The following is a 72,089-nucleotide window of genomic DNA, read 5'->3' as shown; positions in this document are numbered from 1 at the left end:
ATTAATGAAGAACTTAAACAAGAGTTGTGTTTGTGAAACACAATGCCCACATAATGCGCGTTGAACCATATATTTGACCTTTGACCTTGAAGGATGACCTTGACCTTTCACGACTCAAATTGTGCAGCTCTACGAGATACACATGCATGCCAACTATCAAGTTGCTATCGTCAATATTGCAAAAGTTATTACCAAGGTAAACGTTTTGGGACAGACACACACATACAATGACAGACAAACACATACAATGACAGACAGGCCAAAAACAATATACCCCCGATCGTACGATCTGGGGGCATACAAATGCCATGACCTTTAACGTCTTAATCTAAAATACACACAAAAGTTGTAAGAACAAGTAAAATAAAAACAAATGAAATAAAGTATAATTTAATTTGTCTATTATACTGTATCCAGGTCCGTTCTGCGGTGTAACGGCCCCGGACCCGTTCGAAATCCTGGGTAACGAGGCGGATATCCGGTCATCTCCGACTCATCGACCGAAAGCATTGGCTTCCTGCTCACGGGTGAAGGCGACAAGTAAAACAGTCTAGATGGTCTTATATAATATTCATCGCTTTTATTTCATGATCAGTTTATATGCTGACTGATTTCTGCCATATTGTTCTAGCAATTTGGTCGGTTTTAATAGCGCCAAAACGACAACACGAATTACGACACAGGGTATAATTGTCGTATCGGCGCATCCTGGTCGGTTGTCGTGCTTGCGTTGTAAGCCTGTAATTATTCAAACTCGCCATCACACGAAAAAACAAGTATATGGCTCGTTTATGTTCGTTCTGGCGTTCTGGCGTTTTACGCCTTTTTTAATTGCCAACAGCAGAAGTTTAAGCCGATCACAACGCTTTTTAATGTTGCGTAAATTTGAAAAGACATGCAGTGAACAAACAACAAGTCATGAATCTGTCAAAGACTTGTATAAAATGGGGTCGTAACAAGTTAAAGGCGAAAGTCCGAATAGTAGTACTTATTGCTCAAATACTGATTTGAATGTTCGAATAATGCTTGAATATCCGTTGTATATAGGGAAGTATAATAAATGGTATTGTATGCCTTCTGAATGGTGTGTTAACATCTCAGTGAATATTTCAGATTAATCGGAGCTGTGAACGCCACTTGTCAATATCCGCGTGCATGTACATGTTTAGCATAAACATATGAAACCAGTTTAGATTTCGTTTGTTTATTTTCCACTTCGTCTTGAAGACAACGGTGAACAAACACGGATAGTTTATTTGTTATGATAGCAGGATTTAAAGTAGGGCGGAAACGGCGGACGCTCCAACCACTTAAATTTGCCAAGGTTCCACTTTTTTCAATCACTCGAAGCCAATTTTACAGTATGCTATATGTAAGCATAATGCTTCTGTTGGGCGTAGTCTAATAACTAGCGAAATAACTCAAGTTCGCTGAGTTATGTTAAACATCCGATAAGAAAAGTCAACACAACTTAAAAAGACAACTTTAACATCTTTTTTGCCACCACACACACGAGCGCGCACGCACGCACGCACGCATGCCGACACACACTAACGTGAAATGCATATCGTCACTTAAATGTCCAGTATATTTGTAGCGCCGTTTGGTGTGTTTTTAAATGGTCGGTTATTGATAAATATATACACTCACGCCGTACCCAAATCCTGTAACCGCGTCTGGTAACATTGTATGAAAAAGTTGCAGTAACTTTTTTGTATAGGTTAACGGTTAGCAGAGGAAGAGCAATTAAAATCCATACATATTAAGATGATTGTCTTATGTTTTGCCAAAAAGTTGATCTAGGGACTTAATGCACTAAAGGCACTCCCATTGTTCACTTTGTGTAAATAGGGGGCGCTTTAGTAGCGCACTTTGTTGTACACCCAACTTCAATTCGACTGTTCCATCGTCGTTGTCATTGCCAGCATTATTTGGGTCATCGTCGTTGTCATAATTCGACATTTAATCATCATCGAGTTTTCAGTTTTGTTTGGAAATATTGGCAAACGCCTTTGGCCATTTACATACAAGTAAACAATTTATAGTCAAAGTGCTTCAATACAATACAAATCCAATCATGCAAATAACAAAAACTACAATGAAAGTGTTCAAACATTATGTACGAACGTGTAATATTAACAGCACAAAAGAAAAGAGCAAACACGTAATATATAGACAATACATTTATGGTTACATGCACTATTTATTTAAGAGGCAGTACATGCTTGTAATTTTTCCTCACGGAGTTTCATGACATCAGTAATGAATCGGCAAAAGTGTTAATGACTTATTATTATTATGACAAGTTATAATTGTTAACACAATTAAAATTATTGTATATTGCCTTGATCATCTAAAACATTCGACAACTAAGTCCTGCCTATACTAATTAAATCCATAAAGAAGCCTTGTTTATAAGAGTATCAAACGCCTTTCATGATCAATAAAAACTCAATAAAGTTTCGCTTTGTTATGAGTTATGTTCTAGATTATATTGTGCAAAATAAAAAATGCAATCAATCGTACTACCTCTAAATCCGTTTCGCGATGTATTAAAGGGGCCTTTTCACGCTTTGGTAAATTGACAAAATTGAAAAAAAAATGTTTCAGAATCGCACATTTTTCTTGAAGTTATGATATTTGTGCATCTTTTGACGATTTAAAAACCTGAAAATTATAAAGCGTTGCAACGCGAAACGATTGAATAATTTGGATAATTCTGTTGTCGTATTTTTTGATACTACGAGGATGCATATATCAGGTAAAAATACGTTAGAAACGGTATAAGAGCGGATGGTTTAGTGGATAGAGCAGTGGACGTTCGCTCCAGGGGTCAGTGGTTCGAGCCCCATTGAGGGTTACTTTTTTAAAATTCTTTAATTGTATTCTTGTTTTATTTACTGGAGATTTTTAGACCCAAGGTTAACATTATCAATATAAAGCATTTATTGACAAACTTCAAAACATGCCAATATCTGTGAAAAGGCCCCTTTAAATAAACATTCTCACCAGAGTTCTCAATAAGTGCCGGCCGCCGGCCAAATCGGCCGTTTGAAATCAGATTTTGGCCGGTTGAAAATCGCACAGATTTGGAAATCGGCCATTGAATCTCCCTTAAAAACGTGTTTTTTGACTGGTTTGAATTTTCAAGACATTATAATGACCTTTGTATCATTAGACAGGCGGTTCAGTCTAACATTGCATTCCCCGATAACTAAATGTCATAAATCTCGTTAGACTAAGAGTCAATAGCTGCATTCGACAGCACATAAGAATTACAACAACAATTTGTAAGTTAAAAAGCTAACATTAAAATAGCCATAAAATGGCCCAAAATGCAGAAAGTCAAGTGCTCAATTTTAAAATTTTACGGGGGGAGCATACCCCCGGACCCCCCTAGAAGGCCTGTTTGGTTTCATATTTTGTTCTGCTCACACAAAACATTAATTCGCTTGCGCAATTTAATTGAAAATATATCAACTTGATTTTTTTCTAATGCAATACCTTGATAAGTCGATAGTTAGATTCAGCATGTTTATCTCCTGTTTTTGAAAAAAGGGACAATGGCGCCATTACACCATGTTTCAGGATGACTACATATTTCGAATATGTATATGAAAATTTAAACTAATATGGAAAAACACTCGTTGCAGTCAATAAATAAGTCTGCACCATTTTATGACACACCGGCGCTTTTATTATCATCATATATCATCATGGCAGGTCAAAAACTAGGTCACGGGTTCTCTTAGTGCGTTTTAAACATTGAGCATGGTGTCCGCTCTCTAATTCAAGTAGTTTTCATCTGATCTTCACCAAACTTGGTCAGAAGTTGTATCTAGATGATGTCTTGTCAAGTTTGAACATGGGGCATGCCGGGCAAAAAAACTAGGTCATGCGGTCATTTATAGCGTTTTTTAACATTCAGAATGGTGTCGGCTTTCTAATTTAAGTAGTTTTCATCCGATCTTCACCAAACTTGGTCAGAAGTTTTATCTAGATGGTCTTAAAGCCTTGTTCGAACATGGGCCATGCCAAATCAAAAACTAGGTAACGGGGTCACTTATTACGTTTTACACATTCAGCATGGTGTACGCTCTCTAGTTCAAGTAGTTTTAATCCGTTCTTCACCACACTTGGTCAGAAGTTGTATCTAGATAATGTGTAGTTCAAGCTCGAACATGGGGCACGGGGTCACTTAGTGCGTTTTAAACATTGCTCATGGTGTCCGCTGTTTTTTGTGATGACAGAATGCAAAATAGTCAGTCTCAATGCGGCATGTGGGGGTATCCGTCACGTCTGTGACAAAGCTCTAGTTGCGTTTTTGCTTTGATATTTTTCAGTTCTTTGCGTTACGGAGTATAGCACAGAACGTATGTCTAAACATAACGCACCGCACAAACTGGTATATGTGCGGTTCGTTCATGCGTGTGGTTGTCACGTGAGTAATGGTCACTCAGGCGGACATAGGCGGGAATGTGCACGGGGTGTTCATTGTTTGGTCAGTTCTTCGCTAGACTTCGATCAGTCAACTTTTATTTTTTTTATAATTCGAACCGCATTAAAGTCACTATCACGCTCACCAATACATACGGTTACTGTATCATGCTATATAAAAACATTCGAAAACAAGTAGTACCATACGATGGTTAATTACAATAGGAAGACCCTAAAAACAAGTAACATTGATGTAAAAACGTTATATTACAAGCTTTCGGCAAGTTTTAAGCATCAAAATATCTAAATATCGTTCCACGATGTAATCTACTTTCGCTTTCGAGCCAGGATCGGATTCATTCGGGTTTGCGTTCATTTGCATAATTTATACAAGCCATTTCGCATTCGCTAAGTTCCAGTTACCCAGAATTCATATTGATTTCACAGAATGATTATTCATGAGAGCGACGTCATGCTTCCGACGCTTACCGTATCCAATCTCGTGTTCGCCCGTAAATGTTCGGATATTTCACGGGAGATAAAAATGGAATTATTTGTGGCCACAAAAAATAAAAACGAGCATTTTGTATCTCGTTAAATGAATTCTACCAGACAACATCTAACGTTGAAATTTTGCATTTTGCTTAAAGGAACATTGATTTTTTTATGGGTTAGCTTTATTTAACGAAATATTCGATATTTTTGAGCGTGATTGTTACTTTAATAAGTTGGCTAAAATGACACGTTATGTTTGTATTACACAATGTTCACAGTTACATGTTAATATTGGTTGTTTTCGGGTACAGTTTTCCAGAGTTATTTTACATTGGGATTTTGATGAATTTTTATCTCTGGTTTTTACCCTGGCCTTGAAAACACCAATTAAGGACATAATAATAGAATTGATGTATACAGATCATAGTTATACTGTGTTATAAAATTTATAGATCGAAATTTGTGCTGTCATGTTGTTCTGCGATTGTACTTGATTGTTATATGGTACGAATATGTAATATTCGTGCATGTTTGTTGTCACTAAACTGATCGCAAGTTTTGCCCCTTGCAAGTCTTGCCCAATGCAAAACGAGTTGTGTTTTGAGCTCAGTTGTGTGAAGACTGTTTTTTGTGTTGTATTTCTAGAACTGTTAATGCGCGATCTAATTCATCAATATGAAGTGTTTCATTTCTTTATGCGTATCCATCAACATTGAGAGAACTGTGATGATGTGTGATTGATAAAAGCTTACAATGATAAAAACTTATCGTTGAAAATGTTTTACTTTCTTTACTATATAATTTATTTTTAGCAATACGTTTTGTTTTACAATATGTCGATTTGGCTTATTAAAATGACGTCCTGTTCACAATTGACGGACCGTTTTTGTATATATGTTTACAGTCATAGAACGTGTTTTGCAGCTTTTGTCGGGCCATAATGATTTGCGAAGACGGCCAACAGCCAGTATATTTCATTCCGAAAGTCATTGTTGAACTGAGAACAACGGTCACGCGTTAGTCGTTCGAGTTGCGAAAGCCCCTAGTACAGTTAAAACATGTAAAATGACCCGGCTCTAATCTGCCATTAACAACCAACTATTTTCTTTACAAAATGCCAACACCTTTTTACCAAATTGATTAACATGACTACCAAACGATGAGCGAGCCGGTATTTTTTGAGCGGAACAATATAAACAGGCATTTTTGTAAACCTATTTATTTAAGCTCGATTGCAAAACAAGCCTTAGGCTTATATGAAACGCTCTCGAGTCCTTTTTCCTTCGTGTCTATAGGGGAAATCTAAAGAACGCAACCACAGTGGGATCGAACCCGTGACCTCCCGATCGCTAGGCGGATACCATATCCACTACATCACGGCGACCTCATTTGAAACAGGCATTTGCACATAACGGTCAAGATTATTTTTTTCCATTATTTATGGCTGCTCGCCTACTCTTGAATTTAGGTCACAAACTAACATGATTTCACATTGTTGACTATATACAAGTACATCTGATGCTATTTAATAAAAAAATCTAATTCATATAACACTTGAATAAACATGTGATTCACAAGGTTGTATATAGTATGCACAAACTTAATTCGAAACCACATTCACCATAATAATAATAATAATTATCAAATTCAAGAAATAAATGGATATAAATAGTAAATCTTATGTTCTGTTGATGCAAAAAAAATACGGATTGGGTTTTCAGAATTGTTTTAAAACTGTGCTTGCGAATTTCATCTATGCCTCTTTTCTTATTAAATAATTCACATATCAACACACGAACAATAGAAGGCTCATCGAAATCAAGGTATTGCACAAGATAGCTCATAACTATTAAAAAAAATAATATAGCTCTACAAGCATTTCAAGTCAAATTACGGAAAATGAAGCAGCGGTTAATGACCGTTCAACTTGCTTTTTGATCGTGAAATTTCACTTAAAGTGATATTATGGGCATTTTTCACTGTTGAATTGAGCTGAAAAGAATTAACAGGTCAAAGGAGTTATTTAAAATGTGGTTACTGACCAATTATCTGCAACTCATCTTGCTACCAGTTGTTTATAAAAATATATTTTATATTCGATATTCTTACGTGATCCACCCAGTCCTGTAAGCCGAAATGATCCGTAAAACAAAATTGTGTCGTATGAACGAATCTGCACTAAAACTTAGTTTAGGTTCAAATCGTACATGCACGATCAGTTGTCAAACGAATGTACGGTTGATATTCAAATTATTTTTTTTTCTCTTTCCGGGATATTGTTTTAGTATGTTGATGCTGCATTAACAAATATAAATGTATATGAAGTGAAAACACCAAAAATAAACAACGGTTGCGATAGACACATATAAACCTTCAGATGCCCATAATATCACTTTAAGAGAATGGGAGTTTGGCGCAGCACATCGTCTGGTCATGAAAAATAATCCAAAGAGTAGTACACTTATACAAGCTACAGAATTGACACGAAATCCGGACAAGGAAACAATACAATATCCATCAGTAATACGAACCCTGATTACATAAGTAATAAAATACTGGTTTATACTCTTTATCAGATATACAAGGATATTAAGAACTAGAAGATAATTTCAAGCACGTATATACTTAAGGCATTTAAAGAAAAATGTTTCAATTGCTACATAAATAATAAGAAAAGCGGAACAAATGCTAATAAAAACGATACCGTCGTAATCCGAAGGAACGAACTGCCGTAGAGCGAACATCTGATTGGAGCCCAATATTTTGACAAAAAATTGACAAAATTAAACAAGAATGATTTAAATTTGCAAATTTTCGTTGTAGTTATGACCTTTGAGGGGAAACAGTGATACTGAACATTAACCATGCTCTCAAATATCCATTATTTGACGATTTAAAAACCTAAATATTATAACACGAAACGATTAAATAATTCGGTGAGTTTTGTTGTTGTCGTTATAGTTTGTGACACTACGAGAATTGCTTATATATAGTATTAAATACATCACTCATTGTTTGAGCTCGGATGGCCGAGTGATCTAAGCGTTCGACTTTTACTCCAGGCGTCAGTGGTTTGAGCCCAGTTGAGAGTTACCTTTTTTCTTTCCTAATTTTATTCTATTTTTGACTGAAGCTTTTTAGATCCAATGTTTACATTTATCAATATAAAGCATTTAATGACAAACTTCTATATGTGCCAAAATCTGTGAAAAGGTCCCTTTAACAGTTAACATTAAACACAAAGTCATTATATTCCGAAAAGGTCGTTAAATCAATAAAACATTAAGATGGACGTATAAAGGTGAAGAAATATTATGAACAATATTCATTATCTTGAAATTGTTATGTGGTGGCTCATTTGCTTCTGCAACAAATACACAATATGCCAAAGCATTAAAACCAAGGCTTTCTATGTTCAACCTAACAAAAGATATGAACGTACCTATAAATATCATGTTTAATTTATTTGATGCATATGCATAATATAGTTTAAAGTATAACTGCGAAGTTTGAATTCATCAAACCAGAAAATATTGAGCGCGCTCATCGTAAATTTTGTAAAAGAACATTTAAGTAAAAAAATTGATTAGTGCTTTATACCGAAGTTGGTCGATTACCCTTGTGCATTGACAGATTTGTCAGGATCGTTCAATATATTTATTTTTTATTACAAACAGTAAAACAGGAAAATTGTATTCTTAAAAAAATTGAACTATTACAGAGATTAGACATTCAACGGAAAAATATTGCAAACAAATGGTCATCGAAAGTACGGAACATTCTTAACCAAACCGATTACCGAATCTGTAACCAATGATAAGTTTATCCCAATAATAATCAAAGCGCTGTAGGCGCTGAAGGCCTAGGGCTAGGTCTAGTGTGACGTAACATGCTTTTAGAATGTTTTGTCCGAATTTCTTTCTCTGTCCGAATTTATACGAATTGACCCTAGCGGTTGAGTGCAGAAGCTCAGAGACTGCAAGAAAAGACAATAGTTGTGTATATACTACAGTGTACATAGACGGTGGAGGACAACACGATACTGGTTGTGGGAACGATAACCTGTTGTTCAACTTTACAGATATGGTAGAGGTTCGTCTACAAATGCGGTGAAGATATACAACAACAACAACATGGCCGCAAAAAACTGTTATTGTTGGCGTCAAATGAATCACTTTCAATAGCCTAAAATAGCTTACCATTACATAATTAACAGATCAGGAAAACACTCATACTTCCTTTGTAATGTGTATACAAAGAAAATCCACTTAAGCCCAAGTCTCACTTTTGCCGGTAGAGTCCCGGTCCATCCCGGTTTGCTAACGCCAGTCGACGGGCGAGTACCGGGATGATTCGTAGATTTTTTTTAACGCAGTCACACTATTTCCCGGTGCCGCCCCGGTTGAAGCCGGTCAACAGCCCGGCAGAGTCCCGGTCAAGCCGGACTGGCTACGGTTCATCCCGGTGAAGCACCGGTTGTCGCCGGTAGTTCCCCGGTGAAAGCCGGCAGCGTCCCGGCATAGCTCCGGTTGTCACCGGTAGTGCCCCGGTGAAAGCATGAAGCGTCCCGGCAGAACCCCGGTATACCGTAACACCACCGGCACTCACGTGTCTATACCGGCATCAGACCCCAGCAGAGCTACGGCAAAGCCCCGGCTTGACCCCGTTCGTCGCCGGTAATGCCCCGGCGGAGCCGCGGTGAATGCCGGTGGCGTTCCGGAAGAGCGCCGGTTTTTTTATATACCGTAGCTATGCCGGGAAACTTTCGGCATTCACCGGGGCGTTGCCGTAGCTCTGCCGGGGTCTGTATGGGCCCCGGTGGAGCTACGGTGCCGTCTCGGTTGGTCCTGGTGCCGTCCTGGTTGTTCCCGGTGCCGCGCCGGTCGTTGCCGGTCCTTCCCGGTGATCCCCGGTTCATTTCGGAGGTATTAAACTTTTTAATACTTTCCCTGTGGAGCCCCGGTTTTCACCGGTTCATCGCGGTCGTCCCCGGTAAAGCCCCGGTTGATCCAGGATCACGCACCGGGGCTCCGCCGGCATCATAGTGAGACTGGGCCTTTACCCTGATAAAGAGCAGTGTACAGATTGTGTACATTGTCTCACGTAGAACTTTTCGCGCTCGATATGCGCAGTGAAATATCATATCCGGTAACTTCGTAAATTTCCGAGAATGATCATGAATATTTGTTGTGGTTTTTGTCATTTTCTTTTTTCTTGAATTTCTCGTTAACCCAAAATAAAATAACAATGTCTTAAAATATGTTTATAAATACCAAATGTTATGTCGTAAAAAATGTATCAGAAAAAAAATCTTCATACTGTCTCCGTAGACATTCGTATCTTTTCGGCCTAGACCGTCAAGTGAGGAACTTATTCTCGCATGAATATGCAAACAATAATAAAAACTACGTCGTAGCCAATTCTTAGAAATTTTGCTTCAATAATATTTTTTACTCGTTTTATGACACTGTCATGTTATACAGTGATGTTCTGTATTTACAAGGCGTTTTATTGAGATCTGCGAAGAACTTCTTTGACTGCGCATGAATTACCGCCAAGTGGTAAATCGGACTTTTAGGAATTCATTAATTCGTGGGTTTTGGCAGCCAGCCAATTCTGACTGTCTCAGAAATTTGTATCATTGCTATGGCCTTAGGGCTACGCCCCAGGCCAAAAACAGATTATGAGACAAGTATATAACTAACTGCAATGTCAGTGTGACGTCATGTAACTCAACCAGTTTTTGAAAGATCATCGTATCTTGTTAATGTTGAAAATAAAAAGCATAGGAACATTATTGCTAAATTATCTATAGAAACGGACACCAGAACATTGAAAGAGATCAACGCAAATATATCTTATAACATCGAGGATGAATCTCACTTTATTATTTGATGTCCGTATTTAAATGCTGTAAGTAAAGAATTATTTCCAAAATATAACAGAGCCCGTCCAATTATGTCCACATTTATTAAACTTCTTAATATTTAAAACAAACCTGTATTAATAACCTATCAATGTTTAGTTTAAAATGCTTTAAATAAGAGAAAGTGTCATGTTTTTGTAGTGTAAAATAACAATAATATATTTTACTAAGAAAATAAAACCAGAATTAAGTAGTGATTGTTATAATTGTTAAACTATACGCCTAACATTGTGTGGTCACTATGTATTATCTCATCCATGTATATGTATTTTATGTTAATTTAAATTTACCGTTCTTTAAAATGATGTGTCTTTTGTGTGTACTTCAACGCATTTTGTTATTTTATATGTATGTAAATGGCGATGAGCTTCACCTGCTTGAGTCAAAATAAACTATACAGTTCAATTCTGTAATATTAACAAAACAAACACACGCACGATATGAAACGAATTACATACATTCCTTGTGGCGACAGCGAATAAAAAGAAAAAAACGAAACAGATGTGTATTCCGTCCAAAATTGAAAGAATCGGCTCATAGTTGAAAACAAATCTCGACAAGATATATATATATCGACCTCACGGTCTTCATCAGCGGCCATTTTTTATTTCAAATATGTTTAAAAAATATATATATATATATATCAGTTGCAAGATGTGTTTATAGTTATTAAATCTTAAAGAGATAAGCAAATTTAACTCTAAAATAAAAAAACGAATTTATTGCGTGTTTTTAGTATGATTTCCGGACTTTACCGTAGAGTCCGCTTAAAGCCGAAACGTTTTTCGAGTACGGCGATATCGACCGACTAGTCCCGATCTCATTAGGTCCCTACTGCCTTAAGGATGCAAAGCGATTTCAATGCGTCAACCAGTTCCTTATTCCTTTTTCAATACGAATAAGGAACTATGTTATCATTAAATGAAACTTATTAGAAATGTACTGCAATTAATGTTTTAAAAATGATTTTTATTGATGTATTGGTCTCTTTGGTTCATTTAAATAATTTGTTTATTATGAAAATGCTAGTTCCTTATTCGATTTGAATAAGGAACCAGTTTCTAATTCCTGTTTCAATCCGAATAAGGAACTGTTATTATTAAATAAAACTTAATAGAGATGCGCTGCAATTAATTTTTTTGATATCCAACCTACATTTACAATGTTTTTCATTGATGTATTGGTCCCTTTGGTTTATTTTAATACTTTGTTTAGTATGAACATTCCAGTTCCTTATTCGATTTGAATAAGGAATAAGGAACCAGTTCCGTATTCCTTATTCAAACCGAATAAGGAACTATGTTATTATTAAATAAAACAAAGTAGAAATAGACTGCAATTAAACACCCGACATACATTAACAATAATTTTCGTTGAGTTATTCGTCTCGTTGGTTCGTTTTGACTTATAATTTATAGAAAAAAAATCCAGTTCCTTATTCGATTTGAATAAGGAATAAGGAACCAGTTCCTTATTCCTAATTCACACTGAATAAAGAACTGGATAATTATCACTTAAAACTTAGATAAATATCAGAATTTTACATATACAACCAATGTATAAATAATATGTTCATTTATATGTTGGTTAATTTTGGATCAGTTTCATTGATGTTTAAGAAAGAAATTGCCAGTTCCTTATTTTGCTTGAATAAGGAATAAGGAACTGGTTCCTTTTTCCGTATTAAGCCTCGAATAAGGATTATAAATAAAAACAAAACATGTTTAAATGTACAAGATTGATTTCTTATCGCATACATGTAAAATAATAGTATCTGCTTTAGGTTTTGTTGATTTGAAATAAGTATTCGAATTAGAAAATATCGGTTCGGTTTAAACAAGAAATCCTATGCAAGCGCGAAGAAGAAACACGAATATGTAACGTAATACATTAAGTAAATGTATTCGAGTTATTTTGTTTTGAATTACTTCAGAAATGGTTGCATTATTGTTCTTTAAAACCCTATTACAAATATGTTACGCGTTAACAAGGAATAAGGAACAGTTCCTTATTCCTTATTCGAAAAACGAATAAGTCAATATATCGGACAGATTGGATTTCAGGAAAAATCAGTTCAAATGCTCCCCAAACAAAAAATAAAAAAAATATCTCATTCTTCGACGTCAACTTCTAGTTCGATTTTAAATGTTGAAAAGTCCGGATGTACGAAAAACATACCGAATCTTTTGATGTCTTATTTCACAAACAAAAGAATGGTTCACGTTATCATACAACCAGGCATCGTTTGAATCAAACAAACACAGACATTTGATCAAATAAGTTGTTGGAAATTTTGATCCGCCGTATTTGTTTTGAAGTTCCGGTATGCGTAAATACCGATTGTGAGTGTACAATTTCACTATATAACAGTAGTCTTAAACACCGAACCACACAAGTAAAAAATACATACCTTGTTATGAAAATAAAACGCAGAAATGGTGGAAAATGAAAATATCGTCTGCTATGTCGCCATATTTAAGGATTTTATCGAGAAGTTAAGGCAGCTATGTACGAACCTTAACTTCTAGACTTCTAGGGGAAAAATAATTGTCCTAAGGATTTTCCTTATTCTAAGATTTTTATGAATACAAACTTTGAGAATTTCGCAAAGCTAAGGGAAAAAACGCAGAAAACTAAGGAAATTATTTGTAACCTTAGGTAATTTTCACCTTAGGTGCTTTATAAATACCGGCCCAGTTCCGCTCTTAATATTCTACAGTAGATTATATGTTTATGTAACAAAGTATGATTTAAAATTATATTCAAGGTCGTATGTTAGATTCTTTTTTTCCGTTTATTTATTATACACGTGTTTTAGTATGTTGATGCTGCATTAACAAATATAAGTGTATATGTAGCGAAAACACCAAAAATAAACAACGGTTGCGATAGAAATCTATAAACTGTTAGATGCCCATAATATCACTTTAAATAAATATGGACTTACGTAAGTGACTTTGAACAATCATTAATTACCTGTGTCCTAGTGTAAAAAAACAGTTTTAAAAGTGTGATCTCGGATAACATTATATAAGATTTATATAAAGATTTATATAAAGATGTGAACAACGAAAGCTTCAGTGACATACATAGTTGATCTTGTACTTGGACATTTAATGTATATGTTATCTTAAGTGAATTCAAAGTTCCTATTTTGACTGATTATTATCCATAAATTAAAATATTTGTTAAAATATTTTGATCAGCTTTTGTGTTCGGCTTATTTAAATATAATCTTTTTTGAATGTTTGACATGCATTAAACAATTGAATAAGTCAAGTAAATAATAATATTAGGCAAACGCCAGTAACTGGGAACAAACAGACGCTGGATGGATTAACCACTCAACTACACATAAATACGCAATAGTATAATATTGTGTTTGTCATAAATGACTGTTGTTATCACTAAAAAAATAATTTGTACCATTTTAACTTTGTGGTATTTTTAAAGCGGGTATATACGATCTTGTCAAATACTTGTTAATTAATATAAAATGTGTAAAAAAAATATTATACATATATTTCAATATAAACTAAAATAAAAGTTAAGAAAAACATGTGTCGAAAAATGCTAAATAAGCCAGATATTTAATTCTGAAATCGAAAAAGGCTGTACAGCCGAATTCGCCAGCATGTATATCATGCATGTACGATGTGAATCTAAATTTAGTTTAACGGTTCATTTGAAATTCCTGCAGCGATATCGATTCATACGACACACGAACACTTACTAAAAAGACGAATGCATCGGTTATTGTAGGAAAATATGTAAGAATTATCTTCGTCACAATCGGCTCGGGGCGCTAATTTGTATTAGCTGCATTTTATGAAATTCGTCTTAAATGTATCATTTTTCTCGCATATTGTGTGTTATTATAACATATTTGTATCAATATATTACAATTCAACACATATAAAAATCGTATAATCTCGCTTTAAAGTAACATTACTATTCAAAATCAACGAAACGTTCGTACAATTGTTCGTAAAATAAACTTTACAAATTAAAAATCAGTGTTCCTTATTACAATGGCCGAAATTTCAACGTCAGATGTGGTCTGGTAAAATAGATGTTTGTAGATACAAAATGATTGTTTTTATTATTGTTTTGCATATCTATTCATACGACACATGAACACTAAAATGGTGTTATAGTGTCGTATGAATAGATATATTCGCGGGAATTAATTGTAGCCACAAATAAATTAAAACGAGCATTTTGTATCTACAGAAATCTATGTAAGCATACCACATTTAGCGTTGAAATTTTGGCTATTGCCAACACTGATATTTAAAGGGGACTTTTCACAGATTTTGGCATTTTTTTAACTTATTCATTAAATGCTTTATATTGATAAATGTAAACATTGGATCGTAAAAGCTCCAGTAAAAAATCAAGAATAAAATTAAAAAAAGGAAAAGAACATTGCCCGGAGCAGGTTTCGAACCAGTGACCCCTGGAGTCCTGCCAGAGTCCTGAAGTAAAAACGCTTTAGCCTACTGAGCTATTCCGCCGAGTACACATACTTGACGTATTTTATACCTTATATAAGCAATCTTCGTAGTTTCACAAAATTTAACGACAAAAACAGAACTCTCCAAATTATTCAATCGTTTCGCGTTGCAACGCTTTATAATTTTTAGGTTTTAAAATCGTCAAAAGATGCATATAATGGCTATATTAGACCATGGTAAATGTTCAGTATTACTGTTTTCTCACAAATATCATAACTAAAACGAAAATTTGCGAATCTGAAACAACTTTTTTCAATTTTGTCAATTTACCAAAGCGTGAAAAGATCCCTTTAAGATGTTAACTTTAGTTTACGAAATACTTAACGAAAATTTTCATTAATTTTGAGCGTTATAGAGACTATAATTTTGTTAAAGCACGACACTAAGTCAGACACAGGTATTTATTCAGTTATTTGTGTACTTGGATTTGTATTGAAAGTATTTAGCTTGCAATTTTCTAGATGTAGTATTTAAAAGTTTATAACAATTACATGCACATTTAATTGAAGATTTGACAGATCAAAATAATTTTTATTATACTGTAGCGTTCATTGTAATTTTCGTCTTTTAAACGATAGTGTTTTCATATTTACAATATTTAACACAATGTATTTACTTTTAGTTTCTGGCCAGAAACAAGTCTGTAATCACCAATGCTTGGTAATATTGTACTATAACGTTTTTACATAGCTTAAGAGAAAAAAGATCACAGCATGTGGTCTTAACAAAAGGACTTTGCAGACTTTCACGAATTCAAAATTGGTCAACTAAGCATAACAAGCCCCTGTTGACATAGATTCTGCTGTCCGTGTTCTTGCCTTGCTTTAACATTTGTGAGCGTTACAGAAACATGTTTATCTGTGTTCTCTACTTTTTGGCATTGTAAAGTTACATTCAAAGATGCCATGATATCACTAGTACATAAGGTAGTTTCACGATTAGATCAGTTGCAAGATGTGTTAGATAAGAAGTTACATGGCTGAGATACAAATGCTTACCAAAACATGGATGACGTCCAGTAAGATGTTTAGGTTTTTGAGAAATCTTTATAAGTACGGTGCATATTCAAATGTGAGGAACAATGTTTGTTTATTTTTTTCAAAGTGTACATAAAGCACGAAAAGTGTTTATTTGTGAAATAATTGTTGATTTACCATTTGACTTACCATTTGAGCACTTAAATATAAAAATGGCTTACAATTACCAATCGTCTTCCAATTTAAGAAACAATACTTGATCTAACAGTTGCATATATCGGATAGGATTTCGTTTGATTGCCTTACTTGCATTTCTAAATCAGTTTTTATAAATACAACCAAAACAACAACTACTACTAAATGCGTTAAAGTCTCTATAACGCTCAAAATCAACGAAAATTTCGTAAAATAAAGTAAACACCTAAACAATCAGTGTTCCTTATAGCAATAGCCACAATGTCAACGCTAGATGTGGTATGATTGCATAGATTTTTGTAGACACAAAATGCTCGTTTTTAATCATTTGTGAGCACAATAAATTCCATGTTAATTTCCTGCGAACATATCTATTGATACGACACACGAACACTTAAATGGTTACATGTTAAAACCATAATAAAAACGAGCATGTTGTATCCACAAACATCTATTTTACCAGACCACATCTGGCGTTGAAATTTCAACAATGGCCATAAGGAACAATGATTTTTAATTGTTTAGCTTTATTTTACGAAATATTGTACGAAAATTTCGTTGATTTCGAGTAGTAAGGTTACTTTAAAAGAACGAACAGCTGACAAACAATGAGATTGATATCTACGTGCAACCGCATAGAGGAAAACAACTAAAATATATGCTGCTGAATATTTATTCCAAGTCAAACAAATGAACGAATACTTAATTTTCGGTACAATATAAACATGCATACGTTTATAATGCTAGAGTAACAGGGCTCCTTAAAAAGACATTTTGCTATGTTGGTCAATATAGCGAATTTTAGTTGTAGACAACATGTCAAATTATCCAAAATATCTAAACGATAGGAAGGACACGTAGAGTAGCATACTTCTAAATGCATAATAGTTCAGTAAACGAAGTTACACATTTCAATAACAACTAATCCTAATTAACTTATCTAATTAATTCTTAAACACATGAATATTTCACAAATAATTTAAATAAGTTACATTTGTCGTATGCCCAACAGACAAAAAGATGAATTGTACAAGCGAGTTTATATTGCATCAAGACATAAGTTCAAGTTCATAAGCTTCCATCATCTCGTCACCAGAAAATGCTGATCTTGGTTACTTGAGGAATTTCAAGTCTGAAACATAGAAAAAACCTGTAACTTATATGCACATGTATATAATTTGTGTATGAATGTATTTTTTATTTAACTCTGAAATAGATCTAACGTCTGTTTGTTATGATAGGGTAATGTTAAAGATTTCTTGTAGTCAATGTTGCGATATTGATACTGTTGTGGAGTCTGATTGCCATATCTATCATGGTCGTTTAGTTTGACCTCTTTGTAATGATTTCGTTGATAGTGTTCTAATGGCGTAAGGTAGTAATGGTGTTATGATAATTAAGATGTGGTGGTAGTGGTGATAGTAATGGTGTTGATGGTCGTGATGATGGAAGTAGTGGTGTTGTGGAGATGGTGAATTTGGTGTTATAATGCTGATATGGTAGTGGTGGTGGTTCTTGTAGTAAAGTTGTTTGATGGGGTTTTGGGGTGATGTTATTGTTCTGAGGACATTAAAATGTTTTGGAGGACGTTGTTACTTCCGATGTATCGGCGGAATTATTCCAGAGCTAGATGTGTTTGCGCTTTTTATACTTATTATAATTATGCTTACATTGATGTGATATGAATCACGTCCTAGAAACACTGGGCTTAATGCATGTGCGTAAAGTGTTCCTTTTTTTCCGCTTTCCTTTTTTTTATTTCGGCTCAAATGAAGCCTTCTCTAAATGAAAATTCAGAGTAGTTGGAAAATCATCCGTGATTAATCTAATCTGTGATGACGCTTAACGCACAATAATTAAGCCCTCTTTTCCCAGAAGGCAGCCTATATCATTCTAACCCGCGTATGGGCACCACTTGCACATGTTGGGACAGGCATATGGTACGTTGGAAATCTCCTCGCAATAACTTGCAGGCCAAGTCGATCCACAGTAGCTAGGATCTATGGCGCCCTCGCAGTTCACTACAATATAGTCAGCGCAATATATATTTAATGTCTGGACCCGTATTCACTATCCCATTCATAGACTTGAGAATGAACAAAACTTTAAGACTAAAAAATTACCCAGAATTGGCATTTAAAAAGGCTAAACAATGGTGCCTACACATCAACATCGATAAATACATATTTACATGTGTTAGCTTCAACGCGATTTTTGACTTTCAAGCAGTTTTAGTATTTCAAAATTTTACAAATATTCTTAAAGCGGGTATATACGATCTTGTCAAATACTTGTTAATTAAAATAAAATGTGTAAAAAAAATATTATACATATATTTCAATATAAACTAAAATAAAAGTTAAGAAAAACATGTGTCGAAAAATGCTAAATAAGCCAGATATTTAATTCTGAAATCGAAAAAGGCTGTACAGCCGAATTCGCCAGCATGTATATCATGCATGTACGATGTTCATTTGAAATTCCTGCAGCGATATCGATTCATACGACACACGAACACTTACTAAAAAGACGAATGCATCGGTTATTGTAGGAAAATATGTAAGAATTATCTTCGTCACAATCGGCTCGGGGCGCTAATTTGTATTAGCTGCATTTTATGAAATTCGTCTTAAATGTATCATTTTTCTCGCATATTGTGTGTTATTATAACATAACTCATAACTTCTATCAAACGTTTATAGGGGGCATAAGTCATCCTATTGTGACAGCTGTTGTTATCAATATATTACAATTCAACACATATAAAAATCGTATAATCTCGCTTTAAAGTAACATTACTATTAAAAATCAACGAAACGTTCGTACAATTGTTCGTAAAATAAACGTAACCAATTAATTGTTCCTTATGGCAATTGCCGAAATTTCAACGTCGGATGTGGTCTGGAAAAATAGATGTTTGTAGCTACAAAATGCTCGTTTTTATTGTTGTTTTGCATATCTATTCATAAGACAAATGAACACTAAAATGGTGTTCGTGTGTCGTATGAATAGATATATTCGCGGGAATTAATTGTGGCCACAAATAAATAAAAACGAGCATTTCGTATCTACAAAAATCTATGTAATCATACCACATCTAGCGTTAAAATTTTGGCTATTGCTATAAGGAACACTGATTGTTAAGGTGTTAACTTTAGTTTACGAAATACTTAACGAAATTTTCGTTGATTTTGAGCGTTATGGAGACTTTAATTTTTAGACTTCAGTCTAAGAATCATTTCGTGAAAACGGTCCCCAATTCTTTTATATGAACATTGAATTTGATTTTAAAATCACCCATGTTATTATCAACAAAGGGTCCCGCACTATTTGGACAGTGGGTGCAACGACTGGCGAGATTGCAATATAAAGTTCATAGTAATCATACAGTTTGGTATCAATTACGTGTTTGAATCCTGACAGAAAAGACAAAAGAGGTACGATATAAACTTAATCTTCCTCTCAAGCAAAAGAACAACAAAACTACTGACAAATGTAATTTGAACGAACATAAATAAGAAAAAAACTAGTCAGTTATAAGAAGATCGCCACACTCATTTAACAGTAAATACAACACTGGTGGATATCAACAAATGTCTACCAATAGTTAGTACAAGTAATATTTCCCCCCTCCTCTGTGTTATAGAAACTTACGTGCACAATTCGGTTGAATGTGAAATGGTTGTTGGCAGGAACATGTGCATTTATTCAAGTCCAGGGTCCCTCCGTTTAGACACACCAACCCGCCACAATCTTGACGAAAATAACATTAGCAGTAAATGTTTGTATTACATTACTCTTTGCAATCTCAACAAAATGCACGATTTATCCATGCGTGAAATACTTGTAATGAATGAAGTGAGCCACTCGCTGTTTTTCCGAGCATGCATACCTAACGAACCCAACGCCTCTTTGGTATTTATTCAATATAGAGACACTAAAACCTTTTGTTCTATTGTCAAATTTAATGTATGCAGCACAATATACAAGCAGGCAAGTTTTGAAAACAATATTAAAGCGTGTAAGTGAATGCGATAAAGAAATTTAATGATAGTCGATTGTTCCAATTGTTCCAACTGTGTGTAAAAGTCTCGATACTTGATGTTTCAGATAAAAAGACAAGTCACTCGAGTGATATTTATACTTGAAACAATTATCCAGATTAATAAATATTTCCTGATATATGTACACAAAATATCGAGTAAATACATTGCGAATCATTTATCATAATCATTTGAGTTACCATGCACATAATAAACACAGTAGTCTTCGTTACTTTTATAAACTTCATTATTTGAACATGTCTTTTTTACAGTAAAGATCTTGACAGAATGATGAAATGTTGAAAACGCTCTACTGTGCTCGAAAATCGGGGTTTAATCCATGTGCTTAAGTGTCGTCCCATATTATCCTATACAATACGTACAGACTAATCAGGGACGACACTTTCCGCCTAAACTGGATTCTCGATAAGATGATACCTCTTTTAACTAAAACTACCATAACAGTGGAAAGTGAAGTCCCTTTTTTTTCCGGTGCGGAGTTTACAGGCTAGTCCGGGACGACACGTTTAGCACATGCATTAAAAACCGTTTCTTGAGCGCTGCCCATATAAAGTATAGTAGTAAATTTTAACTGATCAAACTGATGAATAACAAAGAAGAGAATTTCGTCAATGTTTTTAATGCATAAATGAGCACTATTTTTAATACAATTCTTCGTTTAAAAAGGCAGTTTGATGACTAGCACTACGCCTATTTCGACAGGTTATATAGTAAACATGCCCTTGGGTGTAATTACAAAATAATACCAGAAATTCCATACACTGTACATTTTAAAGTGTTAAACAGTGTATGACTGTAATTTATTGAATTTGCGAATATCAAATCTTTGACCCGTTCTTCTTCTTCTTAACACATCATCGGTTGATTAAAGAAACTGGTGTTAAATGCATATGCGTAAAGTGTCGTCCCAGATAAGCCTGTGGAATCCGGACAGATAAATCAGGGACGACACTTTCAGCCTATACTGGGTTTTTGTCCAGAAGAGTCTTTCTGTAAAGTAAACTGATACAACAAAGACGGAAAGAGTCGTCCGCACTGGGACGACACGTTACTGGAAAGAGTCGTCCGCACTGGGACGACACGTTACTTCCATGCATTTTCACAAATCGAAAAGAAAATTGGATGAGCTCGTACAATCTGTCTCTATTATTCTCTGTGAATAGACAACACCGTATACGATTGTGATTATATTGATTTTAAGACATATCCGTTTTAATGTGCTTTTTTGCATGACCATGAACTTACATGCCAAATGATGCCAAAATCTGAAGTTGAGTTGTATTTTAAAGCAACTTCAGTTACGTTGTTTTAGATAGTATTAAACACATCTTTACCACAAAGTCCATTAGTACAGCTATTGGGACACTCAGCACACGTTTCCCCCTTTGCATACGGCAGTTGCTCCTTAACATTACTCCTGTAAGATACAAGAAGCGTTTTTGGAATCTGGTCATGATGCATGTGCGTAAAGTGTCGTCCCGGATTAGCCCGTGTAGTCAGCACATGATAATCAGGGACGACACTTTCCGTTTTTTATTAATTTTTTTGTTTAAATGAGGTTGTTTCTACACGAACATCCAGTGTAACGGAAAGTGTCGTCCCTGATTAGCCTGTGCAAGGCTAATCTGGGAAGACACTTTACGCACATGCATTAAGCCCCGTTTTCCCAGAAAGCTGCTCATATTGGTGAACATGCATCATGTAACGTCTCGAACAATGTGTAATCACTGTGTGTAACGAGTGACATTTGGTGTAACGGATAACCACTAGCTTATGGCGTAACCACTGATACAAGTTTAACTTTTTATGTATATCTTATAAAAACAACTCTAACGAGTAACCACTGGGTATAACTTGCAACCAATGAGTATAACTTGCAACCACTGGTACAATGAATACAATTTTAATGAGTTGAAATTAGTAGTCTTCGTCGTTCATTTTAAGACGACCTGGAAATTACCAATTAAAAAAACTATAAAACAGAACCAAACTTACCCTGGGCCATAGTTGCACACATAATGATTCCCACCGTCACATTTGGCAGATCCACAGCCAACTTTTGATGCCACTGCCCTCACAATCTGGTAACAAGATAACGGTAATTCAAGTCGCAATAATAGGATGATCCGGTTATTTACAAACAAAGGTGTATAACAAGCGTATTAAGGTGCTTCATTAACCTATTTATGCCTAGTGGACTCTTCCAACCTTCTAAATTGGATCAATTTATTTCCAAAATTAGGGATTTCTAGTATATTTATTTCTATATTTAGAATATTTCTTACGGAAATTCTTATAAGCAAACAGCGCAGACCCTGATGAGACGCCGCATCATGCAGCGTCTCATATGGGTCTGCGCTATTTGCCAAGGCCTTTTTTCTAGACGCTTGGCATAAATGGGTTAATAAAATTCATAAGCCCAAAGTACCAATAGGGATATCAACCAATGATTTAGTTGTCAAATCACCGTTTTATATTTCATTTTTAAGTAAAAGTAAGTTCTTCAACATTTGAATCACCCAATTAATTTACGTTAATCTGTACAAAAACCGAGGGGCGGGGCAAATGACGTTTAACTATATGCTGCACTCGTTTGCCTACATCTGAGGGAAAAAGTCAATGTGACGTGGCTTCATACTGCGAGTGTTAATGGGCGACTTATATCCCAATGATAAGGTGGTTAATGTGAAATTCGGCATACGATGGACTAGTCATCAAAGAAAACTAAAAAGCCGACCTGTAGCCTTTTTTACCTTTACTAAACGACCCTTACCAGAGTATAGTGTCCCACTTTGTCGAATATATTATCGCCAGTCGTTTTTCTCGCTTGCCCATTTTGAGATTATCGATTTCCAGTCCAAATCACCACCATTATCTTTTGCCATGTTCTGACCCACTGAAAAGCGCCCTGAAGCAGGCGAGCAATGATTTGGGAAGCAGATGAGATCTAATCGAGGTAGCAGACGATAAATGATCGAGGTAGCAGACGATATATGATCGGGGTAGCAGACGAAAAATAATCGTGGAAGCAGACGATAAACGATCGAGTTAGCAGAAGATAAATGATCAAGGTAGCAGACAAGAAATGATAGAGGTAGCAGCAGAGAAATGATCGAAGTAGCAGACGAGAAATAATCGATGTAGACGACAATAAATAATTGGTGTAGCAGACGAAAAATACTGGGATAACAGACGAGACATGATCGGAGTAGCAGATGAGAAATGTTCGGTATAACATGTCAGAGTGATCGAGAAGAGCAGACGAGAAATTATCAGGATAGCAGACGAGAAATGAGCCTCGTTTTTAGAAAACTGGACATAATGCATGTGCCTAAAATGTCATTCCACATAAGCCTGTGCCCGCACAGCTTTTTTACCAGCGAATCAAGTAAGTACACGATGCCATGCGAATAATGACTACCGACTTACCGTTATCGGATCTCTTAAAATTCGCATCATGGCTCCAGACACAATTTTCCGCCCATCTTTGTGCCAAATTTGCTATGGACTGGTCCCAACTCTGCAATTTCAGAAAAAAATTATAATGTGTGGAAGAAAAAAAGGTGATGATAATTTAATAAGATAAGTAGGTGATGTGTATTGATATCTTGCTGAATATGAAAAGTTAGTGTCCTTCCAGCTTTATTCTTAACGCGGATTAAAAAGAAAAAAATGGTAGAATCACGGTTGCTATTAAGCGCTAATGACAATTCCACAGAGTTTATGACAATATCACAGTGTTAATAGCAATATGAAAGTGCTGGTCACACTATCTCATCACTTACGAAATAAACACAGCGCTTATGAAATTAAAAGAAAACTTTTATGATAATATCACAGAGCTAATTACAAAATCACAGCCCTGACGAAAACACCCCACGTTTCGTGTTATTCCTGGTAAAATTATGTTAAGTACACACCATCAACTGCATGTTGGAGGATGTGGGCGTGACGTCACGCCGGACCGTGTTGTGGGCCGCCACAATCAACTCCTGTACGCCAGGCTCTAAACCTGCACAAACACATGTAACTGAGTCTCGTTCTGTAGAAAATGGGCTTAATGCATATGCGTAAAGTTTCCTTCCAGATTAGCCAAAACTGGATGTTAACTAAAAAGAGCCTTTCTTTAAACGAAAAATATCGAAAAGCGGAAAGCGTCGCCCCTGACTAGCCGGTGTTGACTTCAACTGATTTAATAGGACGACATTTTGCGTGCATGCATTAAACCCAATTTTCACATAGAGATGCATGTAACTATATATAAAATAACGTTATCGTATTGAATTGCAAATTACATCAATTTTCATTTCCTTATCATGAACAACAACACAGCATTAATTTTAACGTATTGTATTATATAAAAAACTGTTTTTAGACGAACTGTTCAGTGAATACAAACATTTCTTTACCGGTATATAGGTGAATCGATAAATAGCATATGCAATAAGCTTTATGATTTTTAAGGACATTTAATAATTGTTTAAATAAAACCACCAGTAAGACTTCGCGCCTGTAATAGGTTTTTATTATGTACGCATGTTGAAGGCACTTTTAGTAGAGTCGATAAAATACATCGTAATTTGTTCAAAATCATCAATAAAATACGAATAATGTTTATAACAGTGTACACATATGCACGAAAATAAAAATAATTATTGTGTCACTCTGCGGTGCAAATACATCCAATACACAAGAGAGACGAATGTTGAGAACAGATCGATAGTAAGCATTCAGTTTTCACATGACTCACAAGAATGTTCAGACTAGATCGATAGTAAGCATTCAGTTTTCACATGACTCACAAGAATGTTCAGACTAGATCGATAGTAAGCATTCAGTTTTCACATGACTCACAAGAATGTTCAGACTAGATCGATAGTAATTATTCAGTTTACACATGACTCACAAGAATGTTAAGACTAGATCGATAGCAAGCATTCAGTTTTCACATGTCTCGTAAGAATGTTCAGAACAAATCGATAGTAAGCATTCAGTTTTCACATGACTCACAAGAATGTTCAGACTAGATCGATAGCAAGCATTCAGTTTTCACAGGATTCACAAGAATGTTCAGAACAGATCAATAGCAAGCATTCAGTTTTCACATGACTCACAAGAATGTTCAGACTAGATCGATAGTAATTATTCAGTTTTCACATGACTCACAAGAATGTTCAGAACAGATCAATAGCAAGCATTCAGTTTTCACATGGCTCACAAGAATGTTCAGACTAGATCGATAGTAAGCATTCAGTTTTCACATGACTCGTAAGAATGTTCAGACCAGATCGATAGCAAGCATGCAGTTTACACATGACTCACAAGAATTTTCAGACTAGATCGATAGTAAGCATTCAGTTTTCACATGACTCACAATAATGTTCAGAACAGATCGATAGCAAGCATTCATATTTCACATGGCTCACTCGAATGTTCAGAACAGATCGATAGTAAGCATTCAGTTTTCACATGACTCTCAAGAATGTCTAGAACAGATCGATAGCAAGCATTCAGTTTTCACAGGATTCACAAGAATGTTCAGAACAGATCGATAATAAGCATTCAGTTTTCACATGACTCTCAAGAATGTCTAGAACAGATCGATAGCAAGCATTCAGTTTTCACATGACTCACAAGAATGTTCAGAACAGATCGATAGCAAGCATTCATATTTCACATGGCTCACTCGAATGTTCAGAACAGATCGATAGTAAGCATTCAGTTTTCACATGACTCTCAAGAATGTCTAGAACAGATCGATAGCAAGCATTCAGTTTTCACAGGATTCACAAGAATGTTCAGAACAGATCGATAGTAAGCATTCAGTTTTCACATGACTCACAAGAATGTTCAGAACAGATCGATAATAAGCATTCAGTTTTCACATGACTCACAATATTGTTCAGGCTAGATCGTTAGAAAGCGTTCAGTTTTTACATGACTCACTCGAATGTTCAGACTAGATCGACATCAAGCATTCAGTTTTCACCTGACTCACGTGAATGATCAGAACAGATCGATAGTAAGCATTCAGTTTTCACATGACTCACAAGAATGTTCAGAACAGATCGATAATAAGCATTCAGTTTTCACATGACTCGCAACAATATTTAGACCAGATCGATAACAAGCATTCAGTTTACACATGCCTCGCAAGAATGTTCAGATTGGATAGATAGCATGCCTTCAGTTTTCAAATGACTCACAATATTGTTCAGGCTAGATCGTTAGAAAGCATTCAGTTTACATATGACTCACTCGAATGTTCAGAATAGATAGAAAGCAAGCATTCAGTTTACACATGACTCACTCATGGTATTAAAAATTCATGTCTTTAAGTAAGTAAAAATTGAGCCTCGTTCTGGGGAAAACTGAGTTTAATGCATGTTCGTTAAGTGTCGTCCAATATAAGCCTCTGCAGTCCTTAAAGTCTAAGCAGGGACGACACGTTCTGCTTTAAGTGGTTTTAAGTTTAAAAGAGACTTTCTTTAAACGAAATCGGTTATAGAAGCGGACAATGTCGAACGTTGTTGGCCTTTGCGGACTGCACAGGTTAATCTCGGACGCAACTTTCCGCAAATACATTTAACCAACTTTTCCCAGAACGAACTTAAATTGTCAAACAATTACCTTTGGTAATCATCGACAGAAAACCCGTGTGTCCAGAGGTAATCTCGGCGTACCTGGCTGGGCAAGAAGCCTGTAAAATAATGTATTTCATAATTGATCATTTATGTTTACATTTATTATTGAATAATTTTAATATTCAAAAGAAGTACGTTCATAGAATTTACAGTTATTCGGAAATAAATATAATATTTACAGTTATTATGCTGAGATATGGCAAACATGGGTGGTGAACCATGCCGGTTAATGTTGGTAAAAGGTGTGATTTTCTATGAAGCAACCGCACGGCCGTTAATCACGCGCCCGGAAATGTTTTGAAATTTCATGGATAATCTTACAGGGTGATTAGGTTTTATATGTGTTTTTAACATATTTCGCATTATTTTTAAAATCGGGCAATGTAGTGCGATTCAGCGAAGATTTGTTCATCCAAAAACGTACATAAACATACATTATTAACCCATTTAAAAACGTGAGAACCTTTATAAGTTGTCGCATGGTGGAGTTTTTAAAAGCATTGCGATGACTTGTTCCTGTGCGAAGAGCAAATTTCCACCCAATTAAATCGCTAACGGCACCAAACGATTGCGTACAACATAAATTAGATGATGCATGCATACAAATATTGGCTTCTTGCCGACGTAGTAGATAATTTTGCATTTTTCCAAAGAGATGGAGCCAATGCTATGGTGATAGCGCTAATGATAGGAGGTGACACCAATGCAGGATGTATCAATTTACAGTCGTATCGAAATGACATTATCACATGACGTAAATTGATAGATAATGTTATTTGTTATATTTACTTTATTTTTCAACGTACATTCGAAGGCCCAAATCTTTACAGAACATAAACACATTATATCATAAATATGATGCAGTTTTTAAATATATAAGTGATCAACTCAATTAAGAGGTCACCAACATGAATAAAACAAATTGTACGATATATATATATATAAAATTGTAATACTCAATAACACCAATAACTTTATGTTCAACATTATCAAAATTGTTAATCGACAGCAATATTTGTATACAGTATGATAATTCACGAAATGAATAAAAGATAATACTTCTTCTTGAAAAGATGATTTGAGTCTTTTAATCCACATGCTTAATTTACTAAAAGGCCATTGACAACGAATCTTAATTAGGCTCATATATGTGTTTTTTCCCACTTTCAACTCCAAAAAAATGAAGATAGCTCGGTCTTTTTCCGTTAACTTTTATATTATACATGTTAACTGATCTTATCTTACAACGTTAAAATCAATCAAGACGTTATTAGAAAACTTCGCACGTGACTCAAATGTGCTGAAGTAATCAACTTACAAAAAATAACGTAAGTCCTGTAAACATAATAGAAACCATTACATCAAATAAATCACTTTAAAATAGCTATAAATATGCATTGGCGCCACGTCCTATTCTGAGCACAACCTCCTTGGCATTGATTCCATCTCTTTTTGAAAAATGCATATTTATCTATTAGATCGGATAGAAGCCGATGTTTTTGTGCACGCATTAACTTGTACAGGTTCAAAGCAATCGTTTTATGTAATAAGCGATTTACTTGGCTGGGAATCTGCTCGTCACACAGGCAAAATACATCCCTTTGCTTTGACGAATTATACCATGCCACAACTTGTAATGGTCGTCACGTTTCCATATGGGTTGTGATTGTTTGTTTCTGAACATCATTAGATGAATTTATCAAATTTGTCAAATATTCATGAATTGATATAAAATGTGTAAAAAAACTTATTATACATATATTTCAAAATAATTTAAGATAAAAGTTAAGAAGAACATGTGTCGAAAAATGCGAAATAAGCCAGATATTTAATTCTGAAACCGAAAACGGCTGTACAGCCGAATTCGCCAGCATGTATATCATGCATGTACGATGTGAATGTAAACTTAGTTTTACGGTTCATTTTAAATTCCTGCAGCGATTTCGATTCATACGACACACGAACACTAACTAAAAGACGAATGCATTGGTTATTGTAGGAAAATATGAAGGAAATATTTTGTCACAATCGGCTCGGGGCGGCAATTTGTATTTGCTGCATTTTTGAAATTCTTCTTTAATGTATCGTTTTTCTTGCCTATTATGTGTTTTTATAACATATTTGTATCAATTTATTCAAATGTAACACATATAAAAATCGTATAATCTCGCTTTAAAACCTAACTATTTGAGCTTGAAAATAGACATTACCCTTGCGCCGGCAGGACTTCTTTATGTTTTGTGCACATCATCTCAATTGCTCTAAACATTTCAGACAATGCTCATGAACATCTTTCAAAGGGAAAAGGAGATACAAATCAGACACGAAAAGGTTGGCTCAAACATTTGTACTTGAGCTAGCATAACTGTATCATACCCATTGAGCTAGCATAACTGTCTCATACCCATTGAGCTAGCATAACTGTCTCATACCCATTGAGCTAGAATAACTGTCTCATACCCATGTTCCAGAGCGCGGCTCTGATAACAAAAAAAAGAAACAAAGTAGAATTAAATACCTCTCTTGTGAGTCTTGAGAGAGAGTCTTCAGCACTGGCCTCGCACAAATCTGGAATCGGATGTAATGCCGTTATTTATTGCACTACCGTTCATATACACGTAATTCAATTTAAAGAGCATCGTTCTTTGAAAACGTGACCACATACATGATCGCTAAGTGTAATCCCAGAGTAGCACTTGCAGTCCGTAAGGGCTAATCATAGACGACACTGTCCGCCTATACTGGATTGTTTATAAGACACTTTCTTTAAAAGAAACATTACATAAAAGCGGAAAGTGTTGTCCCTGATTAGCCTGTGTAGACTTATAATCATTTTTGCAAAACTTCTTCTTCACGGAAAATGTAACTGTAAAAGTAATGAAATACAATCCCCTCCCGTAAAGTGTATTACTTTGTATTTGAGATTATTGAACATACAGCTGCTTGTTCGTGACCGAATAGTTAATGAATATTGCAAAGATTGATGTTAATTGATCAGATATTTACTGAAAGTTGGAACATCTTTGACGATCCGTTGTATACATAGTATACGAACAAAAAAATTGTTAATAATGTTGTCTCATATATGGAAATGACGCCTATGGCTCAATCATATGTTTCTATTCATTAAATATAAAACATCTTAAAACATTATTTTTTTTATTTTTTTTTTAAACAAGATGATTTTCCAATGTTATTCGAAAGACAGGGTAACGATCTTTCTATAACTTGGAATCATAACCCCTGCAATATACAGGAAAAAATATTTATGTATTGTCCTCGGTGGTAATAAAAAGGTCATAGACCTGATGAACTCGTATGACTTGAAGGAATGAACAAACACAATATTGTTGGTTGAAACGGGCATTAATTATAAAATGCCATACAAAAGATAAAAATAGAACAGATTCTTTCCAGAAAGGCATAATGGGTGGTAAAAACACGCATATACACATACACAACATTAAATTGTGAATATACAAATGTGTTTTACACACAAGTAAAAACATACATAGTACGTAAGTCAAAATCTGAGTTAGGAACACTGGTGAAACAGCTTGCCGAAAATGGGTCAGCTCAATTCGGCATGAGAAGTAGTTTGGTTTGATTTTGAAATCTTGTAATTGTGCCACTAATAATTGAACTAATAATAGAAAAGACGGCAGGATGCTCGAATGCTATATAATGAAAATCAAGAATTGATAGCCATAGTTGTAGTTGATGTCAAGCCTTTATTATCATATATTCAGTACCTTTGACAGAGAGATATTGACATAAAAAGGGGCTGGCTTACACAACTTGCTAAATATTGAATATCGACTTTATTTGATTCTATTCTCAGTGCTCGTTTTCTCTGGGATCATTTAGAGACGGCACATAACGTGTTTTCTTACCGTTGTTATTTGTATTGCTCTTGTTAATAACTTAATTATTTGGACCGGTTGCATTATACTATGAAATAAATTTACGGTTTGCATATATGAGACAGAAGGAATAATTTATCGGCAACAAAATGTCGCACTTAAAAGACCAGTGTAAATACTGAAATTTGATTTGTAAATAAAGAGTGGAATCACTTATGATTAGTATTTTATAGTCACGACAACCGATCCATGTGTGTAAAAGATGTGATAACAATGCAGACAACTGAATAAGAGGGTGCATATCAGCCTCGCTCTTGTAAAAACCGGTTTAATGTATTTGCGTTAAGTGTGGTGCCTGATAAGCCTGTGCAGTTCAATTTAATTGCAGTTTAAGGCGATCTGTTAAACACAATAAACCAACAAAAAACATAATCTATTACAAAGGAAAAGATGTAAGAAAAGTTATATTATCCCACAAATCAGTGAGTGTCATTAAATAAAAGAAATGTGATTATTTCAGTGTAAGATCCTAGCATATTATCATTCACTGCGTGGTCATATAACACACACATTTTCACAATGGTCTCCTCATATGATTAATTTTACCGATTATGAAATGATAACATCTGCATGTTCTTACATTGAAATCCAAAAGTATTCTCAGTTTTATTTCCTGAGTGGACATACGAAATACAAACTGATATTATTACGCGATCTTAAACAAAATTCGATGATTCATAATTTGTCTTGTTATTTCATGCCTTTGATTGATAAATAAGAAAAATAAAAGAATTTGATTGAGCGTCATATAGTTTCGTGTTTTGTGTGTATACACTTAAATTTTTTTCTAACGCAACACTTTTTAAACTTAAATATCTCAGTTATAAGTTGAGATTTTCATTTAAAATTGCACATCTATTCATCTCATTATATTCTTTGCAATATAACGATGAAATCATTCCTCCTCGACAATCAGGCTCTTTTGCACGTGGGTTAAGTGTGGTTTCCATGGAAATGGTAAAACGCGAGATGAATACAATTTTGTTTTTATTTAATTATTAATGGTGGGTTGATACATCAGGAAAACATAAAATTAATTTTAAAATCATAATGTCTCGTATACGAATTCAGGAGCGCAACTGCGCAATAGGCATGTTGCAGGCTACCTGCTACCCCCACATGCTAAAGCATCCGATCGTCACGGATGAATGAGTGTAGCCTTTGATTGCACAAATATATACAAACATACATACAGATAATGTAGTATAGCGATCACTTGACATTTTTAAATACAAACATTTACTGATAACTGATATATTTTAGTTTGAAAAATGTTACGTTAGCAAACTTTTCAAGTGTAGTACAATGCTATTTAATTCCAATTAAATTTCCATTTCATGATTCTAGGAGGGCTTTTACACCAGGAAAACATAACATTAATTAAAAAACAATGACCCGTATGCATATTCAGGGGCGTAATGTTGTACGATTATGAGAAGTTTACTTTCGCAGTGATTTTTTTAATTTGTAATATTTGATATTTAATGTTGATCGTGTCGATTAAATTTACATGAAGTATAAAATATGTATTAAGTTAGTCTAAATCGAAATTTCAACACAATTTGTTTTAAAATAAGGGAGCTATATTGATTTGATTACGTGTTACGTTAGAATATTTTCCACGTGTATAATTAAACAAAAATGTCATCGAACGATAAAGCGGAAAAACACATAGCTGTTACGTTTTTTTTTCATGGCCTCGCTTCAATATATTTCATTGTTATGCATCATGTGTAAAGTATTGATAAATAACTTCGACGTTTACACTAACTATGTTGTCTTCAAATAAGTAGTCCAGTACAACCATGAGGAAAACTTTGTGTAGCACTTCTATCTGATTTCATCAAATATCAAAGCTCTGGGACTTGTTGTTATAGAGAAGAAGAAATGTTAAGTAGTTTGCCATATTAATAAACATAAATCATTCGACTCTGGAACAAAGCGAATTCGGACACCAGGGGAAATATTTGGAAACACTTTGTACTGGACAGCAATCTTAAATTGCATCCCAAATATATTCGGAATTTAATGAGAATTTTCAGAGAAGATATTCAAGTTATTTACAATATAAGTCTATATAAATCATGTGATGTCCGTGGCATTGCATTTTTTTAACTTTCAAAAAACATATCATAACTAATGTAAAACTCTCATTTAAATTCCAAATACCGCGTTTAATATTAGGATAGTCACGTTTATATAAAACGGCAATGCTGGAAATAATTTTTACATATAAAGTATGAAAGGGTATTTACACACTCGAACTGCCGTTTTATCTGTAAAAATGAATTTATTCGCTTTTGTTCACAGAATTTCATGTCACATTGCATGTAATATTGACTTTTGACCCGGTGATCTACAATATTGGTACCCTTTCATCCCAAGTTGCCATCATACCATCTTGCATGGCTTTTATAGGGTATACTGTTATCTAAATATTATGCAGTGTTTATAGACTCTATAATATAAACGTATGTGTACATCACACACCTAACCTAAAAACTATTCGCCTTAAACGGCGAGTCTCCACATGTCAACCATTATTATATTTTCATAAAAAAATACACAAATAACTTACGGGTCTGAAAACAGGCTGCCACCAGGACCACGATAAAGGATGAACTTATACCGTAGACAAACATCTTGGAACTGAAACCAAACGTCCAATTAACATTGGTTCGAAATAACTATTGGATTTTTTATGTTGTAGTTTAACTAATATTTATATAATATAAATACATATATATTATTTTCTTTGCAAAAAGTATCCGACATTAATCCGTATATGGCATATAACATAATCATATGAACTATAATAATAATAATAATTATTATTATACTTATCTAATATAAAGTCAACCAAACGTGAACATTCTTTTTTTTCATTGTGACCTTTCTGGAGTTGTATTATTTAAATACTGTGTTCAAGTGCTTTATGACAATAACTATATGAATACACTTCGGAAATTAAGATTCATTGTTCATGTTCAAATAAAGCTATTTGTTTCGCTACATTACACATGTTTGCATTATACTACGCAGCGATTTCCTCAGTTAATTGCTGATTCGATTGTGCTCTTGGTATATTGTAATTACATTTAACACGAGGTGTTATGTTCAGGAAGGGACTATATTGTTAGTTCTTTTTTTAATTATATAAGCTTATTGCACACTTATTAAGTGCTAATACACGTTTTTTTTTCATGTAAGTATTTAGTTTGTTTCAATGGTAAGTCATGTATGTGTGTTTTCGTATCTCAGCTTTAATCTGTTTTTAAAAAATAAACAATAGTGTAAATTATCCACAAATAAAAAGCGAATCAGTAACGTTGTTCTAAATAAAGTAACTTTCTCACAACAAATTAATATAATCACGATACAATGTTTAATTGTATTTATTTCACTTATAAATCTATGATTTATAAAGATAAAATATATGTAAATTACTACGGCAACGGGACCCAACTTATGTGGAAGTGTAAATAGTGCACACAGTATTGTATTGCGGTGCATCGTCCCCTTTAAATCCGTGAAAATAGAATACCTGCACATACCATTAGCAGCGTTAACGAATATTAGTTTACGGAGTCGATAAAGGATCGATGCTAATTTTATATGATGTACGACCATCTTGGGTTACCACTTTCATTTATCATATGAAACTGTTACGTTGGCATATCCATGCTTACAGTTTGCAAAGTTGAGTATAAAACCCACAGTACTGCTTGAAAGTCAAGGTCGATTATTCCCTTGAAAACAAAATGCTACTATGAATGTTTTGAAGCGAGATTATACGATTTTGTCAAATATTTATGAATTTATATAAAATGTTTAAAAACTTATATATATTTTTCAATATAGAAAAATTAAAAGTTCAGAAGAACATATGTCGAAAAATGCGAAATTAGCCAGATATCTAATTCTGAAATTGAAAAAGGCTGTACAGTTGAATTCGCCAGCATGTACATCATGCATGTACGATGTGAATCTAAATTTAGTTTAACGGTTCATTTTGAATTCCTGCAACCATATATATTCATACGACACACGAACACTAACTCTGATCCTAATAAAAAGACAAATGCTTCGGTTATTGTAGGAAAATATGTCCGTCACAATCGGCTCGGGGCGCTAATGTGTCTTTGCTGCATTTTATGAAATTCGTATTTAATGTATACTTTTTCTTGCCTATTTTGTGTTATTGTAACATATTTTATTTTATTATTAAATATATTACAATTTAACACTTATAAAAAAATCGTATAATCTCGCTTTAACGTTAATCTGAACAATCCCAAAATGAATACGGTTCACGGTATGCCTGTTAGTTGAACGTTTGTTTGTACATTTCATCTCGGAGTGAAAAAGAAATATTTACATTATACAACATAAATAAATTATTCATTGCACGAATATCGTTAAAATATGTGTCTTACTTTATCATGCTATAATAGATACATAAAGTTAGCTACATGAGAAAAAAGTAAATCGTACACATAAACTTACTCGTTCAGTATGATTTCTCCACTGATTATGAAATCAACCATTTCAGCGTCCATTATATATCCTTTTTTACAACGATTGATTCAGTTTGGTAGCATGTGTTGTTTTTGTTCCTTTTGGCACCTTAGCCAACTGTCAAAAAAAATCTGCGACGGACATATTAATTATACTTTAAATAGATTCTTGATGCCATCATACTGTGTATTCCACTTTCCAAATTTATTGACTCAAGGAAAAAACAAAACGGCCATCAATTAACGTCCTCCTCAACCGTGTGTCAAACGGACATTGACTGATTAGACTGATAAGTGTTATGGAACATGGTACATTTTTCAATGTCAGTAAGATATTGAAGCTGTGAATATTTCATGACCTGATTGTCAAAGAAATTTTTGAACTAAGTTTTTAAAAGTTGCAAATCAAAAACTACAATGTATTTCAATAAGCAAAGTGAAACGTTTGTTTAGATATCATCCGTTTTGAGCTTATTCTATTAATGTTTGTATCGTTAAGTGAGGTGAAGCTTTGTTCTGTATTTGTGCTAAAAATGGTACAGGTAAAACCCGGATGAAATTCTACAAAACATGGAAATGTGAATTTCAATCTGACATTTATGTAAATACTTAAATGCAGCATACTCATGAATCAGCACTTTGAGAGTGGTTACGGAACAACATGTAAAAACTAGGTATATGTATATATAAAATGTTTTATTCAAATATAAGGATAGGGCAGAGGTTTAACAAGTTTATTGTCTAATCCATGACAGGTACAATATATACAGATACAATACAATATGACAAACCTGCATGGCCAATCTTAACATATTTGTAATATATATTTTAAAAATATGTAACAAATGGACATATAACTATTCTCATCATAAGTGTTGATTTATATGGTACATCATAAAAAATGTCATTGCCAACTTTTGATTAAAACAACTGCCATAAAATAATACACATTCCTAAGATGCTGAATATTGTAGATCGAGGCATTAATGCGCTAATTTCCTAAATCATATTAGCTAACATTTAGTTTTATACATCGTGTGATATTATGGGCATTATTCACTGTTGAATTGAGCTGAAAAGAATTAACAGGTCAAAAGAGTTAAACGGTGGTTACTGACCAATCATCTGCATCTCATCTTGCTACCAGTTGTTTACAAAAATATATTTGATATTCGATATCTTACGTGACTCACCCAGTCCTCAAAGCCGAAATGATCCGTAAAACAAAATTGTGTCTTTGTATCGTATGAATGAAGCTGCACTAAAACTAAATTTAGTTTCACATCGTACATGCACGACCAGTTGTCAAAACGAAATTACGGTTGATATTCAAATGCATTATTTACCTTTTTCCGTGATATTGTTTTAGTATGTTGATGCTGCATTAGCAAATATAAGTGTATATGAAGTGAAAACGCCAAAAATAAACAACGGTTGCGATAGACACCTATAAACTGTAAGATGCCCATAATATCACTTTACAATAATGCAGATGGATCTGAAGGGTGTGCTTAAAAATCTTACTCAGCCTTAAACAGTACTTCTCATTGAATATTCTTGCAGAATCAATATTCTATTGATAAACGATGTAATAAAGATCGAAACTTTGTTTCATGTTCCAATTTTTGTTTAATCCTACTGTGCAAATTCATAAAAAAAACTATTGTTGGAAAGAAGCGGATGTACACTATGATTATACTGTAACCGCTTATTCTTCTGTATCGATATGGCGGCGGATGGCAAGACCATCGCTATTATTTCTTGAATTATGATTTAACTGTTTTTCTTGCTTTAACACTGAATAACAATACATTAACTTAATTTCATCATTTTATTTCAGAGATATTACTTTGAAACAAACGCACGGCTCCGGGACAGGAAGTCCAAAGAAAAGCCAGTTAATTTTTTCTGGATTTCACCAGCCGATCTGTTACAACCTGAATTGTAATAACGACCTGAATTGTAATAATCTGTGTTTGGAAATGCGATCAGATGCAATGTTAAACCAAGAAATGAGTTTATTACGCTTTCAGGCGTTATTATATTTCAGGGCGACAAGCGATTGTAATACTGTAAAGACTTTATTACAATTGAGATTGTATGAAAACACATTTTTTTGTAATTCATAGGTCGTATTACCTTATTAAGATATATTTCATATACATGTATACACTATATTTTACAAGAATTTGTGTTTGAAAATGCGATCAGATGCAATTTTAAACCAAGAAATGAGTTTAATACACTTCCGAGCGTTATCACTATACAGGTTGTCAAGCATTAGTAATAATGTAATAACTTTATTATAATCGAGGTTGTATGAGAACTCCTTTTTTGTCATTATTATAAGTATTACCTTATTAAGGTAAACTTTCATAAACATGTATACACTATATTTTGCAATAATTTGTGTTTCAAAATTCGATCAGAAGCAATTTATAGCCAAGAAATAAGTTTTTTACACTTTTTGGGCGTTATAACAATTCTAGTTGTCAAGTAATTGTAATAATGTAATAACTTTATTTCAATTGGGGTTGTATGAGACCAACTTTTTTGTCATTCATATGTCGTATGGCCCTATCTAAATACACTTTTTATACATGTACATATATGTATTATATTTTGCAATAATCTTAGTTTGAAAATGCGATCAGATGCATTTTTAAACCAAGAAATGAGTTTATTACACTTTCGGCTGTTATCAAAATTCATGGCGACAGCGATTGTAATAATGTAATAATTAGACTACAATTGAGGTTGTGTGATACCAGATTTTTTGTCATTTATAGGTCGTATTACCTTTTGAGATACACTTTTATATACATGTATACACTATATTTTGAAATAATTTGTGTTTGAAAATGCGATCAGATGCAATTTTAAACCAAGAAATGAGTTTATTACACTTTCGGGCGTTATTACAATTCAGGTTTTCACTCAATTGTAATGATTTAATTACGATTGAGTTTGTATGAGAACACCTTTTTGTCATTTATAGGTCGTATTACCTTATTAAGGTAAACTTTTATATACATGTATACACTATATTTTGCCATTATCTGTGTTTGTAAATGCGATCAGATGCAATTTTAAACCAAGAAATGAGTTTATTACACTTTCAGGCGTTATTATAATTCAGGGCGACAAGCGATTGTAATAATGTAAAGACTTTATTACAATTGAGTTTGTATGAAAACACATTTTTTGTCATTCATAGGTCGTATTGCCACTTTAATATAAATTTTATATACATGTTTACACTATAATTTGCAATAATTTGTGTTTGAAAATGCGATCAGAGACAATGTTAAGCCAATAAATAAGTGTATTAAACTTTCGGGCGTTATTACAATTAAGGTTGTCACGCAATTGTAATAATTTAATAACTTTATTACAGTTCAGTTTGTATGAGACCAACCTTTTTGTCTTTCATAGGTCGTATTGCCCTATTAAGATAAATTTTATTTACATGTATGCATTATATTTTGCAATAATATGTGTTTGAAAATGCTTAAATGTTGTTTGCGATGACATTATTTGCATTATAGCTATCAAAATTAAGTTAAACTTACCAATATAAGAATTTGAAAAAGGTTATAACAGTCATATATTTTACGTATCATATCGACATTGCACATTCTGAAGTCATACGTCATACTCAAAGGGTTACAATTATATAGGGCCTTATTATTAAAAACTTGCGTTTTTGAAATAATGATAATCAGTCATCTCGAGGGTACAGGGCATTGACACGCATGCCAATAATATTGTTCAATGTTGTAATATATTTTCTGTATTCATTCACAGCGATCTGTGCACCTGATTTATAGTGCGGATATGTGGCATTTATTAATGATATTGGACCGTAGATATGACTGGTGTGTAACTCATACTTATAACTCATACGTATTCCTATCAACTATCAGTTCTTTCAGCGAGCAGCTGTGTGCATAGCATTACATTCAGATGAACCTAGTTTATATCGATTTAGATGTGATGATTTATATAAAACAACAACAGGATATGTATAATAATTAACGTATTAATTCTTTACATAAACATTGTTTTATATATTTAAAACATAACTAAAATCATTTTATAAACACATTTCAGGAATATAAATGTAAATATTTAACATATTACAATAATGAAAAAGTCAACCTATTGTTGACATCCTGGAAGAATTGAAAACAATATCTCATTACATGTTAAAAAATCTGGGTATTTTAGATGCCTTGTAACGCATATTGTATCGTATACAAGCGCAACATTTTTTTATTTTGCATTATAAACGAATCTCGAAGTTTAAATAAATGGGAGCATTGTTTTTGTTTTTGTTCAGATAATTCGGTATGACATGAACAAGTAAGGAATAACGTAGATTAAATTTATAGAACGATGCATATAGCCATTACCATGCTTTTATTTCATGATAAACTTCACCTTCAGTTGGCGGTGGTGCACAAAGCATGATTGTACATCCTATATTATATCAAAAATAATCAAAATACTTTCTGCATTATTCACAATGATATTCGAATTACCTAGGTATATGTACCAACTAGCATCTATATTATAACCTGTTTTAAATGCATTTTTATCTCTAATTATCATAAACAACGCACTCTCTTCCGCCATTACTGTCAAACGACATTATAATGAGATTTACGAAAATTGATTTCATTATGAATATTTTATATCGTCGCCTGAAAAAAAATATACACATAATAATAACATAAGCGTCAATCATCGCATGCATTTGACATTTAATAACAGTTAAGTGTATATTTTCAGACCAGACATTCAAAATAAGAATGCAAACCATAAGTTACTACAATACAAAAGAGCTTCGTACACATTTCCAGTAATGACACATTTGAAAACAAAAAATACGAAACATTATATTGCAAGCATTTGTGCGAGCAGTAAAACCAGACATGTCTGTTATAGTATTGCACTAGGGAAGCCATTAAACAGCTGGTAAAACACAAACATCGCCGGTTAACTTATTTAGCCTACAGATGCATCACAGTTAATTACTTTCATATGTTCTGTTTTCGTAGTTTAAACCTCGTAATATTTTGTGAAAAAAAAAAAATGTTGATTTAAGTCATTTGTCTTGATAGGGTGAAAACTAAATCGGTTATGTGGAAACTTCATATTTTTGTGCAGGTCAAGTTCTAAGCGGATTACAATTATCACCTAGTCTGTGTTAACCTTTGAAGGAAAGATAACACGTGTGAAATTTTACACACGTTTATATCAAAATATCTTATCAACTGTTGGTAAATGTAACCGGAACTGAACTACTTTATTATAACAGTTTCAGTCCAAATTCATTTTACTTCTGTCGCACGCGATCAACGTGGGTGCATATGCTTATATGAAATTAATCACAGCGAGCACTGTAATGTGTTAAGATGAAAAACGCAAATTTCGAGAACACAACCGGATAGTCTTCTTCACAACCTCATCGAACTTACAAAAATGTGACAAAAATACAGTTTCATTCTTTATTCTCATTTATAAACATACATTACATATTAATAACAGTAATAAATATTCGCATTCAAACACCATGTATAAAACCGCGCATGGTGTTGAGCTATATGATATATTGCAAAAGTTTGCATATAATTATATATGCTATCATTCTATTTTCACTATCTACAATACTAAGAGATAGAAAATAAGTGCTATTCTTCCTTAAAAAAACTGCGATAAAATGATCAAGGTTAAGACACTGATTGCAGTAAATTGGAGCACTAGCGCTCGAATAAAATACATAAAAAAATCGAATATCGTTCCTGATCAGATCAGTGTTGAATTGATTAGCACTTAATATCAACATTAACATAAAATTACATTTTATATTACACTTTAACATAATGACATTATTTACAAAGTAAAATTGTTCGTCTTTTTAAAATTGCATGACAGGTTTCGGCACATTGTCTAATCAAGTCACTTTTTGAGAACAGCATAACAAATTGATCTATTCTTGATAAGTTTGGAAACTCAGAATTGCATACAATTGCCTTCGAGAGTAAACTATCTCTTAAGTCATTATATATTTGACATTCAAGTATAACATGAAGTTCATTTTCTACATTTTTACATGAACAAATTGGGCATGCTCTATAAGCTTTTCATAACGTCCAGTTTCAATACGAATGGGTGCAACACCAAGTCTATTTACATGTGGTAAATAGTGGAACACAATGAACATGTCACTTTACGAGTGTTACTCGAGAAACAATAGTAATTGTAGGTATATATGTAATTTGAAAATATGTTGTAACGTTCAATATATGTTTGTTACTGTAAATCTGTGCAACAAAGAATATGACGTCAGTCATTTCATGAATTTTCTGAAGCGACTTCATATATATATATAATTTCGTACCTGAAAGAAAAAATCAGCTTTTTTTTCACTGAATTCAAATACAAGTAGACTCGCAATATTTTCCACCAATAGCAGAATGTCAGTATAGTAACTTTACATGACACATCAAAATGTGTACATATTATTCACAAGCAAAGCATTTAATTGAAATTCATTAAAATATCAATCAAATTATATTTAACCCTATGCTGAACATATTAATCAGCATGCTCATTTATGACGTTGTTTACTCGGTGTGTATTACTAGAACAGTTTCATTTGTCTAGGTTAAGTTGCTCATATCCCCGCACATATTTATAATGATGCCTGATTTCAAGAAGTATTTATATGCTTTAAGCGGTAGAGTTACGTCTTATTGCTATATCGAAACATAATGTAGATTCGTTTGTTGTTTGTTTGCTATGTACTGTATGTGCCTTGTCTCGAACATTTTGTACCTCATCGTTTGGTTCTTCGCCATTAATAATGATAAAAGATCCGTAAGGTACAATAAGTGTCTCTCATGCTGGTTCATATAAAGTTTCACCGATATATATGGCATCATTTAGTGTTAATTGGAAACAAAAACACCTAATTTTCGCTATATGATGGACGGAGAATCAGCATTAGATTATTTCTTTATCAATTGAAGAAACATCTGCGAACATTGTTGTACATGCATTAACCCTAAAATTAAAGGTATAAATCCTTAAATTACGAACGTCTGTATTTACAAATTCGGTACCCCAAATAAGAGTTTTTGTCGTTCAAGCTATTAAAAATTAAAACACCCCTTGAATATTTAATGATTTTTTGGTAAATCAATGTTATCAATCAAGTTATTTTCTAAAGCGTTGTAATATACCATATTGAATTTCCATTCACGTTTTAGATCACACAGAAAGAATCATTAAACACGGATTCCATTATTCGAGTCAACATTAACCATTATTGCGCGTATACATTACGATTTATTTCAATACTGGGCAGAGTTGCACGATTGTAAAAGTAGCAAGACAGTGTGTATAACAAAACGTTCTTCTGACTTTTTATAATAAGATTTGTTTCTATCAAATGTCACTTCGATCTTTTTGATCGTTTTTGTGTGGAACATTCGATTTGTGTTCATAGGTCTTGCATTGTTATGTATTGATTGGTTCCATTTTGTATGTGTGTGTCCATCTTTGTCTGATAGGTTTGTTTTTGCCTTCGTCCGTTGGGCATTCTTTGATTGGCCTGTCCGTTTACTGCGTCATTTATTGTTTATTAAGTTTTAACTTGTGTTTTGAACTGTTTCCTTATTTTGTATCTGTCCTTGGAAATGCACACTCTTTAAAACTTTTAAATATATTACCATGTTCCTTCCGTTATCCGTTATGTAAACCATTAAATGTACACACGACTAAGAAAGAGTTGGCTTTCCATATTTTTTTGTAAAGGGAAAAATGCTAGATACAAATTGATTTTGAAGTTACGGCGTAAAAGCTTAATGTTACATGGGGTTTGATAACATATATATAAGTACACTAGTAGGTTTGAGTAGTCTTGCCATTGATAACCATTCAAGAGGTAAAGGCTGTATTACGATAACACACACTCGAAAAACTGAGCAATATGTTCCTTAGTTATAAAGTTTGTACTGGGTGGAAATCAATATTAAGGCGAAAGTTCATGGTTCTGTGAACAACAATTTCCCAATAGTTTTCAACCTCTTCTTCAATTAGAATTGAATAAATTATGGTATTGCTTGCAGTTAATATCCTCAACAATGGAACCACTAGCTAACATTGTTAGTTCTCTGATGCATGCTGTCAGAAAACACACTATTCCAGAAGAGTTTAAATGCTGGTCAGAGTCAAACTGTCATTACGTTGTTGAGCGCCTGCATGCTTCTTGATTTAATGATATTATTTAGAGTTTGTATCCTTATGTGATTCTTTCTTTTGGGTTAAGTTGAAATTATGTTTTGTTTCAAGTGGTTCTGTTTCGTTATTCATTGGTTATCAAACGTGTTTTTTCTTTTTGTGATTTGATCCATGCTGTAGATTGTGCCAATCGATCTCTCCACACTGATTATATTTGTCTATGTACATGTTGCATTTATTCGGTCTTAGTTAGATAAAATCTTATTTTATTTCCAACGATCACATGCAGTTTGATTTATTTCGCCATATCGTTCAGTGTTTAATCGTCCCTTAAATATGTTTTTCTGTCAGCAATTTTTGTTTTCAATGTGTTGTTAATATACGTACAAAAATGCCGCGACCATTTAATTTATACAGCTATATATTTTATATGTTAATCACACGTGTTAGAGGGCCACCGAAAATGCATGCAATTACAAATAAATCGCAATTAACGACCAGACAACATGTCGCCATTTCTATAATCTCGCGAACACTATTACTCATATCGATTGTTAATTTGGTATTCTCGCCGTTTTCCAGTGAACACCATTTCAGTTCTTTCCCCGCGGTAAATTAACCATCTTGCACTTGACATGTACTTGGTTTGCTGGTTTACAAGTACTCATATCTAAACAAGGCATTAGTTTCGCTTTTTATATATTTTGTTTAAAAACGCATTACTGTATACGTATCTTTAAACGATTTCTACGTGAATTAAAAAAGCACATGTATTTAATTTGTCATCATGTTTCTATATTTGGAGTTAATAAGTTCAACTCGCTTCATAATATTGTATGAACAGTGCATGTACATAACTGTCAAGTTTTATGCCTGATTAGTATTGCGCGACGAAAATTCCGGTACGAATGTTAACAGATCGTTATATTAAGTTTTCGCGTAAATTATTTTTAATGTTAGAACATGGAAAATGACAACATATATAATCCAATGAGATTTTTTTTTCTTATATCACTTTCTTTGCGAAAAGTATATTTTTAAAGAAATTTAAAATTTAATATTATTTCAATTATATATAGTAATCGTTTTTCACACTAAATAGTTATACACATGTGTCTTACAAGTGGCAATAAACGCTAATTGTTAAGACAGTTATTGATAACAGTTTTTCCATTATTTAAAAATGACAAAGCTGTCATCATTATCTTCAGACTTAATTATGCGTATTAAGCACTGGGGAATAACATACACTGTCGGGGATTTTCGAAACATGCCAATATTGAAGTGTACTGATTTTATCTAAACTCACACATCATGAAAAATTGTTAAACGGCACAGACTGAAAGCATTCCTATAATCATCATATAAGTAATAATCATATACATAATTATCAATGAAAAGGGTCCCAAGCGATTGTTTATTTTTTCGAATCCATACAAACAATGTGTGTTGAACATGGCGGTAACAAAAGCTGGATGGATCACACACTCAACTACACAACACAAAGAACCCATCATCCAAATGTCAAACCACTCACAAACGGATGGTATGACGATTAAATTCCGTATTTCCGGGGAAATTATACTAATATCATAGTTGACCTTATATACTGACTGTGGTGATCACTTAGTTGTCACTTATTTTTTCTTGACAATGACGCACATGATATATCATTTTATGACAAAGTTCGAATCCATCAACAAGTGTTTAATGAAAGTCTTATTGATTTCAGTTGACAAAGATTAATAAATTAATATTCAACACCACTGTTATATTTTATTGGAAGCAAAGTAATAAAATCACAAAGACCACACTCAGTCGATAAAAAAATCAGTAAAATGAATTGAGGAGCATTGGGTATAAAAAAACTAAACTACAAGTTTCACAATTTACAGTTATTGCAAACACATTTCAAAACATACAATTACGTAACATAACGATGAAAGCGTTTGTGTAAGCAGCTACATTAAATATACATGTATCTGTTTGAGTAAAGAATGGAACCCATTTAACCGCTTATACAAAACACAGATCATTGGGCAACTTATTGAGCCGAATGTTCAACAGATGCAACATATTTAACAACATTTATATAGTTTGTGTTCTTCGTTTAAACCTCCAAATCTTTCGTGTAAATTATGAGTTTAAACTGTTGATTAAAGTTGTTGGTCTTATTATAGTGCAAACCTTAATCAGTAATGTGTAAACAACACCTTAAGTGTGTTGGTCAAAGTCTAAACGAATAAATAGCACCACTGTTTTATGTTAACCTTTCCATTGACAACATAGAATGTACCTTAGTGATCTATAATCACGCGTAACATATAATTGTTATATAATATCGTGTGTATAGGGTTATTTATTACATATGTTTTTATCAACATCTATTAATAACTGCTGACTTGCAGCACAGGCGATCAACGTGGACGCAATAAGTTATAAGTGATTAATCAACGCAATAATTAATAATTGCCAACAAGGCAAAATCTCATACTATTCGTTAAAGTAACTAATACATGATATCCCGAAGAAACAGCGAATTAATGGTGCATGCTTGTTTTATTGTGCTTAAGATTAATCTCTAGTTGAACTTAAACTGCACAATATACAACCTGAAAGAGGCCCAGGATACTTTAAAATTAACAACAGCATCTTATTAGATACACAATACCAAACACAAATAAAACAGGAAATATGAAATACTGTTCAAAATAATAAAGACGCAAACCCAAACACCTTATGGGAAGTAATTAAAGGAAATATACGTAATACAACAATTAGATTCACATCATTTAAACAAAAAGAAACACACAAACTTGAAACTGAAACCATCAAAACCATTGAAACACTTGAAAAACAATTGCATCAAACAAACACAAATGATACCACCGACATTGAAAATGAAATAACAATAAAAAAACAAATATTAGATGGAATCTATCATACACATCTCAATGGAATAAAACTAAGAGCGCGTGCACAGCATGTTGAACACAATGAAAAAAACACAAAATATTTCGCAAACATTGAAAAACGTAGAAGTGAACAAAAAACTGTACACAAATTAGTAGTCAATGGCAAAGATATACCAAACAGAACTCAAATACTAGAAGAACAACGTTTATTTTTCGAAACCCTCTATAAACGAAAAAATGTTGAAGATAACACCCTTTTTAAAAATACACATCACGCTTTAAACCAGGAGGAAAAACAACTGTGCGACGGATTGCTTAATGAATATGAATGTGGATTAGCCCTAAAAGAAATGCAAAATAACAAAAGCCCAGGATCTGATGGCATCACAATCGAATTTTATAAAATATTCTGGAATGATATAAAAACACATCTAATTAATTCACTTAACTATTCATTTAACAACGAAAACTTAACTACTCTACAAAAACAAGGTATTATATCACTTATTCCAAAACCTGGAAAAAAACTTAGAATCGTTATCAAACTGGCGCCCGATTAGTTTACTAAACAATGATTATAAAATTGCAACTAAAAGTATAGCAAACAGAATTAAAAAAATATTACCATCAATAATTTCAAAATCTCAATCTGGTTTCATAAAAGGACGCTACATTGGTGAAAACGTTCGTCTTATCCAAGAATGCATCAACTATTTCAACAATTCAAATAATCCTGGTCTAATATTCTTTGCAGACTTTGAAAAGGCATTCGATTCGCTTGATCATTCATTTATGTTCTCTTGCTTAGAAAATATGAATTTTGGCGAAAGTCTCATTCAATGGGTCAAACTATTCTATACCGATATTAACAGTATAATCATAAACAATGGCTTCTTTTCAAACAGTTTTAACATCGAACGAGGGGTTCGCCAAGGATGTCCACTCTCATCATCGCTATTTATTATTTGCATCGAGTATCTATCACATCACATCCAATCAAATAAACACATACAAGGCATATCACTAGAACCTGACGAAGAAATCAAACAATCCTTATTTGCCGACGATGCAACTTATTTTTTAAATGACAATTACGATTTTTTCCATAACCTAATAGAGTCGCTAACCCTTTACGGAATGACATCGGGTCTTAAACTAAACAAAAGTAAATGTACTGTGCTACGAGTAGGTAAATTAAAACAAAGTAATGTCCAATATAAAAAAGAAATTAAATTTAATTGGACATCCGATGAAGCCACAACGTTAGGAATTACTTTCACAAATAATGAAAAGGATACAGTTCTTAAAAACATACTACTAAAATTACAGAATTTCAAAAACTGCTTAAAATCATGGCATCATCGTAAACTTACACTAATCGGAAAAAACACAGTATTGAAAACGTTTGCACTTCCTAAATTAATATATGTATTAACCGTTCTCCCAAATCCACCAAATGATGTTATTAACGATATAAAATCAGCAATATTTAATTTCATATGGGACGGTAAGCCTGATAAAATAAAAAGAACTCAGTTAATTCAATCTGTAGAAAATGGAGGTATCCAATTAACAAACATTGACTCATTCTTGAATGCAATCAAATGCAGCTGGGTTAAAAGATACCTAGATAATACCAATACGAGTAAATGGAAATTGTTGTGTTTGGGTAAACAAACGAAGTGAAACGCATATAATTTCAGTGGCTACTTTATTATCATTCAACGATAGAAGCGATCAATGCCTAACAACTAACTAACCAGATCAGAGGTTAACATGCAGTTATGAAGAACATGGGGCGGTGCGTTGCTACGCTTCATTTACAAGTAGGCGTGGCGAAGCGGCATTATCTAAATACACAACAATTCTCCCCTTTTAATTTCATTGATCATACATGTAAATAAAAATGAACATACAAACACATGCGTTTACATGTAAATATCAATGTACACAATTCTAACAATTATAATGAATAATCAATAAAACCTTGAACATTTCAAGTTCATGACCTCTTAAGTAAGCATGACCTTTTATTCATTATAGCATGCAATCAAAGAACATTAGTGAGCGTTCGAATTCGACACAGGTTGTAAAAACAACTGAGGATCTGTCTTTCTCTCCTGCCAACTAAAGTTAATGTCTGTATGCCACTATAAAACGTAATTGGCCTAACATTAAACCATCAGTGTCATTAGTACTGCAGGCGTTCGGGCGGTCTTCTATTGCGTAATGGATAGCGTCTTTCTGGCAATCGTAAATCCGTATCATTACAACGATTATCCCGGGACTCATTTATTTCCATCGGATTCGGTGCCGGCTGAAGTTCACTGACTTGTGTTCGCGGCATTTAAAGTAGTTTCTAAGGGTGTGAAAACAGGTACATTTATACCACAATACTTCTGCATTTCCGACGCGCGAAGCTGATCAACATGACGTTTCCATGTCATATTATTCCCGATATCTACTTTGTATAATAGTGGACCATCTCGAGAAACTATTGACCCAGGGGTCCATTTTTCCCTTGAAGTAGGTCTGAAATCTCGCGCTAAGACACGTTGGCCTAATTCGAATTCGCGAACTTTTCTATTGTCAGCCATTGGCAATTGCATTTGACCATTAGTGACTCGTGTCTGTGTGTCGGGTATCATCAAATCAAGTTTACTGCGCAAATTCCGACCGAAAAACAGTTTTGCAGGAGTTTCCCCCGTCGTACAATGTGGCGTATTACGATATGCCAACAAGACAGAGTTGATCTTCAAATTGAAATCGGTGTTTTCATGCATTAAAGCGCGCATTGCAGATTTGAAAGAGCCATTGAACCTTTCCACAAGACCATTTGTGCACGGTTTTGCTACCGCAGTTCTTATATGACATATCCCGTTTCTCTTCATAAACAGAGAAAATTCTTCAGATGTAAATTGACAACCATTGTCTGATGCTAATTGCTTGGGCAAGCCGTATCTTGCGAATATTGTACGCAATTCTTCAATTGTTCTTTCAGAAGTTATCGATTTCATTTCGATGACTTCTGGCCATTTCAAATGAGCATCTACGATAACCAAAAACATGCGTCCAAGAAATGGACCTATGAAATCTACATGTATTCGCTCCCAACTTGACGTAGGCCATTCCCACGGTTGTAACTGAACTTTCGCGGGCGATTTCTGTTGCATCTGACACGGTTCGCATCTTTTAACCATGTGTTCGATGTCAGTGTCAATGCCAGGCCACCAGACGTAACTACGCGCTAGTGCCTTCATTTTAACGATACCTGGATGGCTGATGTGCAATAAATCAAGCACACGTTCGCGCATCTTAATGGGAATTATAACCCTAATGCCCCACATTAAGCATCCGTGGTGAATCGTCAATTCATTTCGTCGCGCGTAATAGCCTTTCAAAAGAGGGTCATTATCATTGGTATTCCAACCTTGTTGTACTTGCCTAAATACACGTGACATAACGCGCTCCCGCCTAGTTTCACGGCTGATTTCCGCGCTCGTGACCGGAATTTGTTCTAACTGAGAAGTGTAGAACACATCTTCAACTGAAATTTCTTTACCCTTTTCCTTTGACGGCGCGGGTAAACGCGACAATCCGTCCACATTAGTATGCATTTTAGTACTTTTGTACTGTATATCGTAATCGAATCCAGAGAGAAATATAGCATATCTCTGAACGCGCGCGGCAGTCGTTGCCGGAATGCTTTTGCTCGGGCTGAATATTGAAGTGAGGGGTTGGCAATCAGTAACCAATGTGAATTTTCTACCATAGAGATATGGGTAATACTTTTGTACTGCCCAATAAATTACCAATGCTTCCCTATCGATTTGAGCATATTTCATTTCAGTTTTGGTAAGTGACCTTGATGCGAACGCGATCGGCTTTTCTGAGCCATCTGGCATAACGTGTGACAATATACCGGAAATACCGAACGGTGAGGCATCCGACGCGAGCCTAACCGGAAGTTCCGGGTTGTAGTGTGTAAGAACAGGTTCCGTAATGAGAAGTGTTTTCGACTTTTCGAACGCGCTCTGGCATTCTTTTGACCAGACGAATTTTAGATTTTTCTCGAGCAACGCGTTCATGGGCTTTGTTACGGTCGCGAGATCTGGCAGAAAACGATGGTAATAATTGAGTACCCCGAGATATACCCTAAGTGATGTAACATCACATGGAGGTGGTGTATTCAATACCGCCTCTACTTTATCCTGACACTTCCATAAACCTTGTTCGTCAATTTCATGACCACAGAATGTAATCCTTGGCACGAAAAACTCACACTTGTCCTTATTTACTTTAATTCCATATTGCTGTAACCTACACAACACCTTTTGTAAGTTATCCAAATGCACATTATCACTTTCACCAGTAATCACCATATCATCCAGCATGCACTGCACCCCAGGGATTCCTTGAAGAATTTGGTCCATTGTGCGTTGCCATATAGCTGGAGCAGAAGAAACCCCATATAGCATCCGGTTGTAACGGTACAATCCTCGGTGGGTGTTGATCGTTAGCAACTCCTTGGTTTCGTCCTCGCATTCTAGTTGTAGGTACGCTTGTCGTATATAAAGCTTGCTGTATTTTCGACCATTTGACAGATTGGCGAAAATGTCCTCGATTCTTGGGAGAGGATATCTATCAACCTTGATTGATTGATTTACGGTAACCTTAAAATCACCGCATATTCTCACATCGCCGTTTCCTTTTACGTCAGGAACGATCGGTGTCGCCCATTCACTGGTGTCCACTTTCGAGATGATTCCTTGACTCTCGAGACTGTCCAGTTCTTTCTCTATTTTTGGCTTAATAGAGTACGGTACCGGCCTAGCCTTTATGAATTTAGGCTGAGCATTTTCATTTAGGGTGAGCCTTGCCTTTATGCCCTTCACCTGTCCTATACCGTCACTAAACACGTCTTTATGTTTGTTAAGTATAGAATTTAGACGTACCTTCAGGCCTTCCGTTGTCACAGAGTTTACGTTAAAAAGTGTGTCCCAGTCCAGTTTGATGTGACTCAGCCAGTCCCTTCCGAACAGTGCAGGCCCATCACCTTTTACGACGCAAAGTCGCATTGTTCGCGATTGTCCATTATAACTGACATGAACCATAACTGTCCCTTGTTGCTCTATGACATCGCCTGAATATGTCTTCAGTATGGAAAAAGCAGGATCGAGCTTCATATTTCCGAATCGTTTTCGGAAATCCTTGTTTGATATGAGGGTAACTGCTGATCCTGTATCAAGCTCCATGGGTACCTCGACATCGTTAATCTTCGGCTTAACGATGAATTTCCCGTTGTCTCCTTTGTTCACAGTGTTGATCACTGAAACGTTTTCCTCCATACACTGCACCGACTTAAGCTTCCTACATATAGCCTTTATATGTCCCTTTGCTTTACAGTGATGACAAACTGCATCTTTCAGTCTGCATTTCTCGGAGGGATGGTTAGTTTTCCCACAATGGATGCACTTGGTGCTCTCTTTGGCATGTTTGTGATGCTTCCATTTCTTAGGTTTTGTTGAATGTCCAACTCGATTGACAGGCACATCGGCGGCTGCCGATAACTGTAACTCGGCGGCGTCCTTATGTGCAGCTTCCATGGCAAGCGCTATTTCTATAGCATTTTGCAGTGTCAAATCAGCGATTGACAATAATCTTCGCTGTGTTCCTGCATCTTTAAGTCCACAAACGAACCTGTCCCTTAAAGAATCGTTCAAGTTCGATCCGAACTCACAGAATTCTGCCAACTTCCGAAGTGAAGTTACGTAACAACTCACACTTTCGCCCACTGCTTGTTTCCTCTTGTGAAATCGGAATCGTTCCGCGATTATTAACGGTTTCGGGCACAAATGAGTTTGTAAAAGCTGACAAAGTTCCTCATACGATTTCTCGGACGGCTTTGCTGGTACGGTAAGGTTCCTTAACAACCCGTACGTCTTTTCACCGAGGAGTGTTAAAAGTCCTGCCACTTTTCGTTCATTATCGATGTCATTGACCATAAAGTACTGTTCAAGTCGTTCCTGGTAGGAAGTCCATGTTTCGACATTGCTGTCATAAGCGTTAATGTTCCCAATCAGGCCCGTTGCCATTTTGTGTTTATATCCAGAATTTCACGCACAATCTTATTAAACGGATAAAATTCTCGAAATATAATCCACAAAGTTTTATCCTCGTCGCCAGTTTGTTGTGTTTGGGTAAACAAACGAAGTGAAACGCATATAATTTCAGTGGCTACTTTATTATCATTCAACGATAGAAGCGATCAATGCCTAACAACTAACTAACCAGATCAGAGGTTAACATGCAGTTATGAAGAACATGGGGCGGTGCGTTGCTACGCTTCATTTACAAGTAGGCGTGGCGAAGCGGCATTATCTAAATACACAACAGAAATTATTCTACCAGAAAATCCTAAAAAAATATGGTGACTCCTTACTCTTTGAATGTAACATCAGCAATACTATCTTACATGAAATTGCAAACGAAAACATATTTCTGTCTGATGTTCTATCAGCGTGGAGTGATGTCACTCATAACTTAGAAACCCAAACCAGCAGTAAAACAATTTTATGGAACAATAAAGACATAACTTCAAACAATAAGACGTTTTTCTATAAAGACTGGTTTGAACGAAGCATTAAATATGTCGACCAATTATATGACTACAGAATTAAGGATTTCTACTCTTTTGATAATATATGCTACATATACGGAATACCTTCAAATAATTTTCTGAAATACTACACACTAATCAAAAGCATACCCATACATATTAAATCTGAAATCAATACAAATAATACACCATGTACTCAAACAACATTTGTAGAAAACATACTTGGAAGAAAAAACAAAACAAATAAAATATTTTACACACTACAAATTAAAAACCCTACAGAAAACTCCAAAATCCAAAATAAATGGCAAGTCCTTTTTGGAGAAAATGAACTTAATTGGAAACACATATTTACCATGCCATATAAAGCAACTATTGAAAGCACACTGAGAAATTTTCAATATAAATACATCCAAAGAAATATAGCTACAAATAAATATCTCTTTAAATGCAAATTATCTAACTCAAATCTGTGTGACTTCTGCAGTGAAAACATTGAAACTATAGAACATCTTTTTTGGGAGTGCAAACACATCCAGCCTATTTGGAATCAATTAATATCTTTTCTTGAACAACATCAACTAAACGTTAAACTATCTTTCTTAAATATAAGTTTCGGAATTAACTCATTGAAATCAATAGACTGTAATAATATTGTGAATTTTATGGTCATATTGATGAAATATTTTATCTTAAACATGAAGTACAAAAAACTAGTACCAAATTTTAATTGTTTTGTCCATAGTCTTAAACTAAAAATCCAGATTGAGAAAGAAATAGCCCTCAGTAATGACTCATTACAAATCTTTGAACAAAAATGGAATCGGATTAAATTCTCATAATGTTTTGTCCACTTATATACATTCACTATAATGTTAGCTTATCTCTCTAAAACAGCTATGTTTATTTATTTAATTTTGTCAATCTGACAAGATCATTGTGAATATACAACAAAACACACAAGTCCAGCATGCTTTCTTCCGACTTTATACAACTCATCTTTTTTCACAACTATTCCTCTGTTGTTCTTTTCTTTTCTCTCTAAAAAAATATATATTAGCATATCTTGTATAACATGTTTGAACTTTATTGCTTTTTACAATCACTATGTTGTATGATCATATACATGTTTACATGGTATGTATGATATTGAATTTAAAAAAAAATGACAAAAAAAAAAAAATACCACTTAAAACACTTTCAAACTTTTAGTTCAAAACGTAACGTTAAGTGCTAAATGAAATATTAACATCAAAGGATTAGCCTGGTAAATATTGTCCAACTTCATTGCTTGTGACATTTAAGAAAACACATTTTCGCTTAATAAGGCTGTCAACTGACATTAAATTTATATTGTAATTGTTCTGATTCATAATGGTATTAACTATAATGCGTTTTCAATTCCAGTGGAGCTTATCAACCGTTATCAGGCCGCAAAGTTCATATGGTACACCAATTACAATTTCAAGATTTGTGTGATGACATAGTAACTTTCTCAGAAAGTGTTGCGAACGTCTTAGTACAGCAGGAGGTTGCACATAACTTGGGCTTTCTGTCTATAATTTTCTCGCAGTTATCTCTCTTTGAATATGTATAAAATACGTTTTTTTCTTAAATATTTAGTCCAAAGTTATTAACAAACATAAATATTATCGGACAGACGAGAAATATTTATACGAACGATATTAAGTCCCCGTTGACACGAACCAGTCCCACGTTTCACGTGACAATTTACGACTTAAAACTGGAAGCATAATTTGTAATGATTCATGGGTAGCTTGATTTTGGCAAGAGGTTTTACCCCAAAACTAAACTGTTTCATGAATAGTTGGAACCATAATAACACTGCAGTAAATTTTGACACACTTACTCGTTCAATGTGCATGTATACTACCGTATTTTATTCCGATTATTTCTGTATTTGTTTTTTTTTTTCATTTAATCTTGATAATGAATATGCCTAGTCAAACAATGCAATATAATATCCTGCAGTGCCATATAAAATCATTCAATATGTAAAGTGAATAATGTAAAGTGAATAAAACTTGCCTTCTAATAAGACTTATCTTTAATCACACTGATAGCATTGGAAAAGTTCAAAGGTTCAAGTTCTAAATCAAAGTAGAAAATGTAACTAGGTATTTCTAAATAACAAATCCGATCCTTTTGAATGACATTACGTATATAGGATGTAGTGAATTAATCAGAAAATAGTTATGTTTACCTTAATGAGCACTATTCTATTTCGATTTTTAAACTTTGTAGACAGCTGCTTACGATTTCCTAAAGAAATCAACGCTGCTGTTTTCTTCTCTTATCTTTAAAATGCAAGCAAATGTAAAATAAAGGTATGTACGTTTAAAGCTAAATATTTCGAATTATGTTCGATATCAGATCTTTTCAATGTTTCACCCATATACTGAAATAACTATCGCATTAGATGACGATTTGTTTCGTAAGGATACAATAATTATAATACATATTAACTTATTTTATTGGAATCAACGTGATGTACCTTGTACAATAGACTGGGATTGCAACACAAACGATATAGTGAGTAGAACGGATGAAACAACCCGGAGCAATGACAATGTTTGCAATGATTAAAATCTTTACATGAAATGAAATGAAACGATTCGAACTTAAAAGACAATACATGTTTTAATTCAAAGTAGCATTTAAGCTGGTTTATTGCTACTAAGTTTGAAACAAGAAGCAAATATTATTTATTAACATAGCGCTTGAAAAAATCAACCTTTGTACTTTGTGTCACATGTACATAGCACTAGTTTTTAGGGTTTATGATACCCATGTCACATGTTGACAGTTTATATTTCCATATACGGCCCGTAGTTTTTCATTTAAGATGATGTCATATCGTTGAAGTAAAAATAATTCACGTTGATGCAGGAGACAAAATGCACTCAGTCATAGTAATTGGTTACAATGCTTCTTACTAACCCACTACGGAGTATTACAAGGTCAGACAATTAGTATTGGGCTAACTTCTACTATTCCCTTGTTTTTTTCACAGTCGCTTGATATAAGAAATTTACAATGTACGTAGACATACATGCGACAAAAACTGCATCTACGCTCCTTGTATGTATTGATTCAGAAAGTTATCTCGAATCCTAGCACTACGTAACATTTGATGGATTGTCATTTCGAGGATTTGTCATTTCTGACGGCTCCATCTCAAACCAATTACCACGACATACATCTTGGGTGTGTGTTTGATAGCCTGATCCCACTTGCTGTGCATGGTGTATCAATCATGATATGTTGAGTTGCCGATTGTTATCGGAAACCTCATTTTATAGAATAAGCATGAAACATTCTAATAGTTAAAAGAATTAAACGATAGTTTTTGTTTCGTGTTTAAGATGTAAGCCTAATTAAGCAAACAAAATGTTAATTAAACGATACAATGCATCGCCACTGTTTACAATCAGGATTTTTTCGGTATTGATATTTTTAACTTTGCAATTTAAAACGTCACTTTGATTACTATGTCTTGAAAATATTCGAAATTTCAGTAGGAAAGAACATACCATACATATTATTATTCGAATACGTGTTCAGAAACAACAGTTTTCGTTTATCCAGAAAAGTTACAATTTATTAATAACAAGTACAAAAGTGGATTTCATTGTATAGGTAATACATTAAAAAAGGAACCTCTTTTTCAGTTGAAGAATTAAATAAATTGAACAATGCGAACATAATTTTATTAATTGCACAGGGGTGACAAAGGAAAATATTTTTTTTAAATATTGAATGTCTTGCCCTACTCAATAAATTATCAATCCCTTTTTGCCCTTATTATTACAACTTAAACTGAAAACAAATATGGAGCAAAAAGACACTACACCACTCTAAATAAAAACATTGGACAACCAACATTTAAAGCAAAATGGTGTACACAACTCAATACCATTATTAATGAAAAAGAGCGGGAGTGACTATTTGAGATACCATTCTTAATAACCAATGGTGTTAAGGTTCAGTAGTCACAATACATTTTAATTTACATAATTCTAGGAACAAATCATAATTTTTTGTATTTTTTAGTTTTTTTAAATTCCATTTTTATTTCCTTCGAAAACATAAAACACTTAATCTTTGCATATAACATAATATGTAAATATACACACAATTAGTACGTTTGCTTCACAATGTTTTTCTACATCATGGTACATAACATTTTTTTTAAAGACTATGATTGGTGTGGATGAAGCATGTATTTTGCATATTACATATAACTAGAAATACATACATTGAGCATAAAAAGTTTCACAAAGTATTTTATATTAATTGTGATACATAGCATCTATGAAGACAGTGGTTGGTGTGAAATGAATATGTTTGAATTAGTTTTAAACATTATTAAAAAGTTTTCAAATATGGTGTAACATTAAACAGGTTAATAAAGATAATAATACAAATATACAAAAAAAAGAAAAATGGGTGTACTTATGTTAAAGTATGTGTATAGATGTTTTAGGGTATGTGCATTAATTGAGCATGAAATGCGCCCAGCGAGTATTAAATATATGTAGTTTATTTTGTTTTCTTGCGATTAGTTCCTCGAGTTTAATTCTAGTATTAAAAAATGATACAAAAGCTTCTATTAGTGGTGTAGTTTTTTTCTGTTTGCATTTAAAGATAAAATATTTAGCCAATAATATTATGAAGTTAATGACATGCGAATTGTTGGCATCAGCTAGAGTCAAATTAAAAAATGATAAAGTTGCAAAATTAAGCTCCAAGTTTTCTAACCTTTCTAACTTGTCGTAGATAAAGTTTATTATATCCATCCAAAACTTTTGAATAGGATGACAATCCCAGAAAACGTGAATATTCGTTTCTGTGTGCATATAACAAAAAAAACATAATGTTGATGGAACGAGATTGCATTTATGGAGGAAAGTATTGTTTGGTAAAATGTGCATAAGGTATTTATATTGGAAGTTTCTAAGTTTGGTGTCAATAGTTAATTTGATTGGTTGGTTGAAAATGGTTTTTTGGTTAATGTTTTGATTATTCAGTGTTACTTTCCATTTGTCAAATCGTTTTAACACTTCTGGTTTGCGTTTTAGTATAAGTGATTTATAAACCATTTTGCAAGCTTGTGTATGTTCTGTTGTTTGGTTTAGCATGTATTGCGGTGTGGTATAAATAATATCGTTTTCATTTAGTTTATTTTTCCATTCAACCGGTATGCTTTTGACAATTTTATGGTATTTTAAAAAGTCTGCTTTATCGATTTCATAATGGTTTATTTTATCTTGAAAACTGTAAAATGCTCTTTTCCTGAAATCATATATATATTCAATAAATTGAATACCTCTGTCGAACCCTGTTTTTATAAAGAAGGTTTTATTTTTGTTTTTTATCAATGAATTATTCCAGATAAGTTGTTTTTGTATAGGTATTTCATCTTTATCCAAAGAAATACTGAGCAAATACAAATACAAATCGTAATTTAAATCAAATGAGAATTACTGATGATCATTACGATCTTTTTGCAAACAAAGTGTTGAAAATATAGAACACAAATATTTTTATTCAAAACCAATCATGTGAGATCGATGAGGAAAATACTTTTCCTTCGATAAAGTTTGAATTTCTGAATTTTTTATTTGCATTTATACCGCCGTTGTGTAACTTGATTATTACACATATTGCGTTCAGTGTGTTCATCTATCAATGTTGTGTACGGGTATGTCTTTTCAAGTAAATTCGTCCCCGGGCTGATTCCATTCCATACATGAAGAAGCGCGTTGTTTAAGTTGAGGTTTTCTTTTGCGCGTGTAGCTGAAGAATTACGTCGTGCATAGCAGAAATCGGGTTTTTTATTTTTTTATTATTACATGGTATTTTTTCATCTAATAATTTTCTCAATAACGTATGCCTTTAAAAAATATGTTTAGTAAATCTAAGATTATAACAACGGTTGTATGGCGACAAAGCACACTTGAGATATGTTTTTTAACGAGGCTAGCCGATAGATACGATGCTGAGCAAACGTTTAAAAAACATCAGAAAATGTTTTGTCATATTATGATATAATATTATGATTCAAGCTATGTATTTTTAATATTCGAATAGGTAAAATAATCAACATTGCATGCGTACGATAATCAATTTTACATTTGTGTATATTTCATAAACATTAACAACTCGAGAGCTTTCCTGACATACAAATATTTTGTAAAAATGCGATTTTATTTCTGCAAGTACTTTAATGTATAACGTTAGATGTTATGTTTACTTCTTATGATGATCACTTCCTATTCACATGACCTGTTGATATGTGTATACCATGGTTAAGACTGACCATGTGCAAGTCGTTATGCATGTCTATTCTGTTATGGTCTTTTATGTTGTGATATTATAATATCACAGAAGCACTTATTGAATGTAAATGGATTTTCATTGCAGTCATATAGAGCTAATCGGAAAACGTATGCAACAAAAACCCGTTAAAACAAAAATTAAAATGTAACGAATGTCCGCATAAACTGTGCATTAACCATCGTGTTGTGTAGTTTCCGCGCAGTCATCTTTTGTAAGCAAGGGAAAGCAAACGACTATCTGAAATCGTATTTTTGTATGTGTACATTCTCTAGCATAAGCACATGTTAAAAAATTAATGGGCGTTTAATTCAAGCTAGTTTTGTGTTGTTGAATTATGCCAAACAGTTATTTGATGGTAGTTTGAATGAGTACAACATTAATCAATATTAAAAACGTTTATGTTTCATGTTTCATCAATTCTTTTTTTACATTTACCTTAAATATTAAACTTCACAAGCAAAGGATATCTTGTTAACAAGTTTGTGTGGGTTTTCTTTTTTACCTTTTCATTAAAACGTGGTACTATAGCCTGCATGAACGAAATTCCTCATAATCATATATCTATTTTTTTTGAAATCCCACATACATTTCTATACTTTCACAATGAAATCATTCCGAGAAAGACGTTATTGCTTTAGAATAATTGAATACTTTCAAATACCATCATTATTATTTTAACTTTTTAACACGACATTGTCGAAAGAAACATTAATCACATTAAACACTTGATGCATACATAATAAGATGTGAAAAAATTATTATATCGTTAACAACAGATATTTAAAATAACACTTATTTATGTCCATCGATAACCTATTAATGAATTAATACTGGTTAAATTGACACGATGCTCTACATGTTGATCCATATTATTGTAAATCAGAGGTATATAAGTTAATTATTACACACAATTTAATTTCTTTATCGTAGCGCCCTAAGTTATTAAACTATTGTCGATGGGATGGTATTTATATATTGATGCTCTCAATAGATATTGCAGTACTGTATCGAACAATGTATTGCACACCGGTATTGGTCTGACCTGTTCAACAAATATATACGCAACACAGCTTCAGCTTCCCGTAGATACCTAATTATACAATGCGGTCCTCTAGTAGTTACGGCGAGGAACCAATTGCCTAACAAAACAAATTTATTCGACAAGACACATACGAATATTGGTGTTAATATATACAAAGGTAGATCGTGTAATATATACAAATGTATCGTGCTGCTTATGTACTTTATACTATTCAGATGTTGCATATGTCATATCAAGAAGGATCTAGTTTGATATTCCAAATTGGGAAAGCATCCATTTAACACGCAATGGGAGCAACGGGGGTTGTTCAACCAATTAAACTGTCCAGCAATGACTACGTTAATCAAACGGTCGCCAGGTATGCTTATAATTGATTGCAAACAAAATGCATTTCGCTCTGTGTTTTATCAATTTCTTTCCAATTCATAAAGCCTTACACAATTGATGCTGTATTGTGATGTAGGGTAGCAAAATTGTATAGGAATAAACAGTTGCATAACCAAATAAATACGTTTGATAATAAAGATGAGAACGGACAAAACAAACATAACTCGCATTTCATAACAAGCAAATTAGGACTCTTCCATATAATATGTAACACACGGAAAAAAATATAGAAAAACGTGACTCGCAGATCAATTAAAACAATTAATAATAACGTTAGTCGGGGAGAAGCGACATTCCGATATGACTTCTAGGAGTAGAAACAAATTGGATATGTCAACTCAAACAAAAACCCGCGCGTACAGTGGCATAATATCCGCCTGGAAAATATCTTATCTGTCCAAGAACAGCGAAAGTCACAAACTTTAGGGACTATAAAGGTGTAACGAGCACTTAACATCAACAGTATATATATCATGTCAAAAATGAGTATTGTACATCGGACTTCCCCTAGGATTAATCTTTGCTTTTCTTTTATTTGGTTTTGTTTTGAAATTATTATATTAATGTGTATAAAGAACTTTAACTTTAATACACTGACTTGTGGTTAATACTACGGGACAGTATTTTAGTGCTTTTAAATGCATATGTACAAAATGAGTATAATGATTCTCTCAGCAAAAGCAAGTGAGCTTCGTATATGTTGTTAAAAGTCGGAATTTAAATGTGGAACAAATAGAACGACTATCTATCCATCGAGCATTTATTAGAGATGCCCGATTGACGAATGGTCGACCTTAATATCCCTAGAAGATACAATCGGCCGACATCGTCACGCGTGAGTTTGTCTAAGCCTCGGTCGTTATCGAGGGTCGAGCACAGTGTAAGATGCTACTGATTCAATGCTGCACTAATGAGGTAGTTTGCATAAGATTTTGTTTATATTATGGTAATTTCGTCGTACCGTTATTACGGAATGCAGTCCTTGTTGTTATATGATGTTCGAGTGACATCCGAGGAATCTTTATTTATAAAAGTGAAATAAGAACAGTCATCTATTAATCTTTATTTTTTCCAGGAAATATATAAAGATGTTTTCTGTTTTAAGAAATAGAAGATGCGCGTATTGTTGAACCCCGGTAAGCTTATGTGACCATGCGTTTAATGTTGTTCAAGCTGACAAAGACCAGCACGAGTTGTATGCTTTGGTGATTGGTTTTAAATTGATACATCAAAAATTACAAATCCTTCAGGGGTAACGAAGCGTTTTGTTTTTAGATTGAAACTGTCTAAATCATTACACAAATCTGGAGAACATGCAAGTTTGTTTCGCAACTGTAAGGTTCATATTGTGCGTTTGTGTTCTTCAGCTTTTAAAACAACATGCGTTTATGATGATGGGATGTAATTCGGAAAGTTACACAATTATAAGGCGTGTTATCAGACAATGATGCTATATGTAGGTTCGCATTTCCTGATAATAAAGTATCATTTTACTTTTTCGATTGTACTTGTGCTTAATGATTAACCACTTGTTATGTTTGTAATCCGGAAAACACATTTCATGACAATAATTACAGACTAGTGAATAAATAATTATCATTATCAAGAGTTGGCTCTCAAACTTAATTTAAATATCAAGAAAGCATCATTACCAATCGTGTCAATTTTCCGAAAAATGTCATTATAAATTCCGGAATATCAATGTTTGGACCCTTTATAGTAATTACGGTTATTCTAGTTGTAGATTTAAGCAAAACTCAGTTACCTTGTTTCATTATAATAAACGCTTTGGATAGTGTACTCAAGTTTCTTTGTAAAAGAAAATTGCAACACAGCGGTAGTTGGACGAACCATAACTCTTACCACAGCATGAATCCCATTCTGAAAACAAAGTTATATAGTGTTCGCGAACACAATGTGTATGCTTTAAATATTGGAATACTGGTAATATTTTCTTTTGGTCAATGAATGCCTTTACAATATGCAAGGCTAAATAGTGAATACCAGAAAACCAAAGATAAAAAAAGTTATGCATGTACAGCCACCACAATATATGATTATGTCTCAAAATCTATGAACAAAACATACTTCTAGGTAGATACATGTGATGTTATTTATGGCAATACAGTAGTAGCACAATACCTATGACACAAAAAACTGTCCATATACAATATCCATTACATACTATATAATCATACTTTAACATCTAGACACACTCATAGGTGAATACATATGAGTATGGGTAATGGGAAATGTTAATAGAAATAAATCTATTTATAAATGTACATAATTGCTAGAACTTAGTACTAATGATTATTTCAACTAGCCATGGCCTTTGACAAACATTATTGTGCAACAAAAAAAAGATAAATTTACATTTTGAACATGCTTTACATATGTTAATGTTTTATGTACATAGAAATAGTCAAAACATTTCAAATGAAACATATACTGTTTAACCTACTAAAACAAATGAAACCGCACTAAATAACTTATGCATCGACCAAAAATTATTTTTTCCCTAACTTATCACTGACTTTTCTAAAATGTTATTTTTCACTGACGATTTTTTTAACTTCCTTGACTTTGACCTTGAAAAAATTATTTTCCTTTACTTTTTAAGTTAAGTGGTAACCCTGGGAACGATAAACAATTAACATCAAATAACACTGACTACAATATATGTTACAGTATGGGTTAACATTATACAGATAAACAAAGATGTATAAACCCGTAACACGTTAAATTAAAATTAAAATGTTTTCTGTTGAATGATGTTTAAATGTTTTTTGCTTTAAATGTGTTCAGCCTTAAATTATACAGATATAATTTGTAAAGTCGGTTGATCTAGCTTCAACAAATATGTATTACATGGACAACATTACGTTCTAATGAGTTCACAAACCTATGACCGGATTTGGTTTCTTCAGTTCCGTGTGGCCTTTCATATAAACTTTCAGTGGAAGAACAGCATGGTCCTCGAGTCCTGGTTCGAAACCTTCCAATGATGCATTGCAATGAGTGGTCGCCTTCCCGACATTTTTCTATGACACAATCGTTCATGTGCTAGAAGATGTGTGAAGATCCATTGTATGGTTGCTTTCCCATTTGCGGCCATATTCTTGGAAAGGTTAAATGCAAGTACCAAACCCAGCATATTGAATGTTTACATTCGATAGTCATATTATCAATATAAACTTTGTGTTTACAATTCAACCGCACCGAATAAAGTTTGCTCATGCTATTGAACAGCTCTTGCAAATAATAAATACTGTATTCAAAAGTGTAAGCTTGTTGGTTTGCTTACAGACTTCAACCCAGTTAAATGTGTTAAAATAAATTAATTTTGTATTTGTTTAATGAATATTTAGTTTTTTTAATTTTAAAATGTATTTGTTACTTCGACTAATACATTGCCCTCACTTACAGCTAAGTTATCAATATGGTAAACAGATCGCTTTTCAAATGCTTTAAACATACAGATAGCATTAACATAAGTTTTAAGCGAGTTGTATATGTATGTGTAATAAGCCAAACGTAAATTTCAGTATATATTGAACTGAATTCATGAAACTTGTTTTTTATATATTAACATAGCCACCAGTTTAAGTTTTGTCAACATGTCTTCTAAACTGTTTTATAGACAAAGAACATCATTTACGTATTTTTTAATTTAATAACATCAACAAATTAAAAATCAATATCAAGATCTACAGCGAAAAAAAGGAACACAAGCCAATTGGAATTATATTAAGACCCTTTCAGAATATACATAGACCTCGCATTATCGTAGTTTATATTCAACTTAACAACGCTTTGTTTTTATAATCCGATTTCATTAATTCTAAGTTAAATCCAAATAATCTTCGTATTAAGGGAATCGTTGCGTCGTTATGTGCCATCGTACTTGTCTGTAGGGCCTGGGGGTTTAATCAAATACAATAACCAAGATTTAATGGGATTTTCCTCTTGTGCTAAAGCGTTATAAAAGCGTCGTGATTAAAATTAAGTACATGTACTTCATGTTTGTTATTTCCATCACGAGTAAAGACAATGACAATAATTTTGATGTTTGATTGAATTAAACGACTTCAACAGGTTCTTACAAAATGCAGACATATATTGCATATATCTTCGCGGAATAATTGGATAAATAAACAAATCTTAAATAAAATTGAGTTATTGAATTCCATATAATAACAGTGGTCTTACAGACAATTCAAGCACCAGCAGCGTCTTACTTCACTTTTGATATGCTACATTTTACTAATCACAACGAAACCCAAACTTTAAATATAAAAACATGTCCATTTTTTTCGTTGCAGCGGTACTTCAAACAATTATTTTACCGAGCCCTAACTTTGAAACAAAAACAAGAAAAGCAGAAAGCAGAACAGAAAATCACAGCGCTTTTGAATTCAACACACCTTAAATTGGTGTTTACTAACCCTCAACATTCCGCGTTTTTGTTTCACACTTTTAAGTGATTTTGTGAGAGATTGATGACGCTGCGCGATAACGTTATAAATTCTAACGCTAAATGCGAATATCAGAATACGAAGTACAATTGTTGTAATTGCTGTAATTTCGTTTAAAGGTTATAAAGGGAAATCTACACGTGATTAGAAATATAAGAATTCGACTTTATTTAGTCGATTGTTCCGAACTTATGTATTTATGTTACGTATAGAACAAGCCACACGACTTTTACATAGTCTCGGGGCAATGGACTAACGTACGATAACCCAAAGTCGTCAGTCTTATACACATTGGTCTTGTTTGGGCTTGTAAGATACTTGCAACGGTTCACCGTTTGGTCTTGTATTGTAGCGGTAACTATATCGTAGCGCAAAGTATCAAGTTAAGGAGCGTACTTTTACTGATTGTGTTGAAATAAATAGGTTTTCAAAGAAGGGGTGGGTCTGACGACTTTTTATTTAATGAAACATTGTGTCGTCAGGGAAATTATTGTTAAGTCGTCATGTATCCCTAAAGTCGTCATTTCATCGAGTTTTAAAAAAAAAGACAGCAAAACAATTCCCTAATGCAGTAAGTGTTTTAAAACATGAAACATGAAATTAACAAAACCAATCTGAGTATGTTGCATACATACACAAAGCATATTAAAATCGTCAACCATAACGTTCAGACAATACGCTTAATTGTCATTATAATATTAACGAGAACTGAACCAGAAAATAATGAATGTCTATCAGCATGAAATGGTGTTAAACGACTGGCATTTATTAATGGTAACGTTACACTTAAACAGTCAAACACACTATTATTTTAATCTCCTTTTTAAACATTTTGATAAAAATAGCTTTTTGGAACTTGTCGAACACAAAACAAAACTATGAAAATAACTGTTATACTCTTAACATAGCATCGTGATATTAAGGCTGCGGTAACAATTGTACTTTGACATAGTATGATACTGATAAAGAGTTAATTTATTATTTTAATTCCATGACTTTGATGTAGATGCATGTATGCATCTGCGCTGTCGTGGTTACCATGGGTATGTCAGATTCGTCGATCTTGAAGGCTATGGCACATGTCTGTTGCGGCCCGGTGCGTCGATTGCGCACAATGGGTTCTTCAAGAGGTCGCAACAAGTACCTAGACTAGACTAGTTTAAAGGAACTCATTAACAGCCTTGGCGCAATCACGTTTCAAATTTCCAACTTTTCGGGGCCATCAAATACTGCCACTGCCATGGAATCGTAGGGGTTATTTGGCTCCAGTTCGACGTGATAAGTGCTCAGCAGTTCAAGCGCCCTTCGACCATAATGGTGCATGCCCACAACTTGGACATTGCGTATGACGATCTTCTTCATACTTGCATACCTGAAGAGGACAAAAGTGTTATAAGCACTCGGTTTAGTGATGTTTATTCCTGTTGAGTGAACTTGACTACAGAAAGGCCAGACAATGCTTAATGTTAACCTTAACGTCACGATGTTATGTGTACACTATGTTATGGTTACGTGTTTTACTGTTCTGTATTCATTTGGTCTGCAGGTTTGTTTTGTTGTGTCTTTATTTGTTTTTCTTTTTTCTTTTCTTCTTTTTCTTTCAGCTTTTCGACCTTGATTTTTTCTCTCTTTTGCTTTTGTCTTCCATTTCTTTCTTTTTACGTCGTTTTTCAATTTCGTTTTGAAGTCGCTTTTCTTCTCGTTCTCGTTTGCGCTTCTCCTTTTGTTCACTTAGATGCTGTTTTTGTTTTTCCTTTTCTTCTAACTCTTCCAGTACTTCTTTGCTTGTTAACACCCTGGCTTTTCCAATCCCGAGTTTGCCCGATTTTTGTGTTGGCGTTGGAACCACGAGAACGTTGACGAGGTCCTCTGGAATGAGGCCCGCCCTTACCAAAGGGTGGTCCACAACGGTACATGTAGGTACAGTCGGCTTTCTCTGTGTTTTCACGGCTGTAGTTGCAACAGATAGGACGTCATTTTGTTCTACAGGATTACTAGAACATGCTTCTTGGCTTTCCACCTGGCCCTTAAGGTGATGCCATGTTTGAAACACAGTTTCTTGTACGTCGATGCTGCAGTTATAACACTGCTCAAACTTGCGTTTTTTTTGGGGTGTCAATATACACTCCATCAAAGCAAGTGCAAGTTCTGGAGGGCAGTCGGTGGTACTGGTTTCTATTGGTTGCGTGTCGCATAAAGACTGCTGAGAAACGCTTGATTGTTGCAACGTCAGTACTCCATCATCACCAACGGTGAAGCTGACGTCAAAAAGTGTGTCATCGATCTGCGACGATTCAATACTGGAGAATGAGCACACCATCTGAACTGCAGTGTCAGGTTTAGTTACTTGTACCTTTTGGTCCGTATTCGTCTCTGGTGTGGAACCCTCGAGATCAATTGAGTTTGGATCAACATCAGTGCATGAGCGGAGCAGCAGCGTTTTGTCAACGGCATTAGGATTGAACGGAAATATTCTGCATTTTCGAAAGCCCGCTGTGATACAATCCATTGAGAAACTTTTTTCAAAAATAACCTTAAAAACAGCACTGACTTGTTTTTTTTTAATCCAAACGTCTAATTTGATCATTTTGGCTTGGCTGACCATCTTGGCTGTTTCGATTTTCATTTTTCGATACACTGCAACGTCCAAGGGTTGCGTAATGTGAGTTGTCTTGAAGGGCAAACACATGAGGATAACATCGTTTGCTATAGCTGATCGTATGAGCGAATCACTAATGTGAGAGGACGCTCCATCCTGGATCAGGAGTACTGGACGCTGAGGAACTGCATTCGCCAAAAATGTTTTCTCGAACCACTGTAAGTAGAGGGTCTGATCCATGAAGCCGCTGTCAGAGCAGGCGTAGCTCGCATTAACTGGACCCAGGCGATGGTACGGCCCTCCTGGCAAGCTGTTGGTGAAGATAATCATAGGCGGCAACGCATGGCCAGCAGCGTTCACGCAGCAGTGTACAGATATATGTTCATTTTTTTGCCACAGACAGTGAATGAGCATGCTTATTTCTTGTCGGAACAATGACCTTTTGGCCAGCCGATTTTTTGAGACAAAGTGCAGCTTCGTCGCAATTATATATACGATTAGGCTTGTCAGTCAATTTATTGCTCTCCAGTGTCTCTTTCAATAGAGAAAAGTACTCTCGTAGGGCATTCACACTACCTAATGAGACTCTGTCCAATGAATCAGGGCGACGCAATCCTAATCCAGGATGCCGGAACTTAAAACCGTTCCACCAACTTCGAGATGGACCTGAATCTGAAAATACATCCCCTCTGCCACGTTTCTTTGCTATACACCAGGCGAAACCAATTAATTGCCGGATTGATAGCGGACACCCACGGTTAGCCATGTACCCAATATAGCTTACGAGTGCAGCTTCCTCGTCCGCTGTCAGTGCCGTGTCGACCCCCCCCCCCCCCTATTTTAGCATCCAGTGCAACTTTTCCACTTATCCTATCCGACAATGTCATTCTTGGCACTCCAATTTTTTTTTGCAATATTTACCTTTTCAATTACGCGGGCTTCAAACTCTCAGGGGTAATCAAGAGAAAGAATTCGATACTTAAAATACATGACGACTTCAGGTGCATGACGACTTTGGGTTATCGTACGTTAGCGTATTTTATTGTATGTATTTAATTTTCCAACACGGGTTTTCATTTCTGACCTCATACTTAATCAACATCTTTACCAGAGTACAAGCACCAAGCCCGCGCTATATGGTATTGTAATTGTTAACTGAGTGAAATATCGAACATGACCAAGCCGCTGTTGGAAAACGTCATGTTATTTGTCTAGTTGGATTCTTCGCCGATTTCAACATTATGTACGTGATATCACGGTGGTCAGTTAACCGACCCAGAGTTCTTCCTGAAGTAGTTGGTTAGCACTTTACCGCCCTTCCTAGTATGCGTTATCTAGTATCTTTGTCCCGAAAAAAATATGCATTAAGTCAAACGTCAAATTTGAGCTAGTATAAAGGGTCACCTTATAAAAGCTTTGATTCAAACCACACATTTAATAGATTTATTCAAGTCTTCATAATAATATCAATAAATATAAATTTCCACAAACTTGAACTAAATAACAACCATTTGCTTCGGCGTTTACACAGTTTTTCCATTTATTAAGTACTTTGCTGCATATAGTTGGTAATTGTAAATTGTGTTCAGTGCATACTTAGTATGTATGGTTCGTTTGCATATATACTGTACCGATAGGCATCGATATGTTCTTGAATGAAATGTCAATGCCCCGTAATGATCACATACGCAATTCATGTTCTTTTTTCCAATATTGTTAGGAAGGCTGATTGAGTATTCGGTGTAGTTGATCACGGTCCAGCTGGGCTTTCTGAGAAGATGTGTTGCGTCAATTATAGGCTATAAAGCTACATTAAAAACACTTTTTGTTCTGGGTATTAAGCGTATGTGTATTGGGCTTCAAGTTAAGATAAAAACAAATGCCTTTATGTGTTTGCAGCTCATATGGTTTAAACACTTGAATAGATTCATTCCAAATTAGGTCTTATAAGGAAATGACACACTTGCTCTATCGTTTCCGGCAAATTGCATGCAAATATACGTTGGCCATAGTTTGTTATCAAATAACCCACGTCAGAGGTTTTGATGCGTATTGGTTAAATTAAGAGTGCAAAGCATATGTGATTTGATACCACGCATCTTACATTTCGGGTAATTTGATAATACACACTGATAAGCAGGTATTATTTCGTGTTTTTTACAACTGTTCCCTGACTTATGCTCCTCATAGGTCTCCAAAAATTGCATGTTCGTTCATTACTTGTCATACATCGCTCGCGCCAATAATCGTCACCTAAGACTGTTCAATCGAATCAATTCAATCGAATCGGAATGTTGCCATTTATTAAGAGCAATATTTAGAATCGTATTTGTTATAACAAAAGCTCTTTTTTACATATTAACATGCATTGTGACGGGTTTGTCACAAGAATCTAATTGCATATTGGATTTATATACATATGGGTTAACATAAACTATAAAGCGTTTAATGTTTAAGTGTAATTGTATTCGGAATTTGAACCAGGGAAAGTCACATCCGGTATATTTATGAAGTTAATATAATCACTGCAGTATTATACAATACTTGAATAATATGAGCAATCAATTTTATTTACCAGCTGATGTGTTACAACTTCAAAAAAACAAACACATTTGTATAGTTGTTTGCTATAAACCAATTTCTCAAACACCTTTTTGCATGTAAAAAGTACATGTTATAAACATATTGAACCTTATTGGCCAACTAAAAACTACACTAATGAAGACTACTTATTAAACAAAACACAGATCACGTGCATACAAATATGTCCTACTATTTGAGATCACATAATTTGAGAGAATTGTTGTATCTAATGATAAAGAGAGCCGAAACACGTATACTGTATATGCAAACGGTATTTGTGCTGGCTTTCTATTACCTGCCATTAACTCTGTTCTTGCCAGTAATCTTATCTTAACATTCTGTTTTTATTTCCGTGATACGTGATACGCCTAACCAAACAACAGCTGCGTACGAATACATATGTCAGATAAGGGTGTTATCAACAAATAAAATTCGATAACATAACAAAACATACACCAATAGCATGTCATTTACATATGTCATGTCTGCTGGCAAAAAACGCACACGCTAATTTCAGTGAAAACTACATTTACGTTCACGTCAATACATATAAAACAAACAAGACCACTGCGTTAAACCATCTAATATTTAAAGGAAATTGCATTTTTTTGAAAATGTATTTCCGTATATGCCGTCAAACTGTCCTTTTAACAGAGTCGCATTTACGAATACATCCGTCATTCTAGGCAAAAGGTGAGAGATAGGGTTTAAGCTTAGAAAACCCCAGAATGTTACTTAGTCAGCTATTGTATGAAGGACATATTTTATTAGTATGATGGCTTGCATATATTGACACGTATCCAGCTATCAATCGTATTCTTTTAAATTTGGAATATCATTTCAAAATGGCATCTGGCATGTTTAGAAGTTAAGTATTTAAGTGTAATGCCGAATTGTGAGTGTGGTAATATAAAGAAATAAATCCTTAAACAAAAGCTAGACGACAGTTTTATTATTAGTTTTTATATTCGTGGCATAAGCAAGATCTGATTGTCTACAACTCTGTATTTATTTGTTTGTATTGATACGTGCCCTAATGTTACGAAAATATCATCTATGTGATGCTATGAGATGTGTTTTTATCTGAAAGAAATCATGCAAAAAATTGTTCTGGAGAATAAAAAGAGTAATTTAACCTGTAAACGACTTTAATGTGAA

At 34.0% G+C, this 72,089-nt stretch overlaps 1 protein-coding gene and 1 long non-coding RNA gene across 2 annotated transcripts; both read right to left on the bottom strand.

Annotated features, from left to right (window-relative positions):
- Positions 1-17,245: 17,245 nt before the first annotated feature.
- Positions 17,246-20,529, bottom strand: LOC127865485 (uncharacterized). The gene is made up of 3 exons (XR_008042637.1): positions 20,202-20,529; positions 18,446-18,568; positions 17,246-17,679 (listed from the first exon to the last, which is right to left on the bottom strand). It is a non-coding gene; the product is annotated as an uncharacterized LOC127865485 (long non-coding RNA).
- A 1,390-nt stretch (positions 20,530-21,919) lies between these two features.
- On the bottom strand, positions 21,920-52,466 carry LOC127869726 (uncharacterized protein K02A2.6-like). The gene is made up of 4 exons (XM_052412383.1): positions 50,792-52,466; positions 24,532-24,623; positions 22,607-22,692; positions 21,920-22,028 (listed from the first exon to the last, which is right to left on the bottom strand). The coding sequence occupies exons 1-4, from the start codon at positions 52,464-52,466 to the stop codon at positions 21,920-21,922; spliced, it is 1,962 nt and encodes a 653-aa protein (XP_052268343.1).
- Between the last annotated feature and the right edge of the window lie 19,623 nt (positions 52,467-72,089).

The sequence above is a fragment of the Dreissena polymorpha genome, chromosome 2 (genome assembly GCF_020536995.1).
Source record: "Dreissena polymorpha isolate Duluth1 chromosome 2, UMN_Dpol_1.0, whole genome shotgun sequence".
NCBI classification, from domain to species: Eukaryota; Metazoa; Mollusca; class Bivalvia; order Myida; family Dreissenidae; genus Dreissena; species Dreissena polymorpha.
The sequence above is the reverse complement of the archived record's forward strand: the minus strand, read 5'-3'. Positions and strand labels throughout refer to the sequence as shown.

Coding starts and splice junctions, on each gene's coding strand:
- LOC127869726 (XM_052412383.1), bottom strand. CDS start 52,466: ATGGAAGCTGCACATAAGGACGCCGCCGAGTTACAGTTATCGGCAGCC. Junction 24,624..50,791: donor GTCGGATGCCTCACCGTTCG/GTATTTCCGGTA, acceptor GTGTTTGTGCAG/GTTTAGAGCCTGGCGTACAG. Junction 22,029..22,606: donor GTGTGCAACTATGGCCCAGG/GTAAGTTTGGTT, acceptor TGTATCTTACAG/GAGTAATGTTAAGGAGCAAC.